Source organism: Nicotiana tabacum, chromosome 12 (assembly GCF_000715075.1).
Source record: "Nicotiana tabacum cultivar K326 chromosome 12, ASM71507v2, whole genome shotgun sequence".
Taxonomy (NCBI): domain Eukaryota; kingdom Viridiplantae; phylum Streptophyta; class Magnoliopsida; order Solanales; family Solanaceae; genus Nicotiana; species Nicotiana tabacum.
In genome coordinates this window covers 45,080,096-45,152,184 of record NC_134091.1, presented here as the reverse complement: position 1 = coordinate 45,152,184, position 72,089 = coordinate 45,080,096, and the positions used below count along the sequence as shown (strand labels likewise).

Genomic DNA, 72,089 nt, shown 5'->3' with positions numbered 1-72,089 from the left:
ACTTGCCCCGATGCCCGCACATGGCTCAAATCTCACATATGTACGCACTTGTAGCACGCAGCTATCACAAATAATTAACGCAATTAGTGTCTCCACTAAGTTAAAATAAAATACTCACCTCAAACAGGCCTCAACCCTGAAACAATTTGCTTATGAGAACTCCCAGTCCCCCAATTTCATAGAACACATGAACCATCGTAACTGATCACAACTCCAGCAATCGAATGACCATCACATCCTTCATGCACGATCATCTAACTAGGAATACTTCCATAATTCTTCCGTGCCAAATAGCATTAATTTGAATATCAACAGTCTATGAACTAGGTGAGTACCGCAATACCAATGAACATCCGTAAGTCAAAATACAATGCGCCTTCTGACATGCGCACCCTTCTCAGGAATTATCGAGCATTTATAATATTCATCTAAATATTTGAAACTGACCATGTTGTCCAAAATTCGGGACCTTCCTTTCAAGACTGAACTGCTACATTGTACTTGTAAATTTTAATCCCACACAACACACGACATCTATCATGCAATCATGTGAAAAGCACGAGAATTACATTATCAACTCTGAGTCACCAGCAAATTACGTACTCAGTTAGTTAGAAACCTTCCATTTGCTCTCATCCAGGAGGAAATCACGATACACAACATGTCCCCCACACCGATAGAAAATATCTGGTTCGAACCATGGTAGAAACCACCAAGAACACTTTGAAATCCATTTGCATATAACCAAGCAATCAGAACTGAATTTCTCTAACTCGACCAAGCTACGCAGGTCACCAAACCCAAGAATATTGCCACCAAAACATTTGTAAAGTCTCCACATCATAATTACCCAAAAGATCCGAGCATGCCATTACCATACTGGTCTAGCCTACTACCCAGTTGTCCTATTTACTTCGAGTTTCTTCTAAATTACCCTCAAGTTGACACTTCTCCTTGTTAGAACTCCACGATCCTTACCCAAAGCTCACTACAAGACATCCTAACATAAAACCACACCACCCTAAGGCCCATAAGCCATTGTATTCTTCTTAAGCACCTCCATAAATACCACAACCGTAACACTCACTCTGAAAATACCTTATGTGAATTTAAAATTGTTCTTCTTACTTTCTTATACTAAAATATAGAATCCATACTCATACAGAATTACCGCAAATCCCGACACCATTAAATGTAAATCTTAGATTCTATCCATACACAAATCCGGAAAAATTCTCGATTGCTATATATAAATCTCGAATCCATTGGAACCTTCTTGGGAGTCACCCACTTTGCTCAAATCTAAATTGCACCGCCCAAACGCGCTAAAAGACACGTGCCCCATTAGCACAACAACACTCAAAGAGGTAACCCTGCCTTAACACCACCGATCAAATTTATACTTTGTGCGCACTACATCCTTCACAAATAACAACTCACTTATCCCATGATTTTCATATACTCATAAAGCGCAATATAACCCCTATTTAGGAATTTCAGTACTCGAGTCATCCTCGATCTCAACCTCTGCAAGTCATAACTAATCCACAAGTATGCCTCAGACCAAAACTAAAATTTAACATATAACTATGAAATTGAATTGTCAATAGCAGGCTCCCCCACTTGGATCAAAGCCATAGATTAAAACACTCGATAACTCACAATACCCATACTCTATTACTACTCCGCAAGGGATAACCCACCTGCTTAGCCTCAAATTGGTATCTTGTTATACCCTTTCGCAGTCACAATTACTATGTAATCACTTAATCTTTCTGAGTCCAAACTCATTAACAAGACATGAGAATTTAATTTTTCCCAAAATTTAACAACGTGAAAGATCCTTCAAAACATTCATACTCGAGACTGTACGTCACATCAAAACAAAAATCAAGCACCTAATGGCCCTTTTTACATTTCAAGGAAACACTTCTCGTCACATTCAAATCGTCTTAACACATTCCGCAGTCATATCATACTCATCACAAAGCCATTCTACCGCTCATCGAGCCATAAATTTCACTCGTAGGGATATTACCGGACATAAGAGTCCAAATTTACAAGTTACAACTGATGCTACCGAGCTTAAACTGCGGTCTAACCCTGGCCTCAAGTCCTCCAGACTGGTCCATCACCAAAACACAGAATACTCATCTCGAACCTCGTTCATGGAACCATAAGCCGGCGATGCATAGCTGATATCGAGCGCTCACATGCGCACACGAATACGTGAAAGGAATTCAAAGAGTTATATTTCAAGTTGAATCAATTCCGCACGATAAGGAGAGAAGGATGAGAAGTTTATCCTAAAATGCCATGTAGCCTCTCGAAGATAAGTATGAACGTTATCATACCGATCCGAAAGACTCTACTAGACACTTGCTCATGACTCGTGAGACCTATGTAACCTAGGCTCTGATACCAGCTTGTCACGACCCAAAATCCGCATGTCGTGATGACGCCGATCTCAATACTAGGCAAGCCAACGATCTCAATAAACCATAATTTCTTTTAAGTTTGAAAACATAATATTTGAATTCAATAGAAAACCTCACAATTACAGATACATAACACTCCCAAAACCAGGTGTCACTGAGTACAAGAGCATCTAAATAATAACAAAGTCTGAATGATAAAATACTATCTGAAAATATAGAACAGTACAATAACTGAAAGGAAGAGAGTCAAGGTCAGCGGACGCCAGGCAGCTACCTTGATAGTCTCCAACTAATAACACTCTGATATCTAACAGTCGTCGTATCCGGAAAGACCTGGATCTGCACACGAGGTGCAAAGTGTAGTATAAGTACAACCATCTCAATAAGTAACAAGACTAACCTTTGGGCTGAAAGTAGGGACGAGCTCAACAGGTACAGTCCAGTATAGAAATAACAGTACAGAAATTTAGGCATGCTTTCATGTTCAACAGTTAAACTCAACACTGTATATGGCCAACCCAGCCCAGGGAAGATCCATCCCATATATATGTACATCAACTGACAGTCAGTGACTCAGTACCGTATAAGGCCAATCCAGCCCAAGGGTAAATTTATCTCTAAAATATAAATGACTCGATCAAGATCCATGTCCAAGGAAACTTCATCACAAATATAAATAAATAAGGCAAGTATATGCCCTAGGAAGTCCATCCCGAATATAAATAAGTAAGGCAAGTCCATGCCCTGGGATGTCCATCCCGAATATAAATCATCTACGCTTACTATGAGGGGTGCAGACTCCGGAGAGGCTCCTTTAGCCCAAGCGTGATTCAAAGCCGATGTGGCCTGTTGCAGGCGGGCAGCCCCGATCCATTTAATAATAAAGCCTATAAGGCATGTTGCAGGTGGGCAACCCCGATCCATAGAATAATAATATATAAAAAGCCGATATGGCCTGCTGTAGGCGGGCAGCCCCGATCCCATAAATATCCTCACAATGGATGAACATGGCTGAGTATGAAATGTATATTTTTAAACAATTAAATTCAACAGCAACACAACCCTATGGGTCCCAAAATATCGGCACGTAGCCTAAACATGATCTTTAATACGATTCTCAGCTCAATTTCTCTAACACGTGGAGAATATTCGATAATAACATGATTTATTAATTTTACAACTTCACAGAATTTATTCAAGTCACAATTTCTATGGTGCACGTCCACACGCTCGTCATCTATCGTGTGCGTCACCTCTAAACAATTTATATAACACCAAATTCGGGAATTTATACCCTCAGAACCAAGTTTAGAAGTGTTACTTACCTCAAATCGTGTAATTCTTTATTCCACTATGACTTTTCCTCGCGAATCAACCTCCGAACGCCTCGAATCTAGTCACAATTAATTCTATTAAGTCAATACAAATTATAAGAATTAATTCCATATAAAAATACTAATTTTCCAACAAAATCCAAAATTTAACTCAAAAATTACCTGTGGAGCCCACATCTCGGAACCCGACAAAAGTTACGAAATATGAACGTTCATCCAACTACGAGTCCAACCATACCAAATTTACCAAATTCCGATATCAACTCGACCTCCAAATCTTAAATTCTTATTTTGAAATCTATAGGCCCAAATCCTCTAATTGCACCTCAAAAACACGTAATCTAGTCAAAATACTCAATGATAATCCAGTATTATTTACTAACAATGATCACAAGTGACTTACCTCAAGTTTTCCCGCGAATTCCCTCTTACAATTGCCCCAAAACCGCGTTGAAAATGTCCAAAAATGGCAAAACTCGGAACCCCTTCGAAATGTATACTGTCCAGGGGTTCCGCACCTGCGACTCACTTAGCCGCTTCTGTGGTCTCGCAGGTGCGAGAAACCAACCGCTTTTATGGTTTGCCAAGGCTTTCACTGCTCCCGTTCTGCGTCCCTGAAGCCGCTTCTGCGGGCTCGCATTTGCGAGGCTCAGTCCGCTTCTGCGGAGCTTGCGCTTCTGCGCCTATTCGTCCGCATCTGCAATCATGCAGGTGCGGAAATCCCCTCGCACCCGCGACCACTGCCTCACAGTCCCCTGCCCACATCTGCGCTTGCCATGCTCACACCTGCGAGCCAAATTTCGCAGGTGCGATTGCATCAGAAGGCAGAAAGTTTCCAGATTTGTTCTAAGTCCAAATTTCGATCCGTTAACCATCCGAAACTCACCCGAGGCCCTCGGGACATCAACCAAATACTCCAACATGTCCTACAACATTATACGAACTTAGTCTAAACCTCAAATCACATCAAACAATGCTAAAACCACGAATCATACCCCAATTCAAGCCTAATGAAACTAATAATTTTCAACTTCTACATTCAACGCTGAAACCTATCAAATCAAGTCCGATTGACCACAAATTTTGCACACAAGTTATAAATGACATAACGGACCTATTCCAATTTCCAGGATTGGATTCTGTCCCCGATATCAAAAAGTCAACTCCCCGGTCAAACTTCCAAACTTAAATTTCTATTTTAGCCATTTCAAGCCTAATTTAACTATGGACTTCAAAAAAATAATTTTGGACACTCTCCTAAGTCCAAAATTACCATACGGAGCTATTGGAATCATCAAAATTCTATTCCGGGGTCATTTACACATAGTCAACAACCGGTCAACTATTTCAACTTAAATTTTATACCTTGGAACTAAGTGTTCCAATTCATTCGAAGACCTCACCGGACCCAAACCAATTACCCCGGCAAGTTATATAATATCTGTAAAGCACAAATTGAGCAGTAAATTGGATAACGGGGTTGCAATACTCAAAACGACCGGCCGTGTTGTTACATATATAAACCAGGAGCTGACATATCTCTTTTTTTAAAACGACACTTTCTTAACTGAATAAAACCATCCAAATTGTATCAGAAAAGCAAATGTAACACTACTTTAGTAACCCATGACAATTTAACTAGAAGCAAATAAAGTCTAAAGAATCATATCCCTGTGTAATGATTCCATTGAATCAGTTTCCCTAATGTTACTTCATGATTTATTGAATCAAAAATATGACTAATGTTTAAATTAGCAAATAATGGTCATAGAACATGCTTACTCATTCTAATGAAATTAATGTATACCGACCGAATTAAAATAAAATAATTAGAAATATACCCTTTTCATCTTCATGCACATAAGACTAAATTGATGACACTTCATCTTTAATGCTTACCATAAAATCTTTATCGAGAAAAAAGCTTCTTTGGCAAAGCAGCAAAAGCGGCTATAGCTTCCGTGGAGGGTTTCACTTCTTTTAGAAAGTATTAGAAGAATATAGCAATTCGTGCTAATAACATGTTAAGAAATTATATATGGGTAAAACCGAGCTCGATATTTGATCGAACTTCCGAACTCCCTGATTCGGCTAGAGTCAAAATATCTGTGATCGGGTGAAGTCGAGCTCGAAGATCAATCTAACGTCTAACACCATCAGCCAAGATCGGCATATGGTAATTATGATCGAACCCAAAGCATTGTCAAAGTTAGCCATCGAAACCATCAGATTTGCCCTCGAGTTTACCGTAGGCGTAACCGGTCCCGTTTCTAACAGTCTCGAAGAAAGCTTTGCCCACTCATCAGACAGGGGTTCGTAATTCTCGCCATTAATCAATCATTATGGCAAAAATTGCAGAACGAGTCAAAAAGGGACCAACGGTCAGCAAATCATAAACTTTTGCCTTTTATAGAACAATAAGATAATATCTTAAAATGTAGGTCTACCCTAATATATAAAGGGGACTTAACAATTCATGAGACACATTGTAACATACACTGATAAGCAATACATTCTCTAAGTTTTGACTCTCTGATATCTTTGTGTCAATAAAAGTACATTCAACTCAAGGTAACTGGCTTTCTTAAGCTGCAATCATCCAAATCGTGTGGTTTGCAGTTAATTTATCGCTATTTATTTTAATTGTAATCTAATTTATCGCTTTTGTATCAAGTTAATCTGCATATTCTTTAAACTACTAACAAATTGAATTGTTATCCGATATTGAGGGTAAACAGTTTGGCGCCCACCGTGAGGCTAAGGATAATAGTAGTTATTTGATACAAATCTCCATAGCACAAATTACTTTACATTTGCTCTTTGAAGTGTCTTTGATTTCAGGCTAAAAATGTCAAACTCTCAATTATCACCCATACATATCGACAACGAGTCCGGTCATCAGGGTGAGAATAACAACATGGCGCCCGGTAATATAGGGCCACCCGCTGATCCCGTAGGAATTTCGATCGCAGATCCGATTGATATTAATTCACATGTGGCTATCGATGCAAACTTGCCTACCGACCCCAAAAATAGTGTCCGTGGTAGGGTCCAATCGGTAGCTCGAAACACATAAAATAATGAAGAAGACGGGATCAACCTACGGATGATCTTCGAAATGCTGCGAGCTCAACAGGTGGCGATAGCTCAGTTGTAGAGTCAAAGCCAGGCGTCGAGCAGGGTTGAACCCGATCCACCCCGTGAAGTCACCCGCAGAATTGAACCGTTCATAGTAAGGTCAAATGAAAAAGAATCGAGTACTAACCCTGAGATTATAAAGATGCTCAAGGAGCTGACAGAGCGGATAGAATCAGCGAAAAGAAAATCAAATCGAACAACAAAAAGGTGGAAACCTATAATTTCAGGGTTGATCAAATCCCATGAGCACCTCTGATATTGAAAGGACTGGATTCCAGGAAGTTCATGCAAAAACATTTTCCTCCAAGCGCAGCTCTAAAGCAGATCCAAAAAATTCCGTATGCCCGAAATACCTAAGTATAATGGAACGACCAATCCAAACGAGAATGTAACCTCTTACACATGTGCCATCAAAGAGAATGACTTGGAAGATGATGAGATCAAGTCTGTTCTACTGAAAACATTTAGGGAGACCCTGTCAAAGGGAGCTATGATATGGTATCACAACTTACCTCCTTATTCTATTAACTCATTTGCTATGCTTGCAGACTCTTTCGTAAAAGTACATGCTGGTGTCATCAAGGTCGAAACCAGGAAATCGGACCTTTTCAAAGTCAAACAGAAGGATAACGAGATGCTCAGGGAATTCATGTCCAGTTTTCAAATGGAACAAATGGATCTGCCCCTAGTCGCTGATGATTAGGTTGTTCAAGCTTTCACTTAAGGACTCAATATTCGAAGCTCGATGGCTTCACAGCAACTGAAGCAGAATCTGATAGAATACCCTGCCGTTACCTGAGCCGATGTACATAACCGGTATCAATTGAAAATCGGAGTTGAAGATGACCAACTCGGGGCCCATTCAGAGTCTGTTTATCCCGTCAGAACCCTCGACAGAGTCAAGAGAGACATCGATCGTAAACCAAGATCAAACAGGGATCGATATCTGCCATATAATGGATATCGGAGGAGCAATGGGTCTGGGAGGAACCCCATAAGAAACGAAAGGAGAAATGAGCAAGGTCGAAGCAACCGGGGGCCCATGACCAAAAATAGCTTCGACCGGTCCATCAGGCCTAAAAAAGCGCCAAGGCTATTGGAATACAACTTTAATGTCGATGCTTCTGCCATTGTATTAGCTATCGGGCGCATCAAGGATACCAAATGGCCTCGACCTCTACAATCCGATCCATCTCAAAGAGATCATAACCATATGTGCAAATATCATGGGACTCACAGTCATAGAATGGAAAATTGTCGACAACTGAGAGAAGACGTAGCCCGACTATTCAAGAATCATTTCAGGTTTAGGGATTCTAACAAACAGACAGAACAAGAAGATACCGAAACCTCAACACGTCATTAAGATGATCATCGGTGGAGTCGATATCCCATAGGGGCCGATGTTGAAATGCACCAAAGTATCCATCACTAGGGAGAAATGAACTTGAGACTACATACCAGAAGGAATTTTATCTTTCAACGACGAGGATGCGGAAGGGATCGTACAACCTCATAATGATGCACTGGTAATATCTGTACTCGTAAATAAAACTCGAATTAAATGTGTGTTGATTGATCCAGGTAGCTTGACCAACATCATTTGGTCGAGGGTCGCAGAGCAGCTCGGTCTACAAGACAAAATTGTTCCTATAGTTCGAGTTCTAAACGGGTTCAACATGGCATGTGGAACCACCAAGGGGGAGATAACGCGTTACAACCCATATTTTCGTGCGTAAGAGTACGTTGTAAGATAATTGATGTAAGCTCAGAAATGAGATCATTTTTGAAAGTACATATGGTAAATTAATCATGTTACCTTGGAGATTACAAATCTTTAAGATCATAGATAACAAGTACCAAGAGGGTTGAAAGACTTAGAAGCTAAGCAAACTGAAGAAAATAAGTTTTGTCAAAAGTCGACAAGTTGAGAATATTATAACATGTAATGTTGGGATAAGAATATGGTGATTAACATTATAAGGAGGTTATGTTATGAGTTATTTTAGGCTTATGATAGTCGTTTGTTACATTTTTAAGTCAAGCGAGTTGTGGAACAAAAGTTGGCAAAGGTAATCACAAGTTACATTCATAAATGTGCTGAATATTAGGTCAAATGTAGCGGAGCTTTTCTCCCAATATACTTGGAATTACGAGATGTTCCACATAAAAAAAATGAATATATAAGAGTCTATTTTCTAACAAATTAAACTGTTTGTTGATATGACATTGGATTAGAGAGATATTTTCAGTTTTGCGACACTACGCAAACTACATAGGTGACAAGTAGGTGTGTCACTGAAGCTTTTTGAGCAATATATTTTGTGTGTTATATGACATATTTTTGGGAAATATTATATACAAATTGAAGGTCTTGGAATTTAGTTTCCAAAGCTCTTAACCATTCGTTTAAACGACATCCAGATAAAAAGATATAAGCATCGGAAGAAGGACCAATGATTAGGTGCCAAGCTAACACCTCTTTGACTTTTCAAAAGTTGATATATTAAGGTCTTAGGTCATCTTTATCTTCATTTTTCCATAGAACAACCATAAACATATCCTTTAGCTCTCTTCTAGGGATTCAAAGAAGATTAACATCCCGGGTACAAAATCAAGAAGCGATAACATTAGAACGATCCCTACGACGTAAGTATCCCTATGCCGCTTCTCTTTTTCTTTGTAGTTTGAGTTTTGGAAGGCAATTCATAGTTATGAAAAAGTATACTTTCTATATTTAATCTTTTATATATCAAGGAAGGTTAATAAATTTGTTTCCTAATAGTTAGAACTCATAGGACGGTGATCGGAAGCCGTGAGTTCGATTTATTTCATTTTTAGTGGACTGTTTTGTAGTCCACTCATGTTGGCCTATTGTGCTACTGATTTATAGAGTTTTTAAGGATGAAGGACATGGAGAAACGCCACATGTGGTAGGGTAGTGGGCTGGTCGCTCGTCGTTGCAATTTCAGGCTAATTGATAACTTGTTGATTGGGTATGTTATGGTATATTTGGGGTTTTTGTTGTATTAAAGGTCCTGAATTGTAGTTGGGTTATTTTTGAGTTTCTGATTATATTGTGTTTGTATCTTTCCTATAGTAGGCTTGAGGGAGCAGTAAAAATCAGGGGAAATGCTACCCGTTTTATTTTAGAATCGAGTTATCATTTGAGATACGTGATATACTAACGCCATCTAAGTTGTCCATGTATTTCTTTGTTATAGGGTTGGCGCGCTAGTTGTCATAAGCTTGTTGTTGAGTTGCATTGACGACTTGAGGTATGTTAAGGCTATCCCTTCTTTCCTTTTTGCATGATCCATATGATACAACGAAACGAGCAAGAACACAAACTTCATAAATGATTCTATTCTAAAAAGTACTAGGTGTTCCTATGTTCTTGATTCCCCATGTGTCTTATTATTCTATCGTCTGTTCATGGGTCTCAAAAAATACGTAAGTTGATAAAGTTTATTTCATGATATTAATAGAAGGTATAATGATTTTATGACATTCTGAGATATCTTATTGACTTACTTCTCATGCATTGCATTCATTTATACATGTACATTGACCCATTACTAGATGGCATTATATACGCGTATATTATATGTATATGGGGTATGGGGAAAGGTTATGGCATTATATACGCACCACCACCTGATCAACTGGTATACGTTCATGATTTCACCCACGGAGGTCGAGATGATTTGATGGGATGCCCTCAGAGGCTTGATGATGTTATGTACGCATATACCTATGAAAGATATGACATTTATATGAATATGCATGACGTTATAAATGTTTCATGATTCACAGAGCTATTCAGACTTACAGGTTGAGTTCTTTACTCCATGTTTCTTTCATGTCTTTTATATATTACTTTCATGCCTTACATACTCGGTACTTTATTTGTACTAACGTACCTTTTGCCTGGGGACGCTGCGTTTCATGCCCGCAGGTCCCGATAGATAGGTTGAGAGTCCTCCTAGTAGACTATCAGCTCAACGGAAGGTGTTGGTGCACTCCACTTGCTCCGAAGATGCCTAGTTGGTCAGTATGATTTGGGCATGTATTGATTGGTATGGCGTGGCGCTGTCCTGACCTTTATGATATTTATGTACTCTTAGGGGCTTGTAGATAGATGTCATGTATATGGATACTTATACGGCCTTGTCGGCCTATGTTTTGAGTGTACAAATGATCATGTCGGTCTTATAGCTCCGTATGTCACATGCATAAGTTTCTATATCATGTTGGGTCATCTTATGTCTAGTATTCCCTTATGTTTTATTCATGTTATCTCATGACATCCCTTATGGCTCACTTACCCATGACAGTATGATAATAAAGATATATTACATTAGTACTCGGTTGTGTAAGGCCCCGGGTGCCCATCACGGCCCTACGGTTTGAGTCGTGACAAAAGTGGTATTAGAGCAGTTCTGTCCTAGGGAGTCTACAAGCCGTGTCTAGTAGAGTTTTGTTTATGGGTGTGTTGTGCACCACACTTATAAGCAGGAGGCTACAGGGCATTTATGACTGTCACTCTTTCTTCTTACTCTAGATCGTGTGGTAGAGCTCAGTTGTAAGAAATTCATACTCCTAAATTCTATTTTATGCATTATACAAGGATACCTACATCCAAAAATATAGTTGGTAAGAGATTGACTGTGGTTGTGGAAGAGTTGAGTCAGAGGAACTAGATTTTTCATCATGCTTATGATGAGTAAATGCAAAGTCTTCAGTAGATTATATGTATACTATGACGTGTAAGCTTCTTGATAAGGAGCCCTAAGGCATGTATATCTATCCACTCATATGGTATAAAGCAATAAGAGAATCAGAAGGTAGATACAAGTTTTAAAAAGTAAAAGAAGCTAGGTGAAGAAGGATACGAGGTACCCAGTTAGTGAAGATTATCTATATTTACAATTCGGGCAGAGAAATATAAGCATTCTGAGTTACGTTCAACAATAACAAAGATATATTCACTTGAAAAATACCCATTTCACTTATGCCCTGTGGGAGCTAACAAATATAATTTAAGAGAAGGATGGGATATTAACATCCATCTAGGGTTAGAGTAACCCAAAATTATGGATGGATTGTTATCATTAGCTCACATTTCCAAAGGATATTGCAAATGTGGTAATAGTTCTCCTTGTGAGATACCCAGATGGTGCACTCTAGAATAGTACAATCAGATATGAATACTAGAATGTTCAAATTTTTTAGAAGATTGGCATTGGAATCCTAGAAGGGATAAATATTTACCTTTGTATGGCTCCCGTCCCTAGTAAAGAGAGAGTGTTAGGCGACCCGAAGAGCCAGTGAGGTGCATCAAGGGGGGCTAAAAGTGAAAGAATATTTTGTTGAAGTTTTCATAATAAGGTGATAGACATAAATATTAGCAGGAGAATAAGAAGAAAGTAAATGAATCATTATGAGTAACATGTGATAAATGGATGATAACAGTAAATCAAGATATGACAGGACTACAGATTCTATAGTCAAGTGAAGGAAAAGATAAGAGGTTACAGGCCTTGATACAATAAAAGAGTATAAGCCATAAAGTCATGTCCCCATTTCGAGAAATGAGTTGGTGACTCGTACGTGATTACCATCGTGAGTTGGGACTGAAGATAAACTGAACATGAATTTGGGACTGAAGGATTTGATAATAGTCGACATCGTGAGAATTTCAGAGATCGCGTTCCGGAGATAATAGAATGGATAACAAAAGAATAACCTTTAAAGGTCATTCAGGAAGACGCTTCCCTAAAGCAAGAACTGTGAGTAGAGTTAAGCTTAAGGGACTAACTATGCCAGTTATACTAGGTGTCACCTCCGTGAGTAAGAAATTCAGTTATCCATGGTACATAAAGGTTACCGCAAGGCAAGTAAAAGTCCGTGGAAATGTGAAAAGACGCCAAAGATGAAGAGGTAAAACATTTATAGGTAAATCTTCATAGCATTAAATGTTAGTACTCCCCTAAAGGGGGAAGATGGTGTGATATAGTATTAAGTCGGAGTTATGTGGTTAATGTAACTATGGAATAGTAAAGGAAGAATATGGTAGAAAGGCGAAAGGAATGTGATTGCATTTATTCATATCCTACAGATATGATATGACTCCAGAACATTATGCAAGCATGACGGGGAGAGGCAGTAAGGGTTCCATCACTATATGTTATTGATAAATAAGTGCAAATGAACACTTGATACATAAGGAGCCAGTGTGCGGGGTAAGTTAAGACAAAGGATATAACCCAAGAGAGATTACGCAGAATATAGTTATGAGAATGGACTAACGAGTAGTTAGTAGGTGATTCAGGAAGAGCCTAGTCATGGCTAGATAAGAGGATACAGACAAATCAGCAGATTGTGCAAGATAAACGTAGTGAACCCCAACATAGTGAATTCAGTCTCGCAAATATGATGTCGTAACCCTTGAGAAATATTCAAATAGGAGTTGGGGTAATTATAGGTACCGTATAAGTATTATGGAAATAAAAGAAAGTGCCACTGGGAAGACAACCACAAATTTCAATTCAGAAGCAACCCTATGAGCACAAGGGCACGGAGGTAAGTAACGAAGGATAATTATAGGCGAGTAAGAATATCAAAAATTCTTTCGAGTATACGATGTAATAAGCTTGCAGCTTTACAGGAGTCAAAGGGCCCCCCCAAGTACTACAAAGAAAGACTAGTTGAGGAAATAAGGAAGAAGGCTTCAACTTAAGCATAGTGACATAAAGAAAAAATGGTCTTGTAACAACAGTCTCGCTACAACATTGTATGCACTCAATAAGAAAGTGGCACCTATCGTGGCTAATGAATGGGAAGAAGAAAAAAAAATCAAAAGCTGATATTTGAGATCATATGAGTTACAGGAAATTCCAATATTTGTGGACAATGAGATAAGCCATGTATTCATGCAACAAGTGGCAGAACGACCATGAAAAGTAATTGCTTATGTTTAAAGACAACTGAGAAGGCACAAAAGTAAATCTATGGTGCTATCAATTTAAAGCAAGATTGCGAGTAGTATGAATAGATATGTGTAGGTCGCAAGCTAAAGTATCGTAGAGAGACAAGGGTTTAGGTAGATAGGAGTAAGGATAAGTAAAGATGAGTAAGAAGGTGACAAGTATAGGTAAGTCCACGGGATTAAGCCCATCAAAACAAGAGAGCTGATGGTTTTAGTAAGTTAAAGAAAGCTCAGTATAGCTTGAATTAACTCGGAGGAGTCTAAGACTAAGTGCATTTAGAAGAGATAAAATGCTTCTTTGGTAGTAAAATAAGGGTGTAATTGTGATTGATAAGAGGATGACCCAAGCTGGACGAAAAAGGAGAGAAGAGTCGCATAGGTACACATACAAGGACAAAGTCATACAGGCTGCATGATGAAAGGTAGCAACAGTTAAGAGATAGGAAGAATTCCGATCACAAGTCATGGTATGAGAAAGAGGCCTAAAGGGAGAATGCCCTAGGCTTTGGATTTATTCACAAAACAATTTCCTAGATGTCAAGGACAATATTAAAGTATACGTAAGAGCTATAGGTTATGAGACTGATAAGCACATCAGTCAACATTCGAGGACGAATGTTCCCAAGGGGGGAATGATGTTACACCCTAAGTTTTCATACGTGAGAGTAAATCATAAGCCAATTGATGTAAGCTCAGAAATGAGATCATTTTGAAAGTACATATGGTAAGTTAATCATGTTACATTGGATGTTACAAATCTTTACGATCATAGATAACAAGTACCAAGAGGGTTGAAAGACTTAGAAGCTAAGCAAACTGAAGAAAATAAGTTTCGTCGAAAGTTAACAAGTTGGGAATAATATAACATGTAATGTTTGTATAAGAATAGGTAGATTAACATGATAAGGAGGTTATGTTATGAGTTATTTTAGGCTTATGATAGTCGTGTGTTATGTTTTTAAGTCAAGCGAGTTGTCGAACAAAAGTTGGCAAAGGTCATCACAAGTTACATTCATAAATGTGCTAAATATTAGGTCAAATGTAGCGGAGCTTTTCTAAAAATATACTTGGAATTATGAGATGGTCCACATATGAAATTGAATATCTAAAAGTCTATTTTCTAACGCATTAAACCGTTTGTTGATACGACATTAGATTAGATAGATATTTTCAGTTTTGCGACACTGCGCAAGCTGCATAAGTGACAAGTAGGTGTGTCACTGAAGCTTTTTGAGCAATACATTTTGTATGTTATATGAAGTCTTTTTGGGACATATTATATACAAATTTAAGGTCTTGGAATGTAGTTTACAACTCTCTTAACCGTTTATTTATATGACATCCAGATAAAAAGATATAAGCGTTTGAAGAAGGGCTAATGATAGGGTGCCAAGCTAGCACCTCTTTGACTTTTCAAAAGTTGATATATTAAGGTCTTAGGTCGTCTTTATCTTAATTTTTCCATAGCACACGACCAGAGAACACCCATAAACATATCCTTAATCTCTATTCTAGAGTTTCAAAGAAGATTAACATCCCGGGTATGAAATCAAGAAGCGATAACATTAGAACGATCCCAATGATGTAAGTAACGCTATATCGCCTCTCTTTTTCTTTGTAGTTTGTGTTTTGGAAGGTACTTCATAGTTAAGAAAATGTCTACTTTCTGTAACTAAGATTTTATATATCAAGGAAGGTTGATAAATTCGTTTCCTAATAGTTAGAACTCACGGGACGGTGATCGAAAGCTGTGAGTTCGATTTATTTCATTTTTAGTGGACTGTTTTGTAGTCCACTCATGTTGGCCTATTGTGCTGCTGATTTATAGAGTTTGGAAGGATGAAGGGTGTGGAGAAATGCCACATATGGTAGGCTAGTTGCTCGTCGTTGCAATTTCAGGCTAATTGATAACTTGTTGATTGGGTGTGTTATGGTATATTTAGAGTTTTTGTTGTATTGAAGGTCCCGAATTGTAGTTGGGTTATTTTTGAGTTTTTGATTATATTGCGTTTGTATCTTGCCTATAGTAGGCTTGAGGGAGCAATAAAAATCAGGGGAAATGCTGCCCGTTTTATTTTAGAATCGAGTTATCGTTTGAGCTACGTGATATACTAGCGCCATCTAAGTTGTACATGTATTTCTTTGTTATAGGGTTGGCGCGCTAGTCGTCGTAAGCCTGTTGTTGAGTTGCATTGACGACTTGATGTATGTTAAAGCTATCCCTTCTTTTCTTTTTGCATGATCCATATGATACAACGAAATGAGTAAGCACACAACCTTCATAAATGATTATATTCTTAAAAGTACTAGAGGTTCCTATGTTCTTGGTTTCCCATGTGTCCTATTATTCTATCACTTGTTCATGGGTCTCAGAAAATACGTAGGTTGATAAAGATTTTTTCATGATATTACTCGAAGGCATAATGATTTTATGACATTCCGAGAGATCTTATTGACTTACTTATCATGCATTGCATTCATTTATACATGTACATTGACCCATAACCAGATGGCATTATATACGTGTATATTATATGTATATGGGGTATGGGGAAAGGTTATGGCATTATATACGCACCACCACTTGATCAGCTGGTATACGTTCATGATTTCGCCCACAGAGGCTGAGAAGATATGATGGGATGCCCTCAGAGGCTTGATGATGTTATGTATGCATATACCTATGCAAGATATGACATTTATACGCATATGCATAACATTATAAATATTTCATGATTCACATAGCTATTCAGACTTAAAAGTTGAGTTCTTTACTCCATGTTTCTTTCATATCTTTTATATACTGCTTTCATGCCTTACATACTCGGTACTTTATTTGTACTGACGTCCCTTTTGCCTGGGGAAACTGCGTTTCATGCCCGCAGGTCCCGATAGACTGGTTGAGATTCCTCCTAGTAGGCTATCAGCTCAACGGAAGGTGTTTGTGCACTCCACTTGCTCCGGAGTTGCCTATTTGGTCAGTATGATTTGGGCATGTATTGATTGGAATGGCGGGGCCATTGTAGCAACCCCTTTGGGAGGGTGCTACTTACGAAACAAATCTATGTTATTGCTTACAACATTAAGAAGATCTTAATTAACAAATATTCAAAATAATTTAGTAGCGAAAATAGGCCCATGCGATGAGGTCCAAAGTGCAATATTTTTATTTTTGAAAATACTCTTCATAATTTTTATTTTATTTTTTTAAAATGAAATACAATGTCAAAATTTCAACATAAGGTGATATAACCCTTCTTGAATAATCAACACGTTAAAGCAACTTCCTAACAAAATTATACTTTCTTTCGACATCACTGCAAGTTTGTATTGCACATAAATTTCAAATTATCGGGTATAAAAAGAAAAACTAGTTTTCTCCTTTGTACATATATATAAGACAAAGTGTAAATTTAACATATTACAAGACTTGAGTTATTAACACACCTTAAAACAGCAAAATAAGTTACCAAATTCAAGTTACAAGATTTTGGTCTTAATATCCAAGCCTCCAAATAACATACATAAGTGTGACATATATATCATGTACAAGTCCCAAAACTATACAAAACCATGGTGCATATGCAAATGTGATCTCCATAAGTGCTCCCAAAAAGACTACTTCATAAGGTCGTCTTTAAATTTCATCCCGTACATTACCTACGATAGAAAACAACTATCGCTAAGCATAAAGCTTAGTGGCGTATAAACTTTGGGGGCTTGGAGCCATTAACTTCTCCAATTCTCATTTTTAATCATAGGTAGCTCAAATGAAATATAATTTAAAATAAGTAAACAAATATATCAAAAGTATCAAATATCAACCCTTGAAGTGTTTCCAATTATCAATAACTATGTTCAAGATTCAAGAGTTGAGAAAGTGTATACTATCAATCCAAGAAAGCTTGTCAAATATCTATTTTTTCGCCCAATATGTACGTCATGCCATAACACTAAGCAAAATCAGATATCAAGATGGACCTAAACCCAAAATCAAGTAGGGTCAAAACCCAACAGTCAAGAGAATCAAGAATCATATTAAAAATGGCTTCCTAGGTCGTACTTAACACGGACAAGTTTTATAATTTAAGACGAACTACAAATCCAAAGTCAAGATGGCAAAAGATCCAAATCAAGAGGCATGCCAAGATAAGTGACAAATTCACTTCTACAAGAAGGACAAAGTCCCAACAAGAATGCAAAATGATCAAATAATCCGTACGAGTGGGCGATTTAGCAAATATCTTGCACTACTTGATATAACACGAATACAATGCTATTAATTGAAGAGAAGAAAAATAAAATATCAGGTTATTTCAAAATATTCCAGCAAGTAAAAAGAGTACACAGTTTATACACAAACCTTGGTGTTTTACCACAAAATAGTTCAACCATAACTTGAGGACATTCAAATCGTCTATGCCCTAGACAAACCAAATCCGTCTACTTCCTCAAATACTTCTCCTTAGCTTTTATAAGGATATATATATACCTTAAATACATAATAAAATATCTATATAAGTTCAGTGATTTAACATGTCAAACTAAACATGATATTGGTAAAAATTACCCAAAATGTTTGAAACAGAAATTCTGGACAGTATCACTGTCTCGTGTTGTGACTCAGATTTGAAGATAAAAAAGGACAAACTAGACTATGCGGTCTTCTTTACAGTTGTAGATATGTGTCTTTGAGTTTCAGAACATCTTGAATCACCCCTATATCAATTTTGTACAAATATCTATGCCAAACTTACTAACAGTAGTACAGGGAGGGTTTGTAAAATAGAAAATTTGGGCAGCACCTGCCCTGTACTTCATCACCTATATTCGGATAAATAAAAGACAAACCAGATTTTGATTCCTTCATAAGCGTTATAGATTTATGAAATATCTTTTCAGAAAGTTCTAGATCACTTAAAACGGAGCTCTATACAACAAGATATGAAGAAAATACTAATAGCTGTCTAGTGTAAAAACGGGTTTAGTAACTTACCACAAAAGAGAGGAGCAACTTGAGCTTCACCAAGCACGAATTTTGCTGGTTGGTTTAGTGAAAATTTATGGTGGTTTCCATGAAGTTTTCAGGAGATAAGAAGGAGAGAGGGTAGGGGTATTTTTCTTTTTCTTGAAAGAATGAAAATGGGGAGTTTATGAAAGACTAAGTCAATCAAAGTTGTCTTTAAGAATTTTGGATAAATATGAAATAAAAATGGCTGCCCAACTACTAAATATCCTTAGATAAATACAAAAGAGTGACGGCCCAATAACTTAATTATAATGTATTTAACAATAATTCTTCAAAATAATATTAGTGTCACGCATAGCAATACCATGGAACTTCTTTGTCAGTATTAACATAACCTAGAGTAAGGAATTTTCATGTATTGTAAATTTCACGTTTAGGAAGTGCGAAGTAAAAATATTTCCTCATTATAAAGGTGCTCAATCGAAAATGCAAATATTAGTAAAAATTTGGGGTGTTACAATTCTCTCCCCCTTAAATAAATTTCGTCCCGAAATTTACCTGGTACTAGTCCCTAAACAAATGTGGATATTGAATTCGCATATCCTCTTCTCGCTCCCAGGTAGCTTCTTCGCCAGAATGATTTTTCCAAAGAACTTTCACTAAGATGATGCTCTTGTTTCTAAGCTCCTTTAACTCATGCGCTAAGATTTGGATTGGTTCTTCTCCATATGTTAAATCAGGATTGACCTCTATAGATTCAATAGGAAGAACATGAGATAGATCTGAGCGATATCTTCTAAGCATAAAAACATGGAAGACGTTGTGGATCTTGTCTAACTCTGGTGGAAGAGCTAGTTTATAAGCAACTGGGCCAACTCTCTCAAGCACTTTATAAGGTCCAATAAATCGTGGACTAAGTTTACCTTTTTGGCCAAATCTCATAATCTTCTTCCATGGAAAAACCTTTAAAAATACCCTATCACCCGCTGTATACTCAATTTCATGCCTCTTAAGATCAGTATAAGACTTTTGTCTGTCTGAGGCAATTTTTAAGCGATCCTTGATGATTTTTACCTTATCTTCAGTTTGTTGAACAATCTCAGGACCCACAAATTTTTTTTCACCAACCTCGTTCCAACAAAGAGGTGTTATGCATTTTCTCCCATACAAAGCTTCATAAAGAGGCATGCCTATACTTGATTGGTAGCTATTATTGTAAGCAAATTCTATCAGGGTTAAGTGTTTGTCCCAACTACCCTTAAACTCAATAATACAGGCTCGAAGCATATCCTCCAAGATTTGTATTACCCCCTCAGACTGGCTATCTGTTTGTGGATGGAAAGCGGTACTAAAATTCAACCTAGAACCCAAAGCTTCTTGCAAGCTAGACAAAAATCTGGATGTAAACCTTGGATCTCTATCAGACACAATAGAAACAGGGATTCCATGCAGCCTCACAATCTCATTAATGTATAATTCTGCCAACTGTTCCAGTGAGTAGTCCATTCTGATTGCCAAGAAATGAGCACTTTTAGTTAGTCTATCTACAATGACCCAAATTGAATCATGATTCCTTTGAGTGGGTGGAAGTCCAGAAACAAAGTCCATCGTTATCCTTTCCCATTTCCACTCAGGTATTGACAAGGGTTGCAGTAGACCAGCTGGGACTTGATGTTCAGCTTTTATTTGTTGACATACCAAGTATTTAGAAATGAACTCTACAATGTCTTTCTTTTACCACTCCACCAGTAGTGCTCCTTGATGGTCCAGTACATTTAAGTACCTCCAGGATGCATTGCATAAGGCGAATTATGTGCTTCAATCAAGATATGATTCCTCAATTCATCATCATTAGGAACACACAACCTATTTTTATAAAATAAGGTATCATCTTTCTTCAATGTAAAATCTGATTCTCTTCTATTCTGGACTTCTTCAACCCGTTTCACAAACTTCTCATCTAACTTCTGCGCTTCTTGGACCTGCTCAAGTAAGACTGGACTGACTTGCAAATTAGCAATGATATAACCATTAGAATTAAATGAAAGACAAACATTCATGGTTCTTAATTCAAGAAGCAAGGGCAAAAGACTTAGAGTTAAACTTGCAAGGGAATTGCGACTCAATGCATCTGCAACCACATTAGCTTTACCAGGATGATAATCAATAGTGCAATCATAATCTTTGATGAGTTCAAGCCATCTACGTTGTCTCAAGTTTAACTCTTTTTGTGTACCCAAGTACTTCAAACTCTTGTGATCAGTAAATATGTGACATTTCTCCCCGTACAAGTAATGCCTCCAAAATTTTAAGGCAAAAACAATGGCAGCAAGTTTAAGATCATGAGTGGGGTAATTCAACTCATGCGATTTCAACTTTCAAGAGGCATAAGCAATTACTTTCCCTTCTTGTATCAAAACACAACCCAAGTCACGGTGAGATGCATCACTGTATACCACATAATCTTTCCCTTCAGCTCGCAAAGAAAGTATTGGAGCTTGTGTCAACAAGGATTTGAGCTTTTCAAATCTCTCTTGACACTTGTCATCCCACACAAATTCAGCGTCTTTCCCCAAAAGTTTGGTCAAAGGAGAAGCTATAATAGAGAATCCCTTCACGAACCTCCTATAGTATCCTGCTAAACCCAAGAAACTTCTGATCTCAGTTGGAGTTTTAGGAGGTTTCCAATCAATAATAGCTTGAATCTTACTAGGATCAACCTTCACACCTTCAATTGATACAATATGCCCCAAAAATGCCACTTCACTCAGCAAAATTCACATTTGGAAAGCTTCGCGTAGAGTTGCCTCTCTTTCAGAATTTGCATGACAATCCGGAGATACTTATCATGATCTTCTCTATTCTTGGAATAGACTAAAATGTCATCAATAAACACCACCACAAATTGATCAAGATAAGGCTTGAATACACGGTTCATAAGATCCATAAATGCAGCAGGAGCATTTGTCAAACCAAATGGCATTACCAAAAATTCATAATATCCATACCTAGTCCTAAAAGCAGTTTTAGGAACATCTTGCTCCCTCACACGCAATTGATAATATCCAGACCTCAAGTCAATTTTTGAGAACAAGCTGGCACCCTTCAGTTGGTCAAACAAGTCATCTATTCTAGGCAGTGGATATTTGTTCTTGATTGTTACCTTGTTCAGCTGCCGGTAATCAATGCAAAGCCTAAGAGTGCCATCTTTCTTTTTCACAAATAAAACAGGAGCTCCCCAAGGCGAAATACTGGGACGGATAAAACCTTTCTCAAGAAGTTCTTGCAATTGATCCTTCAACTCGTTTAATTCAGCTGGAGCCATTCTATAAGGAGCAATAGAAATAGGAGTAGTTCCAAGGACAAGCTCTATAAGAAATTCAATCTCCCTTTCTGGAGGCAACCCAGGAAGATCATCAGGAAATACAGCAGGAAAGTCGCACACGGTTGGTATGTCCTTAAGACTTGGACTCCCTAATCGTGTATCGACTATATGAGCAAGATAGGCATCACAACCTTGAAAAATCATCTTCCTTGCCAAGACCACAGAAATAATATTAGCTGTCAATGGTCTTTCTCCTTGAACTACTATGTGTGAGTATGTAGGAGTTCTAAAGTCACTTGCTTCAACCTACAATCAACCAATGAATGGTGCCTATGGAGCCAATCCATACCAACAATAACATCATAGTCTTGGAAGGGAATTTCAAGCAAGTCTGCAGGGAAGAACAGATTTTGAATCATGAATGGACAATCTCGGTAAATCCTGTTAACAACAACCTGATGACCTAATGGACTCCTGACCAACATATCAAAGTCAAGTCTTACAAATTTAACAGTATCAGAAAATACAAGTGATGAGCAAACATAAGAGTGCGAAGATCCAGGATCAAATAATGTAACAACAGATATGCCAAATAAGTGAAATTTACCAACAACCACGTCCGAGCCATCTTGGTCATTCTTCTATCTTATAGCATAGACTCGTACAGTAGATCTCGACCCACTAGCCTGATTAGCTCCACTCGAACCCGCCGCTTGTATATTTCTAGGTCTTGCACCGCTATTAGCTTGAGAATGAGTAGTTATAGGCTTTTGAACTGAGCCCTCTGTATGCGTATAAGAAAGAGGATTAGGATTAGGACAATCCTTCACTTTATGATCCATACTTCCACAATTAAAACAAGCACCATAAGCTCTTCTGCAAACACCATAGTGATTCTTTCCGCACTGTGCACAAGTAGGTATATAAGTTTTGCCTTGGCCATAACTTGAAGTACTAGCAGTAGAGAAATTTGGCTTATTCTACTTATGATATGATGACTTCTGTGCACTTTCAATCTTGGAATAGTCAAACTTTCCTTTCTTGGATGGACCGCCATAATCTGAATTACCCTTCCTAAACTTGTTTTCTCTCCTACTAGCTTCTTCCTTGTCAATTCTTTCCCAAGTAAGAGCAGCTGAAATTAGCTTGGAAAAATCCTCAAGTTGCAAGATTGCCACAGATTTTCGAATGTAACCATTCAAACCTTCTTCAAATCTTCTGCACTTGTCTCTTTCACCATCAATAATACCTCCAGCATAGCAAGAAAGCCTGAGAAAGTTTTGTTGATACTCAGCAATAGACATACTCCCTTGTCTTAAATTCATAAACTCTTTTTTCTTTACATCACAGTAGATAGGAGGGACATATTTCGCACGAAATGCTTTCACAAAGTCATCCCAAGTCATCACCGAAGGTTTTTCTTTTGCATTTGGCACACTTACCCACCAATCATAGGCATCTTTTTATAAAAGAGAGATAGCATACTTAAATTTGGCAGCATTAGTACACTCTAGTTGTTCAAAGACTCTCTCCATGCGCTCGAGCCATTGTTCAGCTACCGTGGGATCAGTAGTGCCTTCAAATTCGACTCCACCCATTTTACTCATCTTCTCGAAATTCATTTCACTAGGTTCTGACATTGTCCCAGCCAAGTGACGAAAGAACTCAGCCATCTGCTGAAATAGAGGAGTCATAATAGGAGTACTATGACCCATTGCTCTTGGATTATTGTCCACTTCATTTTCACTAACACGATGATGATTTATGTTAGGAAAGGGTACCTCATCTCCTTCTTGGAGGTGAGGTGGAGCATTATAATGGGCCTGGCTTTCATCAACGGATTCAATAGCTCTATTCGAAGAAGAGGCCATATTAAATTCCTATAAAAGATAAGATCACACTGCATTAGGGACATGTACAAGATGCATATGCACAAGTAATACATCAAATTACATTAAACAAGTATACAAAAATTTATAATCTCCAAGTCATTTTTAAGAAAGAAAATTACAAAAATATTAGGTACGATCACAACAAAAATCCTAGAATCATAAACCTAGACTCTGATACCAAAACTTGTAGCAACCTCTTTGAGAGGGTGCTACTTACAAAACAAATCTAATTTACTACTTACAACATTAAGAAGATATTAATTAAAAAATATTCAGAATAATTTAGTAGCGGAAATAGGCCCATGCAATGAGGTCCAAAGTGCAATATTTTTATTTTCGAAAATACTCTTCAAAATTTTTATTTTATTTTTAAAAAAATGAAATACAATGTCAAAATTTCAACATAAGGTGATATAACCCTTCTTGAATGATCAACACGTTAAAGCAACTTCCTAACAAAATTATAGTTTCTTTCGACATCACTACAAGTTTGTATTGTACATAAATTTCAAACTATCGGGTATAAAAAGGAAAACTAGTTTTCTCCTTTGTACATATATATAAGACAAAGTGTAAATTTAATACATTACAAGACTTGAGTTATTAACACACCTTAAAACAGCAAAATAAGTTACCAAATTCAAGTTACAAGATTTTGGTCTTAATATCCAAGCCTCCAAATAACATACATAAGTGTGACATATATATCATATACAAGTCTAAAAACTATACAAAACCATGGTGCATAAGCAAATGTGATCTCCATAAGTGCTCCCAAAAAGACTACTTCATAAGGCCGTCTTCAAATTTCATCCCATACATTACCTACGATAGAAAACAACTATCGCTAAGCATAAAGCTTAGTGGCGTATAAACTTTGGGGGCTTGGAGCCATTAACTTCTCCAATTCACATTTTTAGTCATAGGTAGCTCAAATAAAATATAATTTAAAATAAGTAAACAAATATATCAAAAGTATCAAATATCAACCCTTGAAGTGTTTCCAATTATCAATAACTATGTTCAAGATTCAAGAGTTGAGAAAGTGTATACTATCAATCCAAGAAAGCTTGTCAAATATCTATTTTTTCGCCCAATATGTACGTCATGCCATAACACTAAGCAAAATCAGATATCAAGATGGACCTAAACCCAAAATCAAGTAGGGTCAAAACCCAACAGTCAAGAGAATCAAGAATCATATTAAAAATGGCTTCCTAGTTCGTACTTAACACGGACAAGTTCCATAATTTAAGACGAACTACTAATGCAAAGTCAAGATGGCAAAAGATCCAAATCAAGAGGCATGCCAAGATAAGTGACAAAGTCACTTCTACAAGAAGGACAAAGTCCCAACAAGAATGCAAAATGATCAAACAATCCGTACGAGTGGGCGATCTAGCAAATATCTTGCACTACTTGATATAACACGAATACAATGCTATTAATTGAAGAGAAGAAAAATAAAATATCAGGTTATTTCAAAATATTTCAGCAAGTAAAAAGAGTACACAGTTTATACACAAACCTTGGTATTTTACCACAAAATAGTTCAACCACAACTTGAGGACGTTCGAATCGTCTACGCCCTAGACAAACCAAATTCGTCCACTTCCTCAAATACTTCTCCTTAGCTTTTATAAGGATATATATACCTTAAATACATAATAAAATATCTATATAAGTTCAGTGATTTAACATGTCAAACTAAACATGATATTGGTAAAAATTACCCAAAATATTTGAAACAGAAATTCTGGACAGTATCACTATCTCGTGTTGTGACTCAGATTTGAAGATGAAAAAGGACAAACTAGACTATGTGGTCTTCTTTACAGTTGTAGATATGTGTCTTAGAGTTTCAGAACATCTTTAATCACCCCCATATCAATTTTGTACAAAAGGTTATGCTAAACTTACTAACAGTAGTACATGGAGGGTTTGTAAAATAGAAAATCTGGACAGCACCTGTCCTATACTTCATCACCTATATTCGGGTAAATAAAAGACAAACCAGACTTTGATTCCTTCGTAAGAGTTATAGATCTATGAAATATATTTCTAGAAAGTCCTAGATCACTTAAAACGGAGCTCTATACATCAAGATATGAAGAAAACACTGATAGCTATCTAGTATAAAAACGGGTTTAGTAACTTACCACAAAAGAGAGGAGCAACTTGAGTTTCACCAAGAACGAATTTTGCTGGTTGGTTTAGTGGAAATGTATGGTGGTTTCCATGAAGTTTTCAGGTGATAAGAAGGAGAGAGGGTATGGGTGTTTTTACTTTTCTTGAAAGAATGAAAATGGGGAGTTTATGGTAGACTAAGTCAATCAAAGTTGTCTTTAAGAATTTTTGATAAATATGAAATAAAAATGGCTGCCCAACTACTAAATATCCTTAGATAAATACAAAAGAGTGACAGCCCAAAAACTTAATTATAATGTATTTAACAACAATTCATCAAAATAATATTAAGTGTTACGCATAGCAACACCATGAAACTTCTTTGTCAGTATTAACATAACCTAGAGTAAGGAATTTTCATGTATTGTAAATTTTATGTTTAGGAAGTGCGAAGTAAAAATATTTTCTCATTATAAAGATGCTCAATCGAAAATGTAAATATTAGTAAAAATTTGGGGTGTTACAGCCATGTCCCGACCTTTATGATGTTTATGTACTCTTAGAGTCTTGTAGACAGATGTCATATATATGGATACTTATATGGCCTTGTCGGCCTATGTTATGAGTGTACAAATGATCATGTCAGCCTTATAGCCCCGTATGTCACATATATAAGTTTTTATATCATGTTGGGTCGTCCTATGTCTAGTATTCCCTTATGTTTTATTCTCGTTATCTTATGACGGCCCTTCTGGACCACTTACCTATGACGGTATGATAAGAAAGATATGTTACGTTGGTACTCGATTGTGTAAGGCACCGGGTGCCCGTCACAGCCCTGCAGTTTGGGTCGTGACAAAAGTGGTATCAGAGCCGTTCTGTCCTAGGGAGTCTACAAGCTGTGTCTAGTGGAGTCTTATTTATGGGTGTGTTGTGCACCATACTTATAAACAGGAGGTTACAGGGCATTTTGGACTGTGTAGCAGCTCGTACGGGTGTCCTGGCTGCACGACGTGGACGTCCTCGGCCTCTACCCCAGCCCCGATCACTCGTGACTCTAGCAGGGGACGCGGGTGCCTGGTCATCAGATCCGCATGTACGTGTCCTCACCATCTGTGAGAGAATAGAATACAGAAGTTTAGATTTTTTTTTTGAAGTCAACAATTTTTCGCACGATAGGGAATCAAAGTTGTGAAACTTTTCCTAACAGTTCCATAGCCTCCCGAAGATAAGTACAGACGTCTCCGTACTGATCCGCGAGACTCTAATAAACTGGCTTGTGACTCACGACATCTACGTACCTAGAGCTCTGATACCAACTTGTCACGATCCAATTTTCCCTCCGTATGGCGTCGTGACGGCACCTAGTCTCTACGACTAGGTAAGCCTAACATTTGCGGAATAATGAAATGAAAACATAAATTTAACAACTAACTGTAGCAGTAACAACATAACTGGGTACCATGCCGCTTGTCATGTACAATAACCAACTATTCAAAATACACAGAAATCCCAAAACCCGGAACATCGTGAATCACAAATTACAGAAGGAAAGTCTAGTATCTCTATACATCAGAGTCTAACAAAGGAAAAATACAGAAGATAATGGACATGGGAAAGAATAGAAGGGGACTCCGAGGTCTGCGGACGCGGCAGATATACCTTAAAGTCTCCAAAGCTGTCCCGGCTCACTAATAGTGCGACTGATAAGGAGCACCTGGATCTGCAAATGAAAAACATGTGCAGAGAGTAGCATGAGTACACCACAATCGGTAACCAGTAAGTGCCAAGTCTAACCTCGGTCGGGTAGTGACGAGGTCAGGTCAGGGCCCTACTGGTATATATATATATATATAAAATAAAAATAAGGTAGAATAAAATACCGCAGTAAAATAAAGACTGAAATTTAACAGGAATGAAATCAAAGAAGACAACAGCTCAGTACACAGAGATAACAACAGGGGATCTCCCAAGATACCATCTCGTAGTCCCAAGCGTAAATGTATAGTACAAGGGGATCTCCCGGAATACCGTTCCGTAGTCCCAAAGTAAATATGCAGTACAGGGGGATCTCCTGGAATACCGTTCCGTAGTCCCAAAGTAAATATGCAGTACAGGGGGATCTCCTGAAATACCGTTCCTTAGTCCCAAAGTAAATATGCAGTACAGGGGGATCTCCCGGAATACCATTCCGTAGTCCCAAAAGTAAATATGTAGCTCAAACAATAGAATAAACAACTACAACACGAAATCCTACAATTTAGACAAAGTACAAGTCAAGGAAAAGCAAGAATTGTACTAAACATGCTGCACGGAGTTCAGATAAGCAATTAAGGCAAGTAGACATGTTATTCTAAGCTAACAGGATACTACACATGCTGATGTAACTCAAATAAGAAGGAAACATGTTATTTGTGATGACCCAAAATGTCATCTTTAAATTTAATATGTAATTCTGTGTTTTAAGATCTCGAAAAGCACCATTTATCCTTCCTTGACTTGCGTGCGCAATCCGTAAAATTTTCTGGAAAGTTTTCATGTGAAAAATGAATTAAAATGTGAAATAGAGCTTTAAAATTCAAGTGAGTTGACTTTGGTCAACCTTTTTAGCAAACGGACCCGGATCGGTGTTTTGACAGTTCCAATAGCTCCGTATCATGATTTGGGACTTGGGCGTATGCTCGTAATTTAATTTGGAGGTCCCTATCTTAAGTTATGACCATTTAACGGAACTAGCAATTTAAAGGCTAAAGATTTTCAAGTTTGACCACGGGGTTGACTTTTTGATATCGAGGTCGGAATCCGATTCGGAAAATTAGAATAGCTCCGTTATGTCATTTATGACTTGTGTGCTAAATTTAAAGTCATTCTGGATTCATTTAACATATTTTGGCATAATATTTGTAAATTGAAAAGTTTGGAAACTCAAAAGATCGAATCGAGGTATGTATTGTAATTTCAGCATCGTTTGACGTGATACGAGACCCCGAGTAAGTCCGTATAATATTTTTGGACTTTTTGGTATATTTGGTTGAGATCCCGAGGGCCTCGGGTGGATTTCAGGTGGTCAACGGAATTTAATTTTGGCATTTCAAGAACGTTCGACATCGTTTCTTCAAGAATAAGTGGTATCCCATTAGGAAAATGAATTCCAAATTCAGTTTTTATGGAAGCATTAGATCCGTATTGAAATTTTGGAGCCATAGCAAAAAGAATCGTCGAATTCAGACATCGTATGAGAGAGTTATGCCCATTTTCGTGTCGGGAAAGATTTTTCGTAGCCGCCAGCGCCCAGGGTAGCGTGAGGCGCTAGCCCTGGCGCTGGAAATTATTGGTGTTCTGGAAAGTGCACCACAGGCAGCGCCCCACGCTACCTGTGGCGCTCAAAAACGCCAGAAACCCCATAAAACGGGGAGTTTAGCCATTTTACTCATTTTTGAGTTTGGGGAGCTCGATTTAGGCGATTTTCACGGGAAAAAATTGGGGTAAGTGTTCCTTATCCTATATTGATTATATTTCATGATTCCATACTTATTTACATCATGAATCCATGAATTTATGGAAGAAAAATCAGATTTTTACAAAACCTTCCAAAAATGTAAAACGAAGATTCGAAGGTCAATCCGATGTCGGAATTTGATAATTTTTGCATGGTTGGACTCGTCTCGGAATGGGTGTTCGGATTTTGTAAGTTTTTTCGAGATTTGAGATGTGGGCCCCACTGTCAATATTTAAAGTGAATTTTGGATTTTTATCCGGAAAATTAATAAATTCATATGGAATTCATTCCTACGATTTGTATTGAGTATATCGAATTATTTGTGAATAGATTTGAAGCTTTTGGAGACAAATTTAAAAGGAAAAGCTGTAGTCGAGTAATTTATTGGAATTTGCATAGCGAGGTAAGTGTCGTGGTTAACCTTGACTTGAGGGAATAGAACCCTTAAATTATTTGTTATGTGAATTGCATGTGAACGACGTATAGGCGAGGTGACGAGTGTCTATACGTCGTCAAATTAATTGTTTGCCTGCTTACTTGAAAAATCATAAACTATTTTAAATCATAAATTAATTACTATAATAATTATTTCTCTCTTATTCCTTGTCAAAATATTAATTCTTGAATTCCTGCATTAATTGTTACATATTATTTGAATTATGTGCCTTAATTGTTATTTGACATTTAGCATATTAAATATTAAACTGCCTATTTGCTCCCTGATTTCCATAATAATTTGCTATTTGTCATTGTTTGCTTCATAATTAAATCATAATTATTGTATGCTTGTTGTCTTATGATTTTATATTAATTGTTGTATTTATTGGGGAATTTCTTCTATAAGAATTGATTGGTAAATGAATATGTTGGAGGAGCGGGTTGCACGCCGCAACATGATTGATTATAATGAATATATTGGAGGATCGGGTTGCACGCCGCAACAGACTTATTAAAAAGTCTATATTGGAGGATCGGGTTGCACGCCGCAACAGACTTATTAAAAGTCAATATTGGAGGATCGGGTTACACGCCGTAACAGACTTATTAAAAAGTCTATATTAGAGGATCGGGTTGCACGCCGCAACAGACTTATTAAAAGTCAATATTGGAGGATCGGGTTGCACGCCGCAACAGACTTATTAAAAAGTCCTATATTGGAGGATCGGGTTGCACGCTGCAACAGACTTATTAAAAGTCAATATTGGAGGATCGGGTTGCACGCCGCAACAGACTTATTAAAAGTCAATATTGGGGGATCGGGTTGCACGTCGCAACAGACTTGATTAAAATGAATATATTGTGAGAGCGGGTTACACGCTGCAACAGAATTGAATGTGAATATATTGTGAGAGCGGGTTGCACGCTGCAACTGAATTGATGGAAATGATAATTGGTTATGACTGCTGAGTTGGCTTCGATTATTATAAATGAGTTACTTGATTTATTTCTATTATTGTTGTTGTTTCTAATATTGCGTACAAGTAATGTAAGTGATCCGCCTTAGCCTCGTCACTACTTCGTCGAGGTTAGGCTCAACACTTACCAGTACATGGGGTCAGTTGTACTGATACTACACTCTGCACTTCTTGTGCAGATTTTGGAGTTGGTCCCAGCGGCGTACCATAGACTTGCTCGGATTTCAGCTACTCAGAGGAGACTTGAGGTATAACTGCACGGCGTTCGCAGTTCTGAAGTCCCCGTCTACTGTACCTTAGCTGTGTGTTTATTTCCTGACAGCTTTATTTTATTCAGACCTTTATTTTTATTATTTTAGAAGCTCGTGCACTTGTGACACCAATTCTGGGATGGTATTTAGACGCCGTTATTTATATGGATTATTCACTATATTTCAGACCTTACTTCCGCATTTGTTTCTTTATTATTAATAAATTTAAAAATTGTTTAAAAATGGCTAATATTATTTTAATGTTGGCTTGCCTAGCAAGTGAAATGTTAGGCGCCATCACGGTCCGAAGGTGAGAATTTCAGGTCGTGATATTATTACTTAGCAGAAATCGGGTTTTTACAATAATTAGCCCGTGTACGTACTCGTCACCACACGTACACGACGCTCACATATCAAAACAGTACCAAATCCTAAGGGGATTTTCCCCACACAAGGTAAGGCAAGCCACTTACCTTGAACCAAGCTCAATCAATCGGTCACAATGCCTTTCCCATGAATATCCGGCTCCGAATGGCCCAAATCTATCCAAAAGCAATTACATATCATAAATACAACCATAATAGACTCATCTAATTAATGAAATCAATACTTTAACAAAAATTCCAAAATTCGCCCTAAAAAGTCGACCCGGGCCCACGTCTCAGAATCAGGCAAAAATTATAAAATCCGAAAGCTCATTCACTCACGAGTCCAACCATATCAAATTTATCAAAATCTGACCTCAAATGCCACTCAAAACCCCAAATCAAACTCTTCAAATTCCTAGCCTCCAACTCCCAATTTCCACCTTAAATACACACTAACTAGGTGGGAAAATAAGTGGAGAAGCAAGATTATTGATAGAAAATAAGCACAAGGGACTTACCTCAATAAACCCCTCAAAATGTTGAAAATGAGCAAAAATCGCGAACCTTTGCATTTAAGTGTTCTGTCTAGAAATCTCGCACCTGCGGACTCTCTGTCGCATCTGCGACGCCGCACTTGCGGAAATGCCATCGCAGGTGCGCATTCCACTTAGAATCCCAGGTTCAGTTCCTGCGGCTATGCGATCGCATCTGCGACTATCGCAGGTGCGGAAATACATCGCACCTGCGGTTCCTGCCCAGCTCATTCTTGGTCGCATCTGCGGCTCCTCCTTCGCACATGCGATCACGCACCTGCGGTCTCCCCTCTGCAGGTGTGAAAACACCAGAAACCAGAAAATCTTCAGCAACTAGCCTAAGTCCAAATTCAATCCGTTAAGCATCCGAAATACACCTGAGGCCCCCGGGACCTCAACCAAACATACCAACAAGTCCTAAAACACCATACAAACTTAGCCGAGTCCTGAAATCATATCAAACAACGCTAAAATCACAAATCACCCTCCAATTCAAACTTAATGAACTTGAAACTTTAAACTTCTACAACCGATATCGAAACCTATCAAATCATGTCCGATTGACCCCAAATTTTGCACGCAAGTTGTATTCAATATTACGGACCTACTCCAACTTTCGGAATCAGAATCCAACCCCGGTATCAAAAGTCCACTATCGATCAAAATCTCCAAAAATTTAACTTTCGCCATTTCAAGCCTAAATGAGCTATAGACCTCCAAAACACAATCCGGACACGCCCCTAAGTCCAAAATTACCCAATAGATCTAACGGAACCGACGAAACTCTATTCCGAAGTCGCCTTTACATAGTTCCGACTACGATAAAAATCCTAAGACTTAAGCCTCGTTTTAGGGACTACGTGTCCCAAAACACTCTGAAACCAAAAACAAAACCTCCCGGCAAGTCACATTAGTAGAAAAAGATACGGGAGAGAAGTAAATAGGGTAACGGGGCTATAACTTTTAAAATGACTGGTCGGGTCATTACATCCTTCCCCTCTTAAAATAATCGTTCGTCCTCGAACGAGCATAGAGACATACCTGAAGTGGTGAAAAGATGAGGATAAAGGCTGTGCATATCCTACTCGGTCTCCTAAGTCGTCTCCTCGACCGGCTGTCCCCTTCATTGAACCTTCACAGAAGCAATGTTCTTTGACCTTAGCTTTCTGACCTGCCTGTCTAAACTAGCCATTGGCTCCTCAACATAAGATAGATCCTTGCCCAATTGGACTGAGCTGAAATCCAATACATGAGCCGGATCACTGTGATACTTCTGGAGCATAGAAGCGTGGAATACCGAATGAACTCCTGCTAGGCTGGGAGGTAAGGCAAGCTCGTAAGCAATTTTCCCAACTCGCCGCAACACCTCAAAGGGACCAATAAACCTTGGGCTCAGCTTGCCCCTCTTTTCGAACCTCATAACGCCCTTCATAGGCAAAACCCAGAGCAATACCCTCTCTCCAATCATGAATGCAACATCGCGAACCTTCCGATCCGCATAACTCTTCTGTCTAGACTGGGTTGTGCGAAGTCAATCCTGAATCACCTTAGCCTTCTCCAAGGCATCCTGAACCAAGTCCGTACCCAATAATCTAGCCTCTCCCTGCTCAAACCATCCCACTGGGGACAGACACCGCCTACCATACAGAGCCTCATACGGTGCCATCTGAATGTTGGACTGATAACTGTTGTTGTAGGCAAACTCCGCAAGTGGCAAAATTTGGTCCCAAGCACCCCCAAAATCTATCACACAAGCGCAGAGCATATCCTCCAGTATCTGAATAGTGCACTCGGACTGTCCATCCGTCTGAGGGTGAAATGTTGTACTCAACTTAACCCGAGTACCCAACTCATGCTGTACATCTCTTCAGAACCGTGATGTAAACTGCGTACCCCAGTCAGAGATAATAGATACTGGTACGCCATGAAGCCTGACGATCTCACGGATGTAAATTCGAGTTAGCTGCTCGGAAGAACAGGTAGTCATCATAGGAATGAAATGAGTTGACTTGGTCAGCCTATCTACAATCACCCAAACTACATCAAACTTCCGCTGAGTCCGTGGGAGTCCAACAACGAAATCCATAGTGATCCGCTTCCATTTCCACTCCGAAATATCTAACTTCTGAAGCAATCCACCTGGCCGCTGATGCTCATACTTTACCTGCTGGCAATTCAGACACCGAGCTATATATTCTACTATGTCCTTCTTCATTCTCCTCCACCAGTAATGCTATCTCAAGTCCTGATACATCTTTGCGGTACCCGGATGAATAGAGTACCGCGAACTGTAAGCCTCCTGGAGAATCAACTCACGCAAACCGTCCACATTAGGCACACATAGCGTGCCCTGCATCCTCAATGCACCATCATCCCCAATAGTGACCTCCTTAGCATAACCGTGCTGGACCGTGTCCTTAAGGACAAGAAGATGGGGGTCATCATACTAACGCTCCTTGATACGATCATAAAGAGAAGATTGAGAGACCACACAAGCCAATACTCGACTCGGCTCAGAAATATCCAATCTCACAAACTGGCTGGCTAAGGCCTGGAAATCCAACGCAAATGGCCTCTCTGCTGGTAGATATGCTAATCTCCCCAAACTCTCTGCCCGGCGACTCAAAGCATCGGCCACCACATTGTCCTTCCCCGGATGGTACAAAATAGTGATATCATAGTCCTTAAGTAGCTCCAATCACCTCCACTGACGCAATTTAAGATCTTTTTGCTTGAACAAATGCTGCAAACTCCGATGATCGGTGTAAATCTCACAAGGAACACCGTACAAATAATGCCTCCAAATCTTCAAGGCATGAATAATAGCTGCTAGCTCAAGGTCGTGGATAGGATAGTTCTTTTCATGTACCTTCAGCTGTCTAGATGCGTAGGCAATCACCCTATGGTCCTGCATCAACACCGCGCCGAGGCCAACTCGCGACGCATCACAATAAACTGTATAAGGCCCCGAACCTGAAGACAATACCAATACTGGGCCTGTAGTCAAAGCTGTCTTGAGTTTCTAAAAGCTCTCCTCACACTCCTCTATCCACCTGAACGGAGCACCCTTCTGGGTCAGCCTAGTCATATGCACTGCAATAGATGAAAATCCCTCAACAAACCAATGGTAATACCCCGCCAAACCAAGGAAACTTTGAATCTCCGTAGATGAGGACGGTCTGGGCTAACTCTGCATTGCTTCAATCTTTTCGGATTCACCTGGATCCCATCACTCGATACTATATGACCCAAGAATGCCACTGAGTCTAGCCAAAACTCACACTTTGAAAATTTTGCATATAACTTCTTTTCTCTCAAGGTCTAAAGCGCAGTCCTCAAGTGCTGCTCATGATCTTCCCGAGTCTGGGAGTATACCAGAATGTCGTCAATAAACACAATAACGAATGAGTCAAGATAAGGCCGGAACACACTGTGCATCAAGTGCATAAAAGTTGTTGGGGCATTGGTCAGCCCAAAAGACATCACAAGGAACTTGTAGTGACCATACCGAGTCCGAAAGGCAGTCTTTGGGATATTTGGCTCCCGAATCTTCAACTGATAATAGCCGGAACGTAAATCAATCTTGGAAAACACCTTGGAACCTTATAACTGATCAAATAAGTCATCAATCTGAGGCAAATGATATATGTTCTTCACTGTGACTTTGTTCAACTGGCGGTAATCAATACACATCCGCATAAAACCATACTTCTTCTTCCCAAATAAGGCAGGAGCACTCCAAGGTGACACACTGGGCCGAATGAAGCCCTTATCAAGCAATTCCCGTAACTGCTCCTTCAACTCCTTTAACTCTGGAGGAGCCATACGACATGGAGGAATAGAGATGGGCTGAGTGCCCGATAACAAATCAATGCCAAAATCAAAATCTCTTTCGGGCGGCATGCCCGGAAGATCAGCTGGAAACACATCTGGAAAATCCCTCACTACCGAGACTGACTCAACTGTAGGGGTATCAATACTGACATCTCGCACATAAGCTAGATAAGCGTCACACCCCTTCTCAACCATTCATTGAGCTTTAAGAAATGAAATAACTATGCTGGGAGTATACTCTAAGGTACCTCTCAACTCTAATCGCGGTAATCCTGGCATAGCCAGCATCACGATTTTGGCGTGACAATCAAGAATAGCATAATGGGGGGACAACCAGTCCATGTACAAAATAATATCAAAGTCCACAATGCTGAGCAATAATAAATCGACACTGGTCTCAAAACCACTAAAAGCAATCAAACACGACCGATACATGCGGTCCACAACAAGAGAATCTCCCATAGGAGTAGACACATAAATCGGGGAACTCAAAGAATCCCGAGACACGCCCAAATATGGGGCAAAATAAGAGGACATATAAGAATATGTAGAGCCTGGGTCAAATAATACCGACGCATCTCTATGACAGACCGGGACAATACTTATAATGATAGAATCAGAAGTGACTGCCTCTGTACGAGCTGGAAGGGCATAATATCTGGCCTGGGCTCCCCCTCTAGGGCAACCTCTACCTCCCCGACCTCCACCTCGGGCTGGCTGAGCATGTGGGGTGGCAGCTGGTGCTGGAATCATAGCCTGAGGACCCGGTGGAGCACGCTGTGGCCGAAAAGTCAGTGGAGGTGCACCCCTACAAAATTTGGGGCAATCCCTCACCATATGGCGAGTGTCTCCACATTCAAAACAAGCTATGGGAGGGCGTGGCTGATGTGGCTATCTCGGGCCAGATCTGCTGGACTGGCCGCTAGGAACACCCCGTGCGGGAGGCACACTAGATACTAGTTGCGCATAATAAGGCTCCTGGGGCCTAGAAGGGGCTGGAACACCACTAGCGGCTGGAAGAGCTGAATGAACGGAGCGACTCATATAACCCCTACCATGACGAGCTGCTGGGGCACAAGCACCAGAATAATAACCAGACTCTCGAGACCTCTTGGCCTCTCTCTCCTCTCTGTCTCGGGCAAGCATGCCCTCCAATCTCCTGGCAATACTCACAATCTGCTGATAAGAAATATCCACCTCCAACTCCCTAGCCATACTAATCCGGATGCTGGGGTGGAGTCTCTCAATAAACCGTCGAACCCTCTCTCGAACTGTGGCAACCAAGGCCGGTGCATGTCGGGCCAAATCATAGAAGCGAACTGCATACTCTGATACAGTCATAGCACCCTGGCGCAGCTGATCAAACTCTGTGCGTAATGAGTCCCTGAGGCTCTGAGGGATATACTCTCTCAAAAACATGTCCGAGAACTGAGTCCATGTAAGTGAAGTTGCCTCATCCGGACTACTCAGCTCATAAGCACGCCACCACTGATATGCTGCTCCTCTAAGCTGGAATGTAGTAAGATAAACCCCACTCCTCTCCGCTACGCCCATAGTACGGAGAATACGATGACACTCCTCCAAAAAAACCTGAGCATCATCTGTAGCCAATCCGCTGAAGGTAGGTAGGTGGTACTTCTTGTACTTCTCAAGTCTGAGCTGCTCCACCTCAGAAGCTGCTGCCCCTAACCTCTGGCTGAGCTGGAGCTACCGGCTGCATTGGTACAATCTCTGGAACCTGGTCGACCTGAACCCGCTACTCTGGAGTACCGGCGATAGGAGTTTGTGCTCCTCCCCCGTCCTGAGATGTGGCAGGAGCAAGTGGGATCAATCCAGCCTGAGCTAAGGTGCTGAACATGCTCAGAAATTGGGCTAGAGTCTCCTGGAGGGCTGGTGGAGAAACAGGTACCTCGGGTGTCGGCCCTTCAGCTGGAGCTACTGGGGGCTCCTTTGTAGCAGCTCGTGCGGGTTCCCTGGCTACACCACATGGACGTCCTCGGCCTCTACCCCGGCCCCGGCCTCTCGCGGCTCTAGCAAGGGGCACGGGTGCCTGGTCATCAGATCCGCCTGTACGTGTCCTCACCATATGTGAGAGAATAGAATACAGAAGTTTAGAATTTTTTTTAAAATTTTCACACGATAGGGAATCAAAGTAGTGAAATTTTTCCTAACAGTTCCATAGTCTCTCGAAGATAAGTACAGATGTCTCCGTACCGATCTGCGAGACTCTAATAAACCTGCTTGTGACTCACGACACCTATGAACCTAGAGCTCCGATACCAACTTGTCACGACCCAATTTCCCCTCCGTGTGACGTCGTGATGGCACCTAGTCTCTGCGACTAGGTAAGTCTACATAACTGGGTACCATGCCGCCTGGCATGTACAATAACCAACTATTTAAAATACACAGAAATCCCAAAATCTGGAACATCGTGAATCATAAACTACAGAAGAAAAGTCTAGTGTCTCTATACATCAGAGTCTAACAAAGGAAAAATACATAAGATAATGGACATGGGAAAGAGTAAAAGGGGACTCTGAGGTTTGCGGACGCGGCAAATATACCTTGAAGTCTCCAAAGCTGTCCCGGTTCACTAATATGCGGCTGATAAGTAGCACCTAGATCTGCACATGAAAAACATGTGCAGAGAGTAGCATGAGTATACCACAATCGGTACCCAGTAAGTGCCAAGCCTAACCTCGGTCGGGTAGTGACGAGGTCAGGTCAGGGCCCTACTGGTATATATATAATAAAATAAGATAGAATAAAATACCGCAGTAAAATAAAGACTGAAATTTAATGAAATACCCCAGTAAAATAAAGACTGAAATTTAACAGGGATGAAATCATAGAAGACAACAACTTAGTACACAGAGATAACAATAGGGGATCTCCCGAGATACCGTCTCGTAGTCCCAAACGTAAATATGTAGTATAGGGGGATATCCTAGAATACCGTTCCATAGTCCCAAAGTAAATATGCAGTACATGGAGATCTCCCGAAATACCGTTCCGTAGTCCCAAAGTAAATATGCAGTACAGAGGGATCTCTCGGAATACCGTTCCGTAGTCCCAAAGTAAATATTCAGTACAAGGGAATCTCCCGGAATACCATTCCGTAGACCCAAACGTAAATATGAAGCTCAAATAATAGAATTAACAGCTACAACACGAAATCCTACAATTTAGACAAAGTACAAGTCAAGAAAAAGCAAAAATTTCACTAAACATGCTGCACGGAGTTCAGATAAGAAATTAAGGCAAGTATACATGCTATTCTAAGCTAACAGGATACTACATATGCTGATGTAACTCAAATAAGAAGGAAAAATGTTATTACTTAGTAGATATCCGGTTTTTACAACAATTAGCCCGTGTACGTACTCTTCACCTCTCGTACACGACGCTCACATATCAAAATAGTACCAAATCCTAAGGAAATTTCTCCCACACAAGGTTAGGCAAGCCACTTACCTCTAACCAAGCTCAATCAATCGGTCACAATGCCTTTCCCACGAATATTTGGCTCTGATTGTCCCAAATCTAGCCAAAAGCAATTACATATCATAAATACAACCATAATAAACTCATCTAATTAATGAAATCAATACTTTAACAAAAATTTCGAAATTCGCCCTAAAAAGTCGACCCGGGACCACGTCTCGGAATCGGGAAAAAATTATAAAATCCGAAAGCCCATTCACTCACGAGTCCAACCATACCAAATTTATCAAAATCCGACCTCAAATGGCCACTCAAAACCCTAAATCAAACTCTTCAAATCCCTAGCCTCCAACTCCCAATTTTTACCTTAAATACATACTAACTAGGTGGAAAAATAAATAGGGAAGTAATATTATTGATAAAAAATAAGCACAAGGGACTTACCTCAAAAAACCCCTCAAAATGCTCCCAAGAAATCGCCAAACCCGAGTTCAAAATGTTGAAAATGAGCAGAAATCGCGAACCTTTGCATTTAAGTGTTCTGTCCAGAAATCTCGCACCTGCAGACTCTCTGTCGCATCTGCGACGCCGCACCTGTGGAAATTCCATCGCAGGTGCGGATTCTACTTAGAATCCCAGGTTCCGCTCCTGCGGCTATGCGATCACAGCTGTGACTATCGCAGCTGCGGAAATGCATCGCACCTGCGGTTCCTGTCCAGCTCCTTCTTGGCCGCATATGCGGCTCCTCCTTCGCACATGCGATCCCGCACCTGCTGTCTCCCCTCTGCAAGTGCGAAAACACCAGAAACTAGAAAATCTTCAGCAACTAACCTAAGTCCAAATTCAATCCGTTAAGCATCCGAAACACACCCGAGGCCCCCGGGACCTCAACCAAACATACCAACAAGTCCTAAAACACCATACAAACTTAGTCGAGCCCTCAAATCACATCAAACAACGCTAAAAACATGAATCACCCTCCGATTCAAACTTAATAAACTTGATACTTTAAACTTCTACAACCGATGTCGAAACGTACAAATCACGTCTGATTGACCCCAAATTTTGCACACAAGTCGTATTCAACATTACAGACCTACTCCAACTTCCGGAATCAGAATCCAACCCCGGTATCAAAAAGTCCACTACTGGTCATAATCTCCAAAAATTTGACTTTCGCCATTTCAAGCCTAAATGAATTACAGACCTCCAAAACACAATCCGGACATGCCCCTAAGTCTAAAATTACCTAACGGAGTGAAGCTAATGGAACCGACGAAACTCCATTCTGGAGTCGTTTTCACACAGTTCTGATTACGGTCAAAATCCTAAGACTTAAGCTTCCGTTTTAGGGACTAAGTGTCCCAAAACACTCTGAAACCAAAAATAAAATCTTCCGGCAAGTCACATAAGCAGAAAAAGATACGGGGGAAACAGTAAATAGGGAATCGGGGCTATTATTCTCAAAACGACTGGCTAGGTTGTTACAAGGCCTTATAGGCTTTATTATTAGATGGATCGGGGTTGCCCGCCTATAGCAGGCCATATCGGCTTTATATCACGCTTGGGCTGAAGGAGCCCCTCCGGAGTCTGCACCCCCCACAATGAGCGTTGATGGTTTATATTCGGGATGGACATCCCAGGGCATGGACTTGCCTTACTTATTTACATTCGGGATGGACTTCCTAGGGCATGTACTTGCCTTATTTATTTATATTTGTGATGAATTTTTCCTGGACATGGATCTTGTCTGAGTCATTTATATTTGGTGGATAAATTTACCCCTGGGCTGCATTGGCCTTATACGGTACTGAGTCACTGACTGTCAGTTGATGTACATATATATGGGATGGATCTTCCCTAGGCTAGATTGGCCATATACAATGCTGAGTTTAACTGTTGAACATGAAAGCATGCCTACATTTATGTACTGTTATTTCTATACTGGACTGTACCTATTGAGCTCGTCCCTACTTTCAGCCCAAAGGTTAGTCTTGTTACTTATTGAGTTGGTTGTACTCATACTACACTATGCACCTCGTGTGCAGATCCAGGTATTTCTGGATACGGCGACTGCTAGATCTCAAAGTGTTATCAGTTGCAGACTATCAAGGTAGTGCCTGGCGTCCGCTGACCTTGACTCTCTTTCTTTTAGTTATTGTACTATTTTATATTTTCAGATAGTGTTTTATCATTCATACTTTTTTTTATCATTTAGATGCTCATGTACTCAGTGACACCGGGTTTTGGGAGTGTTATGTATCTATAATTGTGAGGTTTTCTATTGAATTCAAATATTATGTTTTCAAATTTAAAAGAAATTGTGGTTTATTGAGATTGTCGGCTTGCCTAGTATTGAGATAGGTGTCATTACGACATGCAGATTTTGGGTCGTGACAATATGATCTCATGATGTATGTACTACTAAGACTGGTAACCATTAATTTTTCAACACATTAGTTGAGGATCAGATAAGTCTTATTGTGTCCATACAAAATCACAAATATCATAAATGGACTTATTTAGCACTCATATGATATATAGTTAAAACAAATGTCTTGACGTTTCTTTTAATCTTGCTTGTTGTGTCAACACTTATTTTACCTACATTAACAGGTAATTGTTATGGGTTCACTGTTTTCTAATAAGTCATGCAAGAAGACTTCCACTGAAATGGTTAATTAGTGAAGTATATAACCCCTTTACTTATCACATTTGAGGCAACAAGGTCTATTCTCTTTTGTCTATGTTATTTATCATTTTATACTATCATGTCATACAGTATTATAAAACGGCTGGTGTTATTTGCATGATTTGTAATTTCAGATTTACTGGCACTAATTACTTTATTGAGGTAATGAAGAAAAATTATGAAATCAGGTCCAATGAGCATTGTTAAGAGTACGCCCGAAAGGCTCAAGGGTGAGTCTCTAGACACTTTGGCCTATAATGCAATATGTGGAGGGTAAGACGGTGGGTTTGGGTCCTAGCGTATTATGGCCTAAAACGCCTTTATATGAGTAAGGTATTGGGTTTGGTCTCAATGCATCATATTGATGATATAATGATGACTAAAAAAATAATATATTTTTCATGAAAAAGCATGAAGCTTGTCCCACTTGATTTGATCCATTCTTGAAGCGAATGTGATAGCGATGCATAATAAGTCTAAATGAAGACATTGGTTGAGGAATAAATGTGGGCGTGCCAAAGATCAGAATAATAATAGTCATCATTATGGTAATTGTAAAAAGGAGAACAATAAGGGTTCTCAAAATAATCCTTCAAAGGTGAAGGAAATATGTATCAATGTGGTCTGTTAATACGAGATACACTCACATGATTATAGTCCATTCCTTGAAAATGTGACTTGTGATAAGCATTGTAAATGCAGATTCATTCCTGAAAGTGAATGTGAAAATATATATATATATATATATATATATATATATATATATATATATATATATATATATATATATATATATATATATAGTGTGTGTGTGTGTGTGTGTGTGTGTGTGTGTAATACAAATTATGCATAAGAATTTATTTATGCATGTTTGAATAAATACTACAACTTACCTCTACGGGAGGTTTAAGAGAAAGAAAGATAATGAATATTATTGTGTGGTTATATGAATATGCCATTAGTCGTGTACATGTGGTACGCCAAAAATATTTTGCCATGCTTATATAAAGTTATTAAAGGCAAAATATTAAAGCAAGAAATGATGTTGCTTATGATAATTTTGACCATGAGAATTATTATGATATGATTTCCGTGAAGGAGGCATTCACCATATGGATGGTGTGATAAAAGATTTTGTAGTACAAAATTAATTAAGAACTCTGGAAAAGCTAACTTGTTACTACTCGGATGAATGAAATTGTTCATGATATTGATATTGTAGTAAGCCTCTAAAGAAACTTTTTGAGTTTCAAATATATTAGCCAAAGTGGTTGACATATTGAGACTATAAATGAAAGGAAAATTGAATATCTTCATATTACTATAATTATACCGGGTAAATATGAAAAGTTACCCGATTTGTCTTCTATTTGTATTACATATATATAAGCATGATGATGGAATCACATGCCACAAGTAAACTAGAGCTTTACTGAAACAAAGATTAGTTGGCATGACCATTTGGCCATCCCGGTTCAATTATGATGCGAAAATTACTTGAGAATTCACATTAGCATATAAAGAAATAAAGATTCTTCAAAAATTCTCTTGTGCTGCATATTCTCATGATATACCAGTTAAGGTTGGGATTGAATCCCTTGATATTTGGAACGAATAAAAGGAGATATATATGTATGGGCCCAATCACCTGCCATGTGGACCGTTTACTATTATATAATTTTAATAGATGCATATATTCTATAGTCACATGTGCGTTTGTTATTAACTTGCAGTTTGAATTTTGTAAGGTTGCTTGCTCAAATTATTAGAGATAGTTCCAGAATATAAATTATGATGATTTATCTTGATAATGCTGGTTTAAATCCAAGTTGGTTTAGCAGAAATTGTATGCCTCCAATTATAGCTAAACCATTGGTTATGAGAACAAAATTTCAAAAAAGAAATTTAGTATGAGATGTATTATTTAATATATATCAGTACTTGTACGCATCTAGCCAAGTTATTATAAATTCTCCGCATCACAATTGGTTCAGGTTCAGGAACCAAATAATTTTCATCTAGAAATATAGACGTGATATATAATTTAATTGTGTCACCACAATGCACAAAGATGGGTTCCCAAAGAAGGTTGAAAAATATGTTGGTGATCCCAATATTAAGGGGAGAAAATGGGCAGCTGAAAAAGTGATGTGTGGAATGAATTATTATGAATACATCTAGATCCTCATACAAGAAAATGTGAACTTGAAGTTCAAGTGATAATTCATTTGCAAAATATTGCGATGCGCATTTGCTGACCCAAAGCTAAATGTTATATTTTGAGTTGCTAATGCTCCAAATAGAACAAAGTCCATGATGGACATAATCTATGGAACGCATGAAGCGTAACAGACTAATCGGTTCCAAAGTTAAAACTCCTTGAAGAAGGAGATGAGCAAATGATAAAGATGGTCATACTAAGGAGGCAGGTGCTTTATAAGAGCACCACGATAAAACACTTTATAAGACCTCATGGGAGAGGCTCAGGTACCTGAAACTATTGAGATATCGATAAGTTATGTATTTATTGAGTGATGATGGAACCGATATAAAATGATCATCGACGATATTGTTAATATAATGTAGTGCTCAATATTATTAATATTGACGAGGATCTTGAGTTCAAATCTGTCATGGAATGTGGATAGATAAATGATTATCCAAAATAAAAAATACGCAATCAAGATTGATTTTACCTGAAAAATGTGAAGTTGGACGAATAGTCCCAACACCTGAAAGTACAAAGCCAGTGGAGTTACAAATATGTTCTTGTGCAAAAAGTGAAACGAAAAATTAAGTCGATAGACATAAAGAAGACTTGTGGCACAAAATTTTTCGTAAATATCCTGGCATTATTTATATGGAGATATGTTCTCCTGTGGTGGATGAAATCGTTTTCAATTTTTAATTTGGCAATACATGAAAACTTGATATGTGTATAATGAAAATCCTTGAAGGATTTATATTGTTATGAAGCATATTAAGGTTCCCAAGAAGTTTATTAGAAAAAGCTTCATCATGTGGATTAGACCAATCATGGCGTACATGATTTATTTTTGTGTCTAGTGCAATTGGTACACTAATGTATCTTGCTAGAACTATAAGTATAACAATATTCTAGCGAGATATAGTTTTACTCCTATGTGGATATATTGAAATATGATTAGTGTTATACTGCAAAAGAAATCCTTGGTATAAATTTGTTTATTCTGACAAATATTGTCAAGGTTTTGTTGGTTATGCAAATGCAGGCATTTTCTGAAATTCGTTCTTCAAACAATCTATTTGTATGTGAGGGTACTGCCATATTATTATTATTATTATTTCACAAGGCAATCAATTATTGATATTTATCCAAGTCATGTCAGTATACTAGCAATAGATAAAGCAAGTGACTCAACACACAACATATGTGAGACTTTTCCTTGAAGAGAAGATTCCAATAATAGTGAAAGCGATGATATTTCTTTATCTCAATTGAAAGAAGGATATATTGAAGGAGACAAAATAAAACATATATTTCATCAAAGTTATTTATCAGACACAATCTTCACTGAACGGTGAAATAGATGTTCAACAAATTTGTTTGCTTGATAATTTGGTGTTCTGTTCAGTGAAGCATGAGCAACCTTAACATTTGAGAAGTTGGTATACAAGATCGGAACACGTCATCTCGGAGAAACAAATTGATATTTTCATCAGGGGGAGGCAAATACACATTGTACTCGTTTTTCCTTAGCTAAGATTTTATCCCACTGGATTTTTCTAGCAAGGTTTTTAATAAGGCAACAAATAATGCGTATTACAAGATATGTGTATTCTTTTCCCTTCACTAAGATTTTTTCCCACATGATTTTTTTTTAGTAAGATTTTAACGAGGCACATTATCTATGGACATCCAAGGGAGAGTGTTATGAAATATATATTATATGGATGTCCACTAATGAAAATATAACTCCTACTACTCTTCTCCATTATGTAGATAATTCCCACTACTTCTCGCCATTATGGTTGTAACTCCCACACCTCCACAACCTCCCCATGATCTTCCCCCATGTTCTCAATAGTTAATACCATGTTCATAACATCCCTTTGTATTACCTAAATGTCATCCTATAAATAAATGGTTTGGGCATCACATTGTACACACTTGTAAAACACCTGATGAAATAAGATAGTTCTCTCTTCCTCTTTACATTTCTTGTCTATTTTCTTGTTTTATATTATTACTTTGAGCTAAGTTTCTTAACAAAATTCAAGTTTTAAATACAATTTCAATAATCATGCAATTTTTATTCTATTTCACTTTCTCTTAGTTCTAAATTCTAAATGCTTAACTAGTTCGTTAAGTATTAATATAGCTACATAAATACAATAAACCAATCAATAAAACAAAAGTAGAAAGACATAAACTGTCTTTCAATTGAAACAAACCTATTAACTAGCTGGTCACCAATGGTTTTATTATGGTTTAGCTACACTAGTATGAGTAAAAGTTTTTGACACAACAAATTTGGGATCGATTCACATTAGTAACACGGAGTAATTTTTATTTTTATTTTTCTTAGTTGCCTGAATTTGACAAGAGTGGGTTGCTCTAGTGGTGAGCACCTGCCACTTCCAACCAAGAGGTTGTAAGTTCGAGTCACCCCAAGAGCAAGGTGGGAAGTTCTTAGAGGGAGGTTGCCGAGGGTCGGAAACAACCTCTCTACCCCATGGTAGGGGTAAGGTCTGCGTACACACTACTCTCTCCAGATCCCACTAGTGAGATTATACTGGGTTGTTGTTGTTAGTTGACCTGACAAATAGTGCATGCGTCTGATATGCTTATTGAACTGATCTTTGGTTTATAGTTGTTTTAAGTATATTTTCCTTACATGGAAAAACTAAAAAGTTAAAACAACATAATTCGAGTGTACGACGGTATCTTCATTTGTGCTCTATAAATTTGGGCCTTCTTAGATTCACATTCTTTTGAAACTTGATAAATTATCGGTTATGTCCTTCCATAAGTAAATTAGTATAAAAATTAGACGATTCATAAAATATTATTAATATTAACCAAATACTATCAATATTAGCCATTAGCTATTTATAGGGAAAAAAAGTCAAATTTTTGTTTTCTTTTGAGTAGATATTTGTAACGACCCGACATGTCGCTTTGAATATTATAACCTCGTTCCCTCATTTACTGCTCAATTTATGTCTTGCAATTGATTTATGACTTATCAGGTTAGTTGGTTCGGGTCCGGAAGGAATTCAGAATGAAATGAGCCACTTAGTCTCATAATTGAAAATTTAAGTTAGAAAAGTGGACCGGATATGGACCTATGTGTAAACGACCTCGGATTTGACTTTTGATGATTTTAATAGCTCCGTATGGTGATTTTGGACTTAGGAACGTGTCCGAAAAAATTTTTGGAGGTCCGTAGAGGAATTAGGCTTGAAATGCCGAAAGTTGAATTTTTGGGAAGTTTGACCAGGGGGTTGACTTTTTGATATCGGGGTCAAAATTCGATTCTGAAAATTTTAATAGGTATGTTATGTCATTTATGACTTGTGTGCAAGATTTGAGATCAATCGGACGAGATTTGATAGCTTTCGGTGTTATTTGTAGAAATTAAAAATTTCAAAGTTCAATAGGCTTGAATTGGGGCGTAATTCATGATTTTAGCTTTGTTTGAGGTGATTTGAGGATTCGACTAAGTTCGTATGATGTTTTAGGACTTGTTGGTATATTTGGTTGATGTCCCGAGGGCCTCAGGTGAGTTTCGGATGGTTAACAGATAAAAAATTGAACTACAATAGCTGCTGCAATTTTCTTATGTTGGAAATTTCTTCTACCAGATTCGAGCCTAGATCTCTCAGAATCGAGCCCAGAACCTGCCAGAATCGAGCCCAAAACCTGCCTGAATTGAGCCCAGATCAAACCCAGGGTCGAGGCCATGATCGAAGCCATGATCGAGCCCAGTGTCGAGGACCACTGTCGAAGGCAGGGTCGAAGACATGATCGAAGGCTAGGGTCGAGGGCCATGATCGAGGATCAGGATCGAAGCCACGATCGAAACCTAGGATCAAGGTCCAGGATCGATGACCAGGATTGAGTGCCAGGATCGAGGCCCAGGATCGAGGCCTAGAATCGAGGACCTCGATCGAAGGCCAAGATCGAGGCAGAACCGAGGTTGTCTCGACAGAATTATAAAAACAAGGACTTCGTCCTGTTCACCAATTTTGATAAATTGGAGCTTGAGGAGAGGCAATTTTTGATATATTTTCAAGAAAAACTTGAGGTATGTCCCTTGTGATCATTTCTACTCCATAATATTGAATTATCATCGAAACATCCGACAAGATTACATGATTTTGAGGTGTAAATCGGAGATTGAAACTTAAAAATTTGGAAATAAGATTTGTAGATTTGAGGGTCGAGTTGTGGTCAGAATTTGGTAAAATTGGTATGGGTAGACTCGTGGTTGAATGGACTTTCGAATTTTATAACTTTTGTCGAGTTCCGAGATGTGGTCCCCACAGGCGATTTTTGAGCTAAAATTCGGATTTTCATGGAAAATTAGCATTTTCTTATGGAATTAATTCCAATAAATTTTATTGACTGAAACGAATTATTTGTGACTAGATTCGAGGCATTCGGAGACAGATTTGCGAGGCAAAGGCATAGCAGAGTAAAGAATTTCATGCTCTGAGGTAAGTAACAGTTTTAAATATGGTCCTGAGGGTATGAAACCCCGGACTTTGGTATCATGTGATTATTTTGGAGGTGACACACATGCTAGGTGACGGGCGTGCGGGCGTACACCGAAGGGATTGTGACTTGGTCCGTCCCGGGAAACTGTAAAGTTGAATAATTTGTTGTTAGCCATATGCTCTCTATGTGTTGATAAAATTTGACTGTAAATCATGTTAGAAATCATGCTTAGGCTATATGATAGTACTGTTGGGACCCACATAGGTCGCGTACTTGTTAAATTGCCTGCTATATACTATATGTACTCAGTCTCAGCTTTTACTTACACATTTTATCTCAGTCTTTGTTATTATTATTGATACATCATATCATTGTTGTTTGGGCTGATTTCATAATTATTAAGAGCCCGAGAGACTGGAGAGATTTATGACTGAGTGAAGCCAGGGCCTGATTGTGCGATATTTATACTATAGCACGTGAGTTGTCCGTGCAGCATGCGAGTTAGCCGTCCAGATCCTTATATTATACTATAGCATGTGAGTTGGTCGTGCAGCACGTGAGTTGGCCGTGCAGATCCTTATATTATACTATAGCACGTGAGTTGGCCGTGCAGCACGTGAGTTGGCCGTGTGGATCTAGATATTTATATTATGGCACGTGAGTTGTCCGTGCAACACGTGAGTTGTCCGTGCAGTTTATAGCGCTTGGGCTGCAGGAGCCCCTCCGGAGTCTGTACACCCCCAGTGAGCGCGGGTACCCATTGAGAGTGAGTGATGAGGGCTGGGAGCCCAGGGAGTGATGAGGGCTGGGAGCCCCGTGAGTGATTGTTGTCCTAAGAGGTTGTCGTTGATTTCCATTTGTTGTTGCACTTAGTTGCTATCTGTCATTGTTGTGAAATCTCTAAAAGATTTTGATATACGGATTACATAAACAAGAACTGTATAAAAAAATTGATTTGATATTAAACTGCCAGATTTGATAGCATGTCTATTCTTTGCTGGAATTACTAGAAATGAATCATAACTGTGCAGCTCCTTTCTATCTTCAGTTCCTTATTTATTATTGTTACTTGCTGAGTTTGTTGTACTCATACTACACCCTGCACTTTGTGTGTAGATCCAGGTGTTCCCGGACATAGCGGGTGTTGATCCTTTCGCGCGATTGATTTTCAGGAAATTTTCAGGTAGCTCCCGTGTTCCGCAGACCTTGTCTCTCCTTCTCTATCTCTTTATTTACTGTATTTGGTCTCAGACTATATCTTCCAGACTTGTATTCATATTAGATGCTCATGTACTCAGTGACACCAGGTTTTGGAGAGTGTTTGTATTGTATTTAAATATTATATTTTCAACCTTAAAGAGAAGTTTTGATTTATTGAGATTATCGGCTTGCCTATTATTGAGATAGACGCCATCACGACAGATTGGGATTTTGGGTCGTGACAAGTTGGTATTAGAGCCTATGTTACGTAGGTCTCACGAGTCATGAGCAGGTTTAGTAGAGTTTTGCGGATCGGTATGAAGACGTCTGTACTTATCTTCGAGAGGCTGCAGAACCCTTAGGAAAATTTTACTTTCTTGTATTCTGTCATGCGAATTTGTTGATTGTGGAAACTAAATTTCTGCTATTCTATTCTCTCACAGATGGTGAGGACACGTACTACCGGATCGGACGGCAAGCCACCAGTGCCACCAGTTAGGGCCGCGAGAGGTCGGGGCCGTGGTAGAGGCTGGGGCCGAGGTAGAGGTCGAGGTGTAGCTCGTACCATAGTTGAAACAGCACCTCTAGTACCACCAGTTATTCCAGCTCAGGAGAAGATTCCAGATATAGTTGAGCCGCCAAGATCAACTCAGGCACCAGTTGTGCCCATTGAGATTGCAGGCATTCAGGAGGCTTTGGCCCAGATATTAGCAGCATGCACTGGTCTTGCTTAGGTGGTTTCGGCTCAGGCCGCACCTGCCACTTCTCAGGCTGGGGGAGGTACTCATACCCCTGTTGCCCGTACTCCAAACCAGGTAGTGCAGGTACTTTAGATACCGGGAGCACTACCAGCCCAGCCGGTTGCAGCTGCTCAGGCCCCGGTAGTTCCTGTTATGGAAGACGATGAGCACAGGAGACTTGAGAGATTTGAGAGGCTTCGACCTCCACCATTTAGCAGTACTAAGCATGAGGATGCTCAGGATTTTCAGGATAGGTGCCAATGGATGCTTCGGACAGCAGGTATTCTGGAGACCAATGGGGTCTCATTCACTACTTTTCAGTTTTTTGGGGCTGCACTCAGATGGTGGGAGACTTACGAGAGGCGTAGGCCTGTTGGCGCAACACCCCTTACTTGGCATCAGTTCTCCGTGGGCTTTTTGGAGAAGTTCGTACCTCAGTCCCGTAGAGAATAGCTGTGCAGACAGTTTAAGCAGCTTTACCAGGGTGATATGTCCGTGACGCAATACGAGATGAGAATTTCTAAGTTGGCTCGTCACGTAATCTGACTAGTTCCCACTGATAAGGAGAGGATTAGGAGATTCATTGATGGCCTCACATATCAGCCGCAGTTACTTATGACTAGGGAGAGAGTATCTGGTGCTACTTTTGATGAGGTAGTGGACATTGCTCGTAACCAAGAACATGAAGAGAGAGAGGCTAAGAGGCCTCGTGGTCCGAGTAATAACAACGGTGTTCCTTTAGGGGGTCAGTTTCACTGAGGTAGGGGTCGTTCTTACAGACACGCTCAGACGGGTCGTCCAGCTCATCGTGGTGCACCAACTAGCCATGGCTCTTACAGTGCTCACTCAGGCCAGTCTTCATTCAGTGCACTACCAGCGCAGAGTTCTCATCATGCCTCGTCCGCACAGGCTTCTGCAGGTCATTCCTCGGGTTATCAGGAGCAGTAGTTCTGTCAGAGGATGGGTTGTTTTGAGTGCGGAGAATTTTGTTATTTCAAGAGACAGTGTCCTAGGCTGTTGAGTGGGGCTTCACAATAGAGTTCTCGACCGACGACACCCATACCAGCAGTTACACTACTCGCCCTGCCATCTCGGGGTGGGGTCAGGCAGCTAAGGGTCGCCCAAGAAGGGGAAGCCAATCAGGTGGCGGGCAGGCTCAATTCTATGCTTTTCCTGCCAGGCCAGATGTTGTTGCCTCCGACGCAGTGATCACGTGTATTGTTTCAGTGTGCCACAGGGAGGCTTCTATATTATTTGACCATGGTTCCACTTATTCATCTGTATCATCGTATTTTGCTCATTATCTGGATATGCCCTGTGAGTCCTTAGTTTCACCTGTTTGTGTATCTACACTGGTGGGCGATATTATTATTGTGGATCGTGTGTATCAGTCATGTGTAGTAACTATTGGGGAACTGGAGACTAGAGTTGATCTCTTATTACTCGGTATGGTTCATTTCGATGTAATTCTGGGTATGGATTGGTTATCTCCATGTCATGCTATTCTGGACTGTCACGCAAAAATCGTGACGTTGACAATGCTGGGGTTGCCAAAGGTTGAATGGAAGGGTTCTCTAGATCTTGTTCCTAGTAGGGTAATTTCTTATTTGAAGGCCCAATGTATGGTTGGAAAGGGATGCTTGTCAAATTTGGCCTTTGTGAGGAATGTTGATGTAGATACTCCTATTATTGATTCAGTACCGGTTGTGCGAGACTTTTCGGATGTGCTTTCTGCAGACCTGCGGGGTATGCCACCCGACAGGGATATTGATTTCGGTATTGACTTGGTACAGGGAACTCAACCCATTTCTATTCCTCTGTATCGTATGGCACCGGTTGAGTTAAAAGAATTGAAAGAGCAACTTCAAGAACTCCTTGAAAAGGGGTTTATTAGGCCTAGTGTGTCGCCTTGGGGTGCACCGGTTCTGTTTGTGAAAAATAAAGACGGTACTATGCGGATGTGCATTGATTATAAGCAGTTGAACAAAGTTACAATCAAGAATAAATATCCATTGCCTCGTATTGATGATTTATTTGACCAGTTTCAGGGAGCAAGGGTGTTCTCCAAAATTGATTTGAGGTCTGGGTATCACCAATTAAAAATTTGGGATTCGGATATTCTAAAGACGGGATTCAAGACTCGTTATGGCCACTATGAATTTCTTGTAATGTCTTTTGGGCTAATCAATGCCCCAGCAGCATTTATGCATTTGGTGAATAGTGTATTTTCAGCAATATCTTGATTTATTTATCGTGGTATTCATTGATGATATTCTGGTGTACTCACGTAGCCAGGAGGAGCATGCACAACACTTGGGTATTGTATTACACAGGCTGAGAGAGGAGAAACTTTATGCCACATTCTTTAAGTGTGAGTTCTGGCTTAGTTCGGTGGCATTCTTGGGACATATAGTGTCCAGTGAAGGAATTAAGGTGGATCCGAAGAAAATAGAGTCAGTTCAGAATTGGCCCAGACCATCCTCAGTTACTGAGATTCGGAGTTTTCTCGGCTTGGACGGTTATTATCGTCGTTTCGTGGAGGGTTTCTCGTCTATTGCATCGCCTATGACTAAATTGACCCAGAAAGATGCTCCGTTCAGGTGGTCGGATGAATGTGAAGAGAGCTTTTAGAATCTCAAGACAACTTTGACTATAGCCCCAGTATTGGTGTTGCCTACAGGTTCAGAGTCTTATATTGTGTATTGTGACGCGTCGCGGATTGATCCCGGCTCAGTACTTATGCAAGACGGTAGGGTGATTGCCTATGCGTCCAGACAGTTAAAGGTACATGAGAAGAATTATCCTGTCCACGATCTTGAGTTAGCAGCTATTGTTCATGCCTTGAAAATTTGGCGGCATTACTTGTACCTTGTCCAGTGTGAGGTATATACCGATCATCGGAGTCTACAATATTTGTTTAAACAAAAGGATCTTAACTTGCGGCAGCGAAGGTGGTTGGAGTTGCTTAAGGATTATGATATCACCATTCTCTATCATCCCGGAAAGGTCAATGTGGTGGCCGATGCCTTGAGTCGTAAGGCAGAGAGTTTGGGCAACTTAGCATACTTACTGGTAGAATAGAGGCCTTTAGCCTTGGAGGTTCGGCCCTTGGCTAATCAGTTTGTTAGATTGGATGTTTTCAAGCCGAATCGAGTTTTGGCATGTGTGGTTTCTCGGTCTTCTTTATATGATTGCATCAAAGAGCGCCAGTATGATGATCCACATATGCTTGATCTTAAGGACATGATTCAACACGGTGATGCCAAGGAAGTCACTATTGGAGATGACGGTGTATTACGGATCCAGGGCAGGCTATGTGTGCCTAATGTAGGTAGTTTGCGTGAGCTGATTCTCCAGAAAGCTCATAGTTCGCGGTATTCTATTCATCCAGGCGCCGCAAAGATGTATCAGGATTTGAGGCAGCACTATTGGTGGAGGCGGATGAAGAAAGATATAGTTGGATTTGTATCTCAGTGTTTAAATTGTCAACAGGTAAAGTATGAGCACCAGAGACCGGGCGGATTGCTACAGAGACTTGAAATTCCGGAGTGGAAGTGGGAGCGTATTACCATGGACTTCGTAGTTGGACTCCCACGGACTTTGAGAAAGTTTGATGTTGTTTGGGTGATAGTAGATCGGTTGACCAAATCTGCACATTTTATTCCAGTTGATACTAATTATTCTTCGGAGCGGTTGGCTGGGATTTATATTCGCGAGATTGTTCGCCTACACGGTGTGCCGGTGTCCATTATTTCAGATCGGGGTACGCAGTTTACCTCACAGTTTTGGAGGGCAGTGCAACGAGAATTGGGCACACAGGTTCAGTTGAGTACAACATTTCACCCTCAGATAGACGAACAGTCCGAGCGCACTATTCAGATATTGAAGGATATGCTACGCGCTTGTATCATTGATTTTGGGGGTTCTTGGGATCAATTTCTGCCACTCGCAGAGTTTGCTTACAATAATAGCTACCAGTCAAGTATTCATATGGATCCATATGAAGTTTTATATGGGAGATGGTGTCGGTCTCCGGTGGGTTGGTTTGAGCCTGGTGAGGTTAGACTATTGGGTACTGACTTGGTTCAGGATGCTTTAGAGAAGGTCAAAGTAATTTAGGAACGGCTTCGCACGGCACAGTCTAGACAGAAGAGTTATGCCGACAGGAAGGTTCGTGATGTTGTTCACATGGTTGGGGAGAAGGTTCTGCTCAAGATTTCACCCATGAAGGGTGTGTTGAGGTTCGGGAAAAAGGGCAAGTTGAGCCCTCGGTATATTGGTCCTTTTGAGATACTTAAGAAAATTGGGGAGGTGGCTTATCAACTTGCTTTGCCACCTAGTCTATCAGGTGTTCATCCAGTGTTCCATGTATCTATGCTCCGAAACTATGTCGGGGATTTGTCTCACATTCTGGATTTTAGTACAGTACAGCTGGACGGTAATTTGACTTATGATGTGGAGCCGGTGACTATTTTAGACCGGCAGATTTGAAAGCTGAGGTCAAAGAATATAGCATCAGTGAAGGTGCAGTGGAGAGGCCAGTCAGTCGGAGAAGCTACTTGGGAGATTGAGCAGGAGATGCGGAACAAATATTCACACTTATTTGAGACTCCAGGTATTATTCTAAACCTGTTCGAGGATGAACGTTTGTTTAAGAGGGGGAGAATGTAACGACCCGGCCGGTCGTTTTGAATATTATAACCCCGTTCCCCTATTTACTGCTCAATTTATGTCTTGCAATTGATTATGACTTATCGGGTTAGTTGGTTCGGGTCCAGAAGGAATTCAGAATGAAATGAGACACTTAGTCTCATAATTAAAAATTTAAGTTAGAAAAGTGGACCGGATATGGACCTATATATAAATGACTTCGGATTTGAATTTTGATGATTCCAATAGCTCCGTATGGTGATTTTGGACTTAGTAGCGTGTCTGGAAAATTGTTTGGAGGTCCGTAGAGGAATTAGGCTTGAAATGCCGAAAGTTGAATTTTTGGGAAGTTTGACCGGGGGGTTGACTTTTTGATATCGGGTCGAAACCCGATTCTGAAAATTTTAATAGGTATGTTATGTCATTTATGACTTGTGTGCAAGATTTGAGGTCAATCGGACGGGATTTGATAGGTTTCGGTGTTATTTGTAGAAATTAAACATTTCTAAGTTCAACATACTTGAATTGAGGCGTAATTCATGGTTTTAACATTGTTTGAGGTGATTTGAGGATTCGACTAACTTCGTATGATGTTTTAGGACTTGTTGATATATTTGATTGAGGTCCCGAGAGCCTCGGGTGAGTTTTGGATGGTTAACGGATCAAAAATTGAGCTACAACAGCTGCTGCAATTTCCTTCTGTTGGAAATTTCTTCTATGAGATTCGAGCCCAGAAATCTCTTAGAATCGAGCCCAGAACCTTCCAGAATCGAGCCCATATCAAGCCCAGGTTGAGGCCACGATCGAAACCATGATCGAGCCCAGGGTCGAGGGCCACGGTCGAAGGCAGGCTCGAAGACATGATCGAAGGCCAAGGTCGAGGGCCATGATCGAGGATCAGGATCGAAGCCACGATCGATGCCTAGGTTCGAGGCCCAGGATCCAGGCCTAGGATCAAGGACCAAGATCGAGGGCTAAGATCGAGGACCAGGATCGAAGCCTAGGATCGAGGACATCGATCGAAGGCCAAGATCGAGGCAGAACCGAGGTTGTCTGGCAGAATTATAAAAATAAGGACTTCGTCCCATTCGCCATTTTTGACAAATTGGAGCTTGAGGAGAGGCGATTTTTGATATATTTTCAAAGAAAACTTGAGGTAAGTCCCTTGTAATCATTTCTACTCCATAATATTGAATTATCATCGAATAATCCGACTAGATTACATGATTTTGAGGTGTAAATCGGAGATTGGAACTTAGAAATTTGGAAAAAAGATTTGTAGATTTGAGGGTCAAGTTGTGGTCAGAATTTGATAAAATTGGTATGGATAGACTCGTGGTTGAATGGGTTTTCAGATTTTATAACTTTTGTCGAGTTCCGAGACATGGGCCCCACGGGCAATTTTTAAGCTAAAATTCAGATTTTCATGGAAAATTGGTATTTTCTTATGGAATTAATTCCAATAAATTTTATTGACTGAAATGAATAATTTGTGACTAGATTCGAGGCATTCGGAGGCCGATTTACGAGGCAAAGGCATAGCAAAGTAAAGAATTTCACGCTCTGAGGTAAGTAACAGTTTTAAATCTGATCCTGAGGGTATGAAACCCCGGGCTTTGGTATCATGTGATTATTTTGGAGGTGACACACATGCTAGGTGACGGGCGTGCGGGCGTACACCGAAGGGATTGTGACTTGGTCCGTCCCGGAAAATTATAAATTTGAATAATTTATTGTTAGCCATATGCTCTCTATGTGTTGATAAACTTTGACTGTAAATCATATTAGAAATCATGCTTAGGCTATGTGATAGTACTGTTGGGATCCACATAGGTCGCGTACTTGTTGAATTGCCTGCTAAATGCTATATGTACTCAGTCTCAACTTTTACTTGCACATTTTATCTCAGTCTCTGTTATTATTATTGATACATCATATCATTGTTGTTTGGGCTGATTTCATGATTATTAAGAGTCCGAGAGACTTGAGAGATTTATGACTGAGTGAGGCCGAGGTCCTGATTGTGAGATATTTATACTATAGCATGTGAGTTGTCCGTGCAGCACGTGAGTTGGCCTTGCAGATCCTTATATTATACTATAGCACGTGAGTTGGTCGTGCAGCACGTGAGTTGGCCGTGCAGATCCTTATATTATACTATAGCACGTGAGTTAGCCGTGCAGCACGTGAGTTGGCCGTGCGGATCCAGATATTTATATTATGGCACGTGATTTATCCGTGCAGCACGTGAGTTGTCCGTGCAGTTTATAGCGCTTGTGCTGTAGGAGTCACTCCGGAGTCTGTACACCGCTAGTGAGCACGAGTACCTATTGAGAATGAGTGATGAGGGCTGGGAGCCCAGGGAGTGATGAGGGCTGGGAGCCCCGTGAGTGATTGTTGTCCTAAGAAGTTGTCCTTGATTTTCATTTGTTGTTGCACTTAGTTGCTATATGTCATTGTTGTGAAATCTCTGAAAGATTTTGATATACGGATTACATAAACAAGAACTGTATAAAAAAATTGATTTGATATTAAACTGCAAGATTTGATAGCATATCTATTCTTTACTGGAATTACTGGAAATGAATCATAACTGTGCAGCTCGTTTCTATCTTCAGTTCCTTATTTATTATTGTTAGTTGCTGAGTTGGTTGTACTCATACTACACCCTGCACTTCGTGTGCAGATTCAGGTATTCTCGGATATAGCGCGTGTTTATCCTTTCGCGCGGTTGAATTTTAGGAGATTTTGAGGTAGTTGCCGTGTTCCGCAGACCTTGTCTCTCCTTCTCTATCTCTTTATTTACTGTATTTGGTCTTAGACTATATTTTTCAGACTTGTATTCATATTAGATGCTTATGTACTCAGTGACACCAAGTTTTGGGGAGTGTTTGTATTGTATTTAAATATTATATTTTTAACCTTAAAGAGAAGCTTTGATTTATTGAGATTATCGACTTGCCTAGTATCGAGATAGGCGCCATCATGACAGATTAGGATTTTGGGTCGTGATAATATTATTGGAATAGATTGAGTATATTTTAATGAGTTTGAGTGAGCGTTTGGATATAAGGATTGTGAAATTCCGAAAATGAAAAAAATTCAAGTAAAAATGGTCTTTGAAAATTAAAGTTATATTTAGACATAAATACAATTTGAAGCTGTTTTAAATTTTTTGTTAGGAATTTATCCTGATTTTCTTATCTTATTTGAATTTATTCTTTTATTTGAAGGAAGAGTAGAATATTAACCATAATTGTTTTACTTTTTCTTAAAATAAAATATAGTTCTCTTCCATATTTGATGGATTTCTTTCTTGGAGGAAATGGTTGTGGCCTATATAAATTGAGAATCCCTCCTTTACACAATACCATCTACAATGTAGTCATTAAATAGTCTTGTTTTGGGTGAGGTTATTCTCTCAATAGGATTTTATATTTTTATATTAGTTTTTCCATATGTAGGCCAATTGGCCAAACTATATTAGAATAATATGCTTCTTTTAATATAGTTGTCGGTTTCGTCTGATTATCGTGATCAAGGTTTGTAATTATTAACTTTCGCATGACGCCTTATTATTTTCAATCACAACAAGTGGTATCAGAGGCAATGAGTGAAGTGAGATTGAAAACAGGTTCAAAGCGGATTCAGATCAAGTTATAGTCAATTTGAAGATAATAAAGATTTTTATAATAAAAAAATAATGTCAAGAGTACTACATGTGGGGGTAAATTTCAACCATACATTCAAAACTCATGGTGCTGTATATTTAAAAATAAAAATTATTTTTAACCCATATATGGGCTCCAATACTTTTAACTCATGCTCACCTTTATTGCATGGGTTCCACTTTTAACCCTACTCACTTTTAACGTAGGGCCCCACTTTTAACCCTGCTCACTTTTAATGGAGGGCTCTAATACTTTTAACACGTGCTCACTTTCAACACACGAGGCTCCAATTTTTAACCCATACCTACTTTTAACCATGGCAAAACAACAACGATGAAGAATATATGAAAGGCGGATCAAACATTGTCAAGAAAATTTAGGCCAAAGGGGAGAATTGTTAGGAATTTGTCCTGATTTTTTTACCTTATTTGGATTTATTCTTTTACTTGAAGGAAGAGTAGAATATTAACCATAATTATCTTACTTTTCCTTCAAGAAAAATATAGTTCTATTCCATATTTGACGGATTCTTTTCTTGGAGAAAAATATTGTGGCCTCTATAAATTGATAATCTCTCCTTCACACATAACACAATAGCATCCACAATGTAGTCATTAAAGAGTCTTGTTTGGGGGAGATTATTCTCTCATTAGGATTTTATATTTTATATTATTTTTTTCATATGTAGGGCCAATTGGCCAAACCATATTAGAATAATATGCTTCTTTTAATATAGTTTTCTTTGTCGTCTGATTATCGTGATTAAGGTTTGCAAATTATTAGCTTTCGCATGACGCCTTATTATTTTTGATTCCAATAATTTTGTGAGTGATTTGAAATGAAACATTTGAAAAATAACTTATTGGAGTTTTCAAATTTTTAAAAAATTCCAAAATTCAATTTCAAGTGAAATTTGAAGTTTTTATGGCCAAATACGGATTTCGAAAGAAAGTAAAAAAAATTAAAAAAAAGTTACTAATATTTTTTATGGACTAACGGACCCTAATCTCAGTTTTTGGGATGACTTGGTGGAGTTTTGAGGTGGCTTGAATTGAAAAATCGAAGTAGAAGATGAGCACAAAAAAAGATGATGCGTGTATCATGTTGTGTATCATTTGTGTATCATATGTGTATCTAATGTGTATTACATGTATATCCATGTATACCTATATGTCAGATACATGCGTGATACAAGTTTGATACATGTGTCGCAGAAGAATTTTTAAACTCGATCTTAACTACAAATTTTGATACCAAACCAATCCAAATCACCTCCAATCTTGCTTAAATTTTGTATATTGCATCATCTATATATTTTAACGAATTTCAACCATACCCGCTAAAAAAATTCTTTTTTGCCAATTGTCTTTTAATATTGTATTTTATTGGTAATGAATTTTGACTCCAAACTAGTCTAACTCACCTTCAAACTTCGTCAAAATTTATATATTGCCTCATAAATGTTTTCAATGAATCGCAACAATACCTATTAAAAAAAATTTGCCTATATTTTTTGAATTATGTATATCATTGATAAACTGTTTTGACTATTTTTGATAACACGACTAAAATGACCATTTTTTGGTAAATAGAGTTTTTTTTGGGGGACATTCACGTGAGATTCCCTTGAAACTTCTCCTCTAGGTCAGCCCAATATACCGAATTTATAATTCTCAAGTAGCTTAAATATGACCCAAAAGTCTATTGCCAAGCAATCGGTATACAAAATTTTCACACTATTCATACAGTTTAATCGGTTATAACAGATTAACAAATCAATCGTACAACGAACAAATACATATTCTTGTAAATCAACTAAACTTGGTGATGTCAAAGAATATACACTGTTAGCCCATAAAAATTAAACCCTGAGGCAGTTACATGTAATAGTAAATCAATTCTCATTACAGATTGAAGGCCCTGGAAAAACTAAGCCGTGGAGCAGTTAAGAGGCTGACCAAAGTAAAGTTTACTACTAGAAGTCTCGAGCAACAATGTGAAATATTTCCATTACAATCATGCTACAAAATATTTTCGGTGACGAGTTAGAAAATATTATGTTGAAATTGCAACTTTTCAAATGACTTGAAATACTCGTTCAACTCGAGATAACAATTACAAATAGGCAAATGTTGGAAAAACAAATGCTTGAGATTGAACAAAGTAGCCATTCAATCTTCGTACACTTTACTAGTAAATATCTATATAATTATGTTTCTTCTAAATAGTTGAAATTATTGAACTAATATTCTTTTTCTTTCATAATTACTTCCTTGTTGTGGTTATCAAGAGTTAAGCCGCCCAATTCGTAGAGAAATGAATTATAATCCGGATATAGCATGTTCACTACGAGTTTAATCGAATCTTGCATTTTAGATACATAGTATATATTTTTAAGAAAAAGTTACTAAAATGTCAATAAAGTATTAAATATCGAACTTTATATACGCCTATAAACATATTTTAATTATAATTATTTAAAAGAAAAAGAACAAGAGACGCCTTCTTGTTTTAGAGATTAAATGTTAAAAGTTCCAGTTAATAATGATTACATTGATTGACTTATTTCAAATGGTAAACAAGATAAAATACATATTCCTCGATCTAAGTAGGTACTTGGACATAAAAAAATGTGAGATTTGAAGAAGAAAAAAAGTAGGTAGTTTTTGAAATTAAGTTGAAAAGGGATACTGAAAAATTGAAATTATTTTTGGACATGCATTTCACTTGAAAAAATATTATAATTTTGTAAACGAAAATATTGTTTACTAGAAAAAATTGGTTTTTACTTTTTTCCCAAACTTAAAACTCATCTTCAATAATTTTATTTAATGTATAATCAAACAATATTTTGAAGATGATTTTGAACAAACGGGTCCTAAATTGTGAAGACATAATGAGCCCATACGAGACAACAGCATAACAAAGGCAAATTCAAGCACCCTGGTCAAGAGAAGATCTCGTTAGTACGTGGTGTTCACAAAGAATCTTAAAAATGAAAAAGGAAAAGAAATTGGATTCCATTAATATCCTGGCCAAACAGTAGTAGAATTGGAATCCAACTCTGCTTTGACGGAACCATTCCATATCTATTGCTCCTAGAGTCCAAACAAGTCATTATCAATCTGTAGAGGTCAACAATACTTTGCATCATTTCCAACCACTTAAATATGTTGGGTTCAAATGCGAAACCTAATAAATCAAATCTTAAAAAATAATAAATTAGACGACAAAGAAAATTATACTAAAAATGCATAATATACTATAATAGGGTTTTGTTCAATTGACCTACATCAATTTATTAATATAAAAGAGAGAGAAAAAAAACTTATCGAGATGTCATGACCCGAAATTCTCACCTTCGGGACCGTGATGGCGCCTAACATTTCACTTGCTAGGCAAGCCAACGTTAGAATATAATTAGCCATTTTAACAAAATTTTAAATTAATTAAATAACAAGAAGACAAATACGGAAATAAAGTCTGAAATTTAGTGAATAATTCATAATAATCGCGATATCTAAATACTATCCTAGAACTGGAGTCACAAGTGCACGAGCTTCTAGAATAATACAAATAAAGGTCTGAATAAAATTCAAGGTATTTGAAATATAGTACACAACTGAGATAATATAGAAGGGGACTTCAGAACTGCGAACGCTGTGTAATTATACCTCAAGTCTCCACTAGTAGTTGTATCCGGGCAAATCTACAGTACGTCGTTGGGACCAACTCCGAAATCTGCACAAGAAGTGCAGAGTGTAGTATCAGTACAACTGACCCTATGTACTGGTAAGTGCCGAGCCTAACCTCGACGAAGTAGTGACGAGGCTAAGGCAGGTCACATACATTAACTTGTACGCAATAACAATAATAACAACAATAATAGAAATATAACAGGTGTCTTTTTTCAACAGTTGAAGCCAACTCGGCGGTCATAACCAATTATTATTTCAATCAGTTTCCGTTGCGGCGTGCAACCCGATCCCACAATATATTCATATTCAATTCTGTTGCGGCGTGCAACCCGCTCCTCCAATATATTCATTTTAATTAATTATGTTGAGGCGTGTAACCCGCTCCTCCAATATATTCATTTCAATTAATTCTGTTGCGGCGTGCAACCTGCTCCTCCAATATATTCATTTCAATTAATTATGTTGCGGCATACAACCCGCTTCTCCAATATATTCATTTCAATTAATTCTGTTGTGACGTGCAACCCGCTCCTCTAATATATTCATTTACCAATTCTTATAAAAGAAATTACTCCAATAAATGCAACAATTAATATGAAATTATAAGACAATAATCATACAATAATTATAATTTATTAGAAATAAGTGATGACAAATAGCAATTAATTGTGGAAATTAAGGATATAATAAGCATTTTAATAATTACTATGCTAAACGTCAAGTGGCAATTAAGTCACATAAATCAAATAAGCATGTAGCAATTATAGCATGGATTCAAGGCATGATATTGAGCAAAGAATATGAGAAACAATTAATATAATAATTAATTCATAATTTAAAATGATTTATAATTTTTCAAGTAATTATGCAAACAATTAATTTGACGACGTATAGATACTCGTCACCTCGCCTATATGTCGTTCACATGCATTTCACATAACAAATAATTTAAGGGTTCTATTCCCTCAAGTCAAGGTTAACCACGACACTTACCTCACTTTGCAACCAAATTCAAGATTCCAATAAACCTTTGCCTCGCGAATTCGTATCCGAAATCCTCAAATCTAGTCATAAATAATTCAATATACTCAATATAAATAGTAGGAATTAATTCCATATAAATTTACTAATTTGTCGGATTAAAATTCAAAATTTATTTTAAAAATTGACAGTGGGAACCACATCTCGAATCCCGAAAAACTCACGAAATCCGAAAACCCGTTTCGAAACGAGTTCAAGCATACAAAAAATATCGAATTCCGACATCAAATTGCCTTTCAAATCCTCAATTAACGTCTTTGAAGATTTCTACCATTTTCAATCTATTCTTTACCCATGTGAACTCAACAATCTTTCCCCAAACCTTATTGGTACAAGCATGTATAACTAATACTCTCACATCCAAGAATCATCTTACTAATTACCTATTTCTAGTTGGATTTTGAAATTGAAGAATTGGGGAAAGAAATTCTTACCTTTTTGAAGCCTTAGCAACCTTTTGATGCGATTTCAAGATTTGATTCAAGAAAGAGTAGTGAAATCTTTAGCTCTACCCTTTCCTCTCTCTAGAATCGCTCTCCCTTCTCAATAAAATACCAGAAATTGCCCGAGAAATGAACCCCAATCGAGTTAAATGAAATGGGGTTCAGGTCATAAAAACCCATTTTTGTACAGCCGCGACGCGGGGGCGGATGTGCAAAAGGTGTCTGGTAATGAAATGTCAGAACGTTCTGGAATTTCCCACAGGCGCGGCCTGGGGCGGCGCGGTAGTACAAATTCTGCTATCGTTTGGTAATTTGGTCATAACATCTTGTAGGAGTGTCCAAATGACGAACGGTTTGAAGCGTTAGAAACTAGACTTGAAGATCTTTTATTTGATAGCTTTTCCATCACATAACTCCTTATATATTTATGTATATATGCTCGTCCAAAGTTTTATCTTGTGCGTACTCATTTGAAACTTTAGTCTATTATGAAATTTTCCAACTTGGCTTAGACTTAGGACTTTCCTTAGACCCCATATCACTTATAATATGCCTCGTACACTTATAACCATATCCAATAGGTATTCGTCATGTTAATAGTCCTCGAATGAGAAGTAGAGTCCGCCCCCAAACACATAATAAAACTTATCTCTTCTTTCGCATATTTCAATTTCCCGAATTTTACTAACTCCCAAAATTTCCAAATATATCGCTAGGGTTTCCTTTGTAACTGGGCCTATCCACCTGCCAGATTGTCACGACCCAAAATCCAACTAGTCGTGATGGAACCTAACCCAACCCGTTAGGTAAGCCAATTATCAACTATCCAATTTCAATAATAATTATTAAAGCAATTTAAGTGAATAAAGGTCTTAATCTTGTACAATCCCCAAGAACTAGTAGTACAAATCATGAGTTTCTAAGAATAGAGTATACAAAGCGAAAATGAAATAAATACATAGCCTGTTTGAACAGTACATAAACAGAGCTTTTATAAAATCTAAGGCTACCCTGAACAAGAGGACCGCAGGTACATCTTCAAGTCCCGCAACCATCGAGCACAGAAACAACAGTAGCCAACATCTGCACAGAATGTGCAGAAGTGTAGTATCAGTACAACCGACCCCATGTACTGAGTAAGTAACAAACCTAGCCGTAGGTTGAAACTAGTGACAAGCTTCCACCAAGGTCGGGTCCAAAACTAATAGCCCACAAGAATCCATAACAACAAAAAGCAAATAATACCAGAAGTAACTCAGGGATAAAATACTCAACCAAATAATGATTTTAAAAAAATAGTAGTTCTTTCTATCAAATACATCAGTGAAAACCCAAATCGTTTGCCGAAGTTGCAAAAAATATGAATAATTGGAGAACATTAATTTTTCCAAAATCCTTTCAATAATAAATATAATATCTCATTTTCTTTCCCAGATAACCAGTGTAAAACAAATGCATCACTATGCCCATCTGTCAACATGAGTGAGAAATCATGAATAATGTGATACCGTACAACATGAGAAAAACACATCTCTATGCATATATGTCATGTGTGCATGTCAATGCAATGTATCTCAGAGATTGCACTCATGTACTCACACTCTCTCAGAGTACTCAATCTCATTATCTCGCATTCTCTCTCACTGTGCTCAGCACACTCAATCACTCAGCACTATACAATACCTGATGCGGCGTGCATCCCGATCCCTGTTTATAGTCGACTGCACTCACTGGGGGTATGTACAGACTCATGAGGGGCTCCTACAGCCCAAGCGCTATAAGCACGGGCAACTCATGTGCTGCACGGACAACTCACGTGCTGCACGGACAACTCACGTGCCATAATATAAATATATAGATCTGCACGGCAAACTCACGTGCTGCACGACCAACTCACGTACAATAATAATATAAGGATCCGCACGGCCAACTCACGTACTGCACGGCTAACTCACATGCAATAATAATATAAGGATCCGCACGGCCAACTCACGTGCTGCACGGACAACTCACGTGCTATAATAATAAAGTATGCTACAGGCGGGCAGCCCCGATCCACACGCATCCTCATAATCAGGCCCTCGGCCCCACTGAGTCATCAATCTCTCGAGTCTCTCGGGCTAACAATGTCATGAAAAATAGCCCAAAAATGATGATGTGATGTATCAATAAATAACAACAGAGACTGAGATATGATATGCAATGAAATGAATGTGACTGAGTATAAATTTTCAATTTAAAACAAATAATTCACAGCAATATGACCTCTGGGGGTCCCAATAATACTGGCACATAGCCTCAACATGATTTTTAATATGCTTTTCAGCTCAATATCTTTAACTCATAAAACTGCATGGAAAATGCCAAGATTATTTAACTACAAATTCCACAGAATTAATTAAGTCACAATTTCCATAGTGCACGCCTACACGCCCGTCACCTAGCATGTGCGTCACCTCCCAATAATTTACGAAATACATATATTCAGGGTTCATACCCTCAACTCCAAGATTAGAAGAGTTACTTACCTCGAACAAGCCAAATCCAATGCCGAGCAAGCTAAACAATGCTCCAGAAATCCCATTATGCGCATATCAACTCCCGAATGGTTCGAATCTACCACAATTAATTTGATTCAGTCCACACAATTTATAGGAATTAATTCCATATCAAAATACTAATATTTTCCAAAAATCCAAAATTGCGCCCCAAAAATCACCCGTGGGGCCCACATCTCGAAATCCGACGAAACTCACAAAATACGACAACCCATCCAATTACAATTCAACCATACTAATTTCACTCAAATCCGACTCCAACTAGGTATTCAAACTTGAAAAATTCGTTTTGTGACATTATAGAAGTTTCCTTCTATTTCTCTTAATGATTCAATACTCTAACACAAAAAATGAAGATTAATTCATGGAATATAATCACAAAGGAGTTAAGAACACTTACCCCAGGTGGTGTGAAAAATTTCCTCTCCAAAATCACCCAACCCGAGCTCCAAAATCCGAAAATTGATGAAGATGTTGAACCCTCGAATTTTAAGGTTCTGCCCCAGCGATTTCTGCACCCGCGGAAAAGATTTGCGCACCTGCGTCTCTGCTTGTGCGAGCAAAACGTCGCATTTGTGGACTCCACTCGCCTGCCTAGTTTCTTCTTCTGCGCGCATCCATCCGCATCTGCGCTCACGCATGTGCGGAATTTTCCCTCGCACCTGCGACCAATGCCTCACATCCCTCTGCCCGCATCTACACTCCTTCTCGCACAGGTGCGATTCCACACCTGCGAAGCATCTTTCGCACCTGCGCACCTCGCTTCAGCGCACCCCTGCTCGCACTTGCGAGCTCCCACCTGCGACTACTTTTCCGCAGGTGCGATTACACCAGAAAGCTTCAGTTCCAGCAGTCTTCCAAATTCAAAAATCAATCTGTTAACCATCCGAAACTTACCCGAGGCCCTTGGGTCCCCGTCCGAACATACCAACAAGTTCCACAACATAACACGGACCTACTCGAGTCCTCAAATCATACCTAACAACCTCAAAAATATGAACTACACACGGATTCAAGCCTAATAAATTTCCAAATTTCCAAATTCTACAGACGACGCCGAAACCTATCAAATCACATCCGATTGACCTCAAATTTTACACACAAGTCACATTTCACATTACAGATCTATTCAAATTTTCGGAATCGGATTCCGACCCCGATATCAAAAAGTCAAACCCCTGGTCAAACTTCCCAAAAATTCAACTTTTGGCAATTCAAGCCAAATTCCACTACGGACCTCCAAATAATTTTTCGGACACACTCCTAAATTCAAAATCACCTTACGGAGCTATTGGAATCATCAAAATTCGAATCCGAGGTCGTTTACACATAAGTCCGCATCCGGTCACTATTTTAACTTAAGCTTTAAACCTTGGAACTAAATGTTCCAAAACCTCACTGGACCCGAACCAATTACCCTGGAAATTCACACAACAACTGTAAGGTACAATTTGAGAAGTAAATGGGGAAACGGGGTTGTAATACTCAAAACAACCTGCCGGATCGTTACATTCTCCCCCACCTAAACATACGATCGTCCTCGAACGTGCCAAGAGTTGTTTCCAAGCCATCAAATTATTGTTCCATCTTACCACATATGTACTCGGGGGTGAACCCACATCACCCTATCCCACATAGGCTTGACTACACAATGCAACTGAAAATCATTAATTTAACCTTAGCCCATAAACCTTGGAGTTTAATTTCTAACCTTTAAAATTTCTTTCAAGACATAAATCTTACATTTACACACCGTATAAGTCCGAACAAGTTGCATCGAGCTATAACTATAACCACGGATATAATCAACCAACATATTACACAACTCGCATGCTTGTAGCACCATTCCTGATCGCAGTGACTACTCCAAAACCAACCGCATACTAGTATTAAACCCATATCGAACCAAACCTCATCCCAAAACCTTCGTACACTGTTGATAATAAAAGAAACACGCGAAATTTTATGACCACTTACCAGATCAACAAGTCACGGAGCCGTCTCGTCCCAACCAGAACCATAATCCCTTTCTGAGCCGACTTTTAATATTATACTATTGAATATACCGAAATCAAACCTCATAGTACCCATTCTAGGTCCAATGACCTTATATTACTAAACACAATTGTTCCATAGACATGCCTCACCAATATAACTCAGAGCCACAACTCGTGCCATCCGTGCACCAATACGCAACAATTCAAATGTACCAGTCATGGAAAAATGACTCAAATGAGAGAACTACCCGGCTAGATTAACAAGTACCGCCATAACGAAATGTTAAAAATTCGTCATACACCGTAGAACCATCACCCGATTCTAACACGAGGTTCATGTTATATACTCCGAGCCACCTTTCTCCAAATTAATAACGACGGAGAGGCAAATGACAAAAATACCACACAAAACCTGAAAGGACATAACCATTACACTATCGATCATGCAATACCCAAGTACTCATCACACTCAAATTCCACTATAAAGCTCAAATAGAACCGCACCATCTATGCACATAACCAATGAATCACAACTCCTCGTAGCATAAAGGAGTAACTCACAGATCATTTGAGAACACGAATAAGTTCAACATCAACCGGATGACACATCCCTTAATAATAACAGTATGGAGCCAACCATTCCGGCTCGGTGGAGAATACACATCTTAATTGGGCCTACCTATGGACCCCCAAATCAACTCGGTTTACCCACAAATAGATAAAAATTCCTTCCAAAAATCCATAATGATTGAATCATAATACACAACACATTTCCCCATATCGGTAGAAAAGTATCCAACTCAAGCCATCCAGAGTACTCTGTAATCCATTTGCACATAATCAAGCCCTTAGAACTAAATTCCTCTAACTCGACCAAGCCTCGTAGGTTGCCAAGTCCAGGTGCATTGCCACAAGGCACATGTAGAAAACCCCCACATCATAAGCACCCAAAGAACCGATCATATCCATTACCATACTGATCCAACCTACTACCCAGTTGTCCTATTTTCTTTGAGTCCCTTCCGAATTTGTCTTCAGATAGATACTTCTTCTTGCTAAAATACCATGATCTTTAACCACAACTCACCCTACAAACCTTAGCATAGAACCACAACGCCCTACGGCCCATAAGCAATTGTATTCTTCTTAAGCACCTTCAAAATACCACAACTATAACACTCACTCTGAGAATACCTTATGTGAATTTGAAAATGTTCTTCTTACCTTCCTTATACTAAAATGTAGAATCCCTTAGTCATACAGAACTTTCGTAAGTCCAGGCACCATCAAATACAAATCTCAGGTTTTATCCATACATAAGTCCGGAGAAATTCTCAATTGCTATATAGAATTCTCAAATCCACTAGAATTCTCTCGGAAGTCACCTACTTTGCTTAAATCTAAATTGCACCGCCCAAATGGGCCAAATGACACGTGTACCATTAGCAAAACAACACTCAAAGAAGTAACTCTATTATAATACCCCCAACCAAATTCATACTCTGTGCGTACTACATATTTTGAAAATAACAACTCACTCATCCCGCGAATTTCATTTACTCATACGTGCAATATAATCCTTAACCAGGAATTTTCTTATTTGAGTCATCATCGATTTCAACTTCTGCAAGTCATAGCTAACCCACAAGTATGCCTCAAACCAAAATTAAAATTTAACACCTAACCATGAAATCAAATTGTCAATAGTGGACTCCCCCACTTAGCTCAAAGCCATAGATTAAAATATTCCATAACTCACAATACCATTACTCTCTTACTGCCATAATGCCACAATCATTCCAACGAAACTTCTTCCCAAGTTCATACAATGCCAACCATAAAAATACCTCAATCATCCACTAAGCTCATATTCATCCTCTTAACACACAAGTCAACTTTCTCAACCAAATTCTAATTCAAATCTCCACACATACGCCCCACTAGCAGAAAAGAAACCCTCCACTCATATTACAAGGAACACACCTACATAGATTACTCTCCAGGAGATAACCCACCTCCCTAGTCTCAAATTGGCATCTTGTTATATCTTTTCGCAGCCACAATTTCTACGCAATCATTAAATCTTTCTGAGTCCAAACTCGTTAACCAGACCTGAGAGTTTAATTTGTCCCACAATTTAAACACGTGAAAGATCTTTCAAAATATTCACACTCGAGACTGTACGTCACATCAAATCAAAAATCAAGCATCCAATGGATTTCCTTTTACATATGAAGGAAACACTTCTCGTTATGTTCAAATCGTCTTAACACATCCCGCTGTCACATCATACCCATAATACCGTCATTTCACTGTTCATCGAGCCATAAATTTCACTGTAGGGTCATCACCGAACATATAAGTCCAATCGTACGAGTTACAACTGAAGCTACCGAGCTTAAGTTGCGGTCTAACCATGGCCTCAAGTCCTCCAGACTGGCCCACCACCAAAACACAAAATACTCACCTCGAACCTCGTTCATAGAATCACAAGCCGGCGATGTACAACTGATACTGAGCGCTCATATGCGCATACAAATACGTGGAAGGAATTCAAAGGGTTTATGTCTCAAGCTGAATCAATCTCGTACGATAAGGAAAGAAAGATGGGAAGTATATATCCTAAATGCCTTGTAGCCTCTCGAAGATAAGTATGAACGTCATCATACCGATCCGCAAGACTCTACTAGACATTTGCTCATGACTTGTAGAACCTATGAACCTAGAGCTCTGATACCACCTTGTCACGACCCAAAATCCAACTAGTCGTGATGGCACCTAACCCAACCCGTTAGGTAATCTAATTACCAACTATCCAATTTTAATAATAATTATTAACGTAATTTAAGTGAATAAAGGTCTTAATCTTGTACAATCCCCAAGAACTGGTAGTACCAATCATGAGCTGCTAAGAATAGAGTATACAAAGCGGAAATGAAATAAATACTTAGCCTGTTTGAATAGTACATAAATAGAGCTTTTATAAAATCTAAGGCTACTCTGAACAAGAGGCAGCTACAACAAGAACGCATGTACATCTTCAAGTCCTGCAACCATCGAGTACATCAACAACACCAGCCAACATCTGCACGCAATGTGCAGAAGTGTAGTATCAGTACAACCGACCCCATGTAC

At 38.8% G+C, this 72,089-nt stretch overlaps 1 pseudogene; it reads right to left on the bottom strand.

Moving 5' to 3' along the window:
• Window positions 1-19,434: 19,434 nt before the first annotated feature.
• On the bottom strand, window positions 19,435-23,037 carry LOC142167136 (uncharacterized; annotated as a pseudogene).
• Window positions 23,038-72,089: the final 49,052 nt, after the last annotated feature.